Source organism: Halichoerus grypus, chromosome 5 (genome assembly GCF_964656455.1).
Source record: "Halichoerus grypus chromosome 5, mHalGry1.hap1.1, whole genome shotgun sequence".
NCBI classification, from domain to species: Eukaryota; Metazoa; Chordata; class Mammalia; order Carnivora; family Phocidae; genus Halichoerus; species Halichoerus grypus.
Genome location: NC_135716.1, coordinates 72,768,604 through 72,827,746, shown reverse-complemented (window position 1 = coordinate 72,827,746; position 59,143 = coordinate 72,768,604). Strand labels below are relative to the sequence as shown.

At 39.8% G+C, this 59,143-nt stretch overlaps 1 pseudogene; it reads right to left on the bottom strand.

Moving 5' to 3' along the window:
- Nucleotides 1-20,737: 20,737 nt before the first annotated feature.
- Nucleotides 20,738-21,155, bottom strand: LOC118544301 (small ribosomal subunit protein uS8 pseudogene; annotated as a pseudogene).
- Nucleotides 21,156-59,143: the final 37,988 nt, after the last annotated feature.

Below are 59,143 nucleotides of genomic sequence, written 5' to 3'. Positions count from 1 at the left end.
AGACAAAAGGGATTTACTCCAGAGACCAGAAAAAGGTGATCCGTAAAACCTTGGTGGTGAGTGGTGCTCTGGGAACTGTAGGAGGGATTTTAAAAGTCCTTGCAATGTCCTCTTTCATCATTTTCAGGATGGAAGGTGCCTAATTTGAATGACGTCCTTAAGGTGCCTGTTTCTCCCCCTGTGTCCCCTTCCCCCCCACCCAGATACAGATACTTTATTGTGTAATTGCTATCTCTCTGCCCCTCAATCCCTAATATATCAGTAGTGGGAACACAGCAGTTCTGCACTCCGCACCCTGGGGACTGTGTAATGTTTCAGCATAAAAGTGCCACGTTCTAACGTTTCAGATGTTTGGAGTCATGCCAGAGGCAGGGTAAACTTGCCTGTTTTCCATTACAATCTAAAGTACATGCTTTGCAAGCTAGGATTCTGTGAGCTAGGCACATTATGGTGAAGGATCCTGTTAAGAAATTCTTCTTCAGATGGGCTCAGAACACAGGTCACAGAGAGAGGGTAAGTGGGATTGGTTGGAAGGAGATGCTTTGAGGGTGTGATAAATCCCCACTTCAGGGAAAATGAGTGCTGGTACATTCTCATTCTCAAAAATCCAGGAAACAAAATAAACCCCTTAGAAGAAAAAGTAAGCTGATACAAAGTTGCTCCTCAGTGAGTTTAAATAATAGATAATGTGTCAATGTGCTGCAGAGAGAGAAGAGGGAGGAGCGAACAACAATAAAAACATCAGGGAAGGGAAACTAAACTCAGCACATCAAACATAATGTATACATATGTGTAAACTTGGAATTACAATAGAGTTCCTAAGGTAGGCCTTCAGGTCTCAGACAGGAAAAAATAAATTTGAGTATTAAGCATCAATAAAACAAGTTACAGGATGACTCATTAGATTAAGAGAAGATATAGCTTGGGATCCAACCAATATATGGATTCTTTTTTTTTTTTTCCTCCAGGAATCTGAATCTTAATTTTATTTCTTACTGTAACAAGGAAGAGAAAATTTAATTTTAAGCAAGGTATGTTTTATAATGTTAATAAAGAATAGAAAGTTTTTAGAATAAATCTTACGAAAGAGGTACAGGGCCTTAACAGAGAACATTTAAAAATGTTAATGAAAAACACTTAAACCTAATAAATGGAAAACATAATCCCTAATTTAGTTACTTCCTGTGGTGTCATTTGTCTTAGTCCTCTATCTCCTGCATTTTCTAGAAACTGGAATTTATGTCTTAAGTCTTAATAGATTCAAATTAAATATATTTTTGGCTAGATTATGTCACAGGTGATATTTCAACTTTATATTCCATCACATAAACATATCTGGTTATCCCCACCATGAGTGAAGCTAAGAATAACCACTGAATTGGGTGATTGACCACTTGATTGGAATGATCTTCAGGTTCTTATTAGTTACCATTAGTAAGAAATTATTCTTATGCTCCTTATAAAATTTCTAACAAAAGTAAAGAGTCTAATGACATTTCCCTGTTTTCACTGACAAATATAGTCCATTTCTTTTGCTAATACAAAAATATTTCGAACTCGGACTTTTTCATACCATGTGTTTAAAATATAACGGTGAAACTCTAATTCACAGATGGTACAACCAATCCCATGCAGCCAGTTTTTAAGTACTACCCCACATCCTCCACAGAGAAATAAATTTCCCATATTTTGAAGGTAGAGATTTGGGGCTGTAGTCTGCCTCTTGTCTAGGACCTCTGCTCAGCTCATCCCCTCCTTCTCGCTCCTGACTGGCTTCACTTCGGGTTGTGACACCATGCTCCTTGGGCACAGGGAAAACACCCTCTCTAGCACCTCCATGACCCCTTCTCCAACAGAAGTGACATGTCCTGTGTAACTGGCTGCTCAGTAATGTCCAGGTGCTAGAGCCTTGTCTTGGCCACCACACCACGTTGCAGTGTTGCTGTGAGTTTGGGATGTCACTCCTCTGGCTCTGTGGTTCTGGGATGGGTGGGGCATGCTATCAGACTCTGCTCGAATCAGGTGGCCTTCTGAGGAGCCACAGATGAGGCTGTGCTCAGTCTGAGGTGACCGTCCTGAGGACTCTACCAGCCTCATGTCCGGCCCGGCTGCCCCACAGATGGAAGAGAGGAGTATCTCCTGGCATGTAAGCCCATCCATGGCAACCTGTTTGGGAAGCTCTAAGTTTGTGCAAAGGCTGCAAGCTGAAAAAGTTTAGATGTTTGAAGGACTCCCGAGTAGCTTGACTTTTATTTTATTTTATTTCACTTTATTTTATATTTTTGATGTTTTTTCAAATTTTATTTATATTCTAGTTAGTTAACATACAGTGCAATGTTGGTTGCAGGAGTAGAATTCAGTGATTCATCACTTACATACAACCCCCATTGCTCATCATCACAAGTGCCCTTCTTAATCCCCACCCCCCACCCACCTCCCTCCATCAACCCTCAGTTTGCTGTCTATCTTTAAAAGTCTTTTATGGTTTGTTTCCCTCTCTCTTTTTTCTTTTTCTTCCCCCTCCCATATGTTCATCTGTTTTGTTTCTTAAATTCCACAAATGAGTGAAATCATATTGTATTTGTCTTTCTGTGACTGATACTGACCTATTTTGCTTAGCATAACACCCTCCAGCTCCATCCACGTTGTTGCAAATGGCAAGATTTCATTCTTTCTGATGATTGAGTAATAGTCCATTGTTCATATAATACCACATCTTCTTCATCCATTCATCAGTCGAGCAGCTTGAATTTTAAAAAAAAAAATGATTTTTGGAATTGCCTTGAAGAAATTTGATAGCCACACCAGACAACCAGTCGTGTTAGAAAATTGTATTACCTCTTTGGACCTAAACCTTATTTAATAACTTGACTTTGACTTGTTTTTTGTTGTGTCCAAAATCAAATTGCATTTCCCACCTGCAGGACCTGCAGAGAAGGCAAAAAATATTAATTGAATGATTGAGTGAAAACATCCACTAAGGAAACAATTTCCACAATTGAGGCAGTGCTAGAGGAGAAATTCTAAATAGGTTTTGAGCAACAATAAATCCCTAGAATAAATACAAGCGCTCCAGTGTACCTGGAATTCTTGAGGGAATTCCTTTGCATATGATCCACAGCACAGAGCTTTATACGTAATGGATACACAATAAAATTGTTTTTAAAAACTGTGTTCCTACTTGTAGTTACATCTTCCATGGCTCCCAAGTCCATGGGGTGGGCTCAACAAGTTAAAATGTTGTGGTAAAATTATAGAAGGAGATAGCTAAAGCTCTGTATTCACTTCTAACTCCATCATTATTCTTTTGATATTTACTTTGCTTCCTATAGATATTAGAGTTTAGAAAAAAAAATTTTTTTTTAAATATGCTTGTGAAAAATCAGTCTAGAGAAGGTGATCTTGTGTGGCACAAAATGGAGTAAGAGAACACTAAGGTTGAAATATACACCTTTTTTCCAACTCTGAAGCTCTTATCTGATAATACATTTATTGGAAGAGTAGACCCAATAAATATCTTAGCAGATATCCTAGAAACTAACACATTGCAAGATCTTATGAAGAAAAACAATTACATTTTTCTTAAGAGTTTAAGATCAGAAAATGCTAATTTTAATTTTTTTCGGCTATCGACTAAATGTATGCACTTGAGAAAGTGAATTTCTAAACCCCATTTTTCTCATCTGTACAATAGAGATGACAAAACTAACTGCCCTAATTTATTGCATGGATTAAGTGAAAAACTAATATACATACTGTGTTAGGTATTGCATTTATATTAATGACCCTTTTTATTGTGCTGTGTGAATTTCTGAAGCAAAATGTTTTGTTTTTTTTTTTCAGTTCCTGGATTGTCATGTTATTGGCTTCTCATTTTCGAAGCTGTGATTTGTTTGCCTTAGTGTAGTGTTCAAATAATGAAAGCAAGTGAATATTTTGATAATGGCTGAAGGAAACGCGTTTTTTATCTACCTGGATCCAGTGCTCCAAATTAAAAATTACAATGATAGAGCAATTTATAATAGCCATAGGTAACAGGCTGTTTCATAAAATTGTAATAAGATATTGCTGGAAAAGATGACTTGTGGATAGCATAATCTTAGCAATTGTTACTGTATTTGGCATATATAGTGTAATATTAATCTCCAACATTTCTGTGTGTAGCAGAGCAAATTAGGGGAGTTAAGATGTAATAGAGGTGCTTGGTCTAGGGCACTTGGAGGCTCCAAAGGAGGGCAGAGTTGGAACAAGTGGAGAAGATAGGAGAGAGAGTCCTAGGACAAGGCAGAGAGACAGGAAGGAGCCCATCGGTGAAGACAGCTGTCAGGGTGCAAGGTGGTGTGATCGGGGAATTGATCTGCTTTGGGAAGTCTCTGGTAGGGTAGGTCAGGGGAAGTGGGAGTGAGGAGGAAGGAAGGGGACTTATCAGCCACTTGAGGTGGTGGGAGTGGTTGTCTTTGGGAAAGCTGCTGGTCACTCAGGGTAGTGTGACATAGGGAGCATTGACTTCTATGTGCCCCCTTTGCTTGCAATGTCCACTCCCACAGGGAGCTAGATGCTTCCAAAAAGATTTGTGCAGAGATGTGGTGAGAAGAAATTTTTTGTTCTTCATGTATAATGTGTTTGTTTTCTAACTTCACATCCCCCAGAGAAGATGTGGGAATCAGACAGAAGGTGAGCATGTTGGGATCATCACTATTGCTTGCCCAATCCTTTGTCCTTGTCCATGAGGATGACACACTCATTCATTAATCAATTGACACTCACTTAGGACAAGTTCTTCAGCTCCTTGCCATATGACCTTCAAATGGATTTGCTTCTTTCACTTCCAGTGTGTCTGATTTTGCACATGACATCTTCCCAAGCCCTTAGGGAAGCTTGTGTCATTGACTACTCCTTTCTCCAATGTATTGTTAGTCTTTGCCTCTCAACTGTTTCTTTGTCCTCATGTTGCACTCCTAAGCATAAAAACTTAGTCAACTACTTTAGTCATCACTTCTTCAAATCTGCCCTTGCTCCTGTACTCACTCTCAGGGAATGACAGACATCTGGAAATCATCCTTTTTAATTTTTAAATTTATCCATCCTAAAGGATGTGTAGTGGCACCTTTTAATTGAATTTATACTTCCCTGATGACTTAATGATGTTGAGCTTCTTTTCATGTGCTTTTTGGTCATTCATATTTTTTGTGATATGTTAATTCAAATACTTTGCCCATTTTTATTTGACTGTTTATATTTTATGTTGAGTTGTCAGAGCTCTTTGTATGTTCTGATTATAAATCCTTTGTCATAAATAAGTTCTGTGAATAGAGAATATTTTCTTCCAGTGTCAAGCTTGTCTTATTATTTTCTTAACCATGTCTTTTGAAGAGCCAAAGATTTGTGTCTTATCTAAGAAATCTTTGTCTACCCCCAGGTTGTAAAGACACTCTCCTCTTTTCTTCTAGAAGTTTTATAGTTTTAGTCATTATGTTTAGGTCTTTCATATATACCAAGTTAATATTTGTGTCTGTGATAAGGGTCAAAGTTAACTTTTTTTCTAAAATGAATATCCAGTGTTTCAACACTATTTATTGAAAAGACTATACTTTTCCCATTGGATTATCTTGGAAACTTGGTCAAAAATCACTTGACTATATATGTGTGGATCTATTTCAAATTCTCTATTTGATTCTTTGCTCCACTGATCAACATGTCTATGTGTATGCTAACATTTCACACTGTCTTGATTACTATAGCTTTATATTAAGTCTTGAAATCAAACTGTAAACCCTCCAACTTTGGTCTTCTTTTTTGTAATTGTTTTAACCAGTGTGGGTTCTTTACATTTCCATATAAACTTTAGAATCAGTTCATCAATTTCTACAGAAAAGCCTGCTGGGATTTTGATTGGACTGAATTAAATCTTAGGTGAGTTTTGAGACAATTGGCATCTTAACATCTGTGTCTTCCAATCCATGTATGTGGTATATCCTTCCATTTATTCAAGTCTTTAATTTTTCTTAGCAATGTTTTATAGTTTTAAGTGTGTAGGTATTGCACACATTTTGTAAAATTTATTCCTAAGCATTTAACACATTTTGATCTCTTTCAAATCATATTATTTTAAAGCTTATTTCTCAGTTGTTTGTTACCAGTTCTATTTTGTTTTTAATAGAAGGACAAACTCTTATAGGTACTAATGTTGTTCTTTGTTAGTTTATTATAATTGATAGTGCATTTCTCCTCTCCTAGCCTGTAGGTGACTTTCCATAATCTTCCTTTTATTCTCCTTATGTAGGCACATGTACTTGTATATAACAGGCACTCAAAAAAAGTTTTTTGAATGAAGATATCACTTTCAAGATCAAGTTCATTTTGGTTTAGTTTTCAAAAGACCATTAAAAAACACTCAGAATTTTAAACTCTGGGAATTCTCATAGCTTGAGCTATATCTGAAAAGCAGAGTGAAGTGATTTGACAATTACTTGACTGATTTGAAAAATGTGGACATTTCTCCACTTGATTGGCATCCAAATTATCTATTGTTCATCTTAACAAGATAAGTGTCAAATCACATCTCACTTGTGTTATTTCAGGAGAGAAGCCTAAAAAAGAGAAAAGGAAATGGTAACTACTGATTCTAAATCCATAGCGCTGCACACAGAGATGTAGGGAGTAGGAGCTGATGTAGCTCAGGACCATTACAGCAACAACAGGGTAATAGAATCTCAGGGTTGTGAGGAATCCTAGAGGCAGAAGGAATTGAAGAATTAGAGGTATAGTTGGATCAGATGAAAGTAGGTTCCTTCCCAATCTTGAGTTTCCATGGTTGTTGGACAAGATTACAGATTTATCTTAATTTTAAAAAATCCATCATCTAGAGAGAGAGGAATTTCTTATCTTTACTAATATAATGACTAACTTCTTTACTAATATATTTAACCTGCTTGCCCCCCAGAGTCATAGGACTTTGCAAGCTCTAATGTCTGGGAATTCAAATCAGAAACTTGCTTGTTATCTGTGACCCCCTCCATCTTCCCAGATCTCTACCTCCCATCTATCATCAGAAGGTAGCCCTGGTGTGTCTACCTTTTCAGCATCTCCTGAATCCCTCACCTCCTCCCTTTCCCCATCCTCACTGCTTTTATCTGGGCCCTCGCTGCTTCTCAGATGGATCACTGCCACCAGCTCGCTATGTGCCACGTTGTGGTAATGTTCATGAGAAGACAGAAGCAATGCAAGAGAGCAGAGGTGGGGAGGAAGAAGTCTTTCTACACAAAAGACAAGAACAGTATTTCGGGAGCAAACTGGAGCAGGGGTACACTTCCCTGAGGACCATGCTTGCATCCTTGGCATTTGGACCTCGCCTGGGGAAATGGTTCATTACTGGAAGGAAAGGAAAACAAAGGTCCTAAGTGAGGCTTGCACTTTATTTTTAATTCTCTTTCTGGGTTTCAGCTCCGATTTTCTTTCACCACTTTATTCCTATCAGTCTGCAAGCTGTTTGCCATGGCAAAATTTAATAATAGATAGTATAACTTTTTAAATCTTTTAAATGGATGTATTTGGGAGGTGGGGGGGGCAGACCTTTTAGTTTGACACCTTTACCTACCTCCCTGCTGGAGAGAACTGCTTGGTCAAAAGCACCCACGCTTGGAAAGTCTTCATTTGCAACATCAGTGATAATTATCTGTGCAGTTCCAGAGCCGTGATGGCCCAGCAGTCAAGCAAAGAGACCTCAAATATATTAACTGTTCCAAATATTTCAAAAGACACACTGTTTCTGACTTGTGGGAAGAAAAACCTTCGCTATTGGCAGTACACAGCCACGTATATAGAATGGGAACGTCCAGAGTGATGCTACGTGATTATAAACCTCAACAAAAGAATCCAAGCCTCCCTCAGGTAAGGCTTCATGTGCTTGTCAGAATGAAAACAAATTTAGAAGCCGAGAACATAAAAGTGCTTTGTAAACTGTTTGTGTATGTGTGTGTGTGTATGTACGTGTGTGTATACGTGGGTGTATGGTGGGAGTCCGGGGTAAGATTCTTTATCCTCCACTTATTCAGTTAGTGCAAGAAAAGTAAGAGAAAATTGGGCTATGCCCAAATTGTCTCCCCCCCGCATCGTGAGTATGCCGATACGTATAACCGGAACCGGATATGCATGCGTCTAACCACAGCTAGTAGCAGGGGCTCTCGAATAGGAGTGTATTCACCTCACGGGGACACCTGCTAGACAAATGTGCAGATTCCTAGGCCTATGCCCAGACAAGTGAGGCTGGAGATCTGGAGTGGGGCTCTGGAGTATATACAATAACGAGGTCCCCGGCTGACTCCCCTGCAGTGGGACCACCTGATCCTACTTACGGAAATGGTGTATCTACAGGAAAAAACCACACAGACGGATGTGGCCTGGGCTAATGGTCTAACCCCTGGGTCTTCGAGCACGTGGCTGCATTGATTGCCCTGAATGGTACCTTGAAAGTCACACCCCCCCCATACTCACACACACCAAATACACGTCCCATACACATGTACAAATACCATACATACATACACACATATACACATACACACCCCACACATATATCTACACGCCACACTCACACACATCGAAACATCACCCACACACATAGACACACACCACACACATATACATACTCACCACACACATACTTCACTCGTCACACACACACATACAACTAGCACACCCACATGCACACACACATACACACGTGTGCATTTTGTTTTTTCATTTAAAATACAAGGAAAACACCACTCATCATCAAACCGTGGTATGTGAGAGAATAATGGTCTTTTTCCAAGTCTCTTGACATCCTTAAAAAGAAAGTGCAAATCAAGGAGATGAATTCATCTCTGTCCTTCAGAGAACTTGCTCATTTTTAGCCTAATGAAGGAAAAACTCTATTTTTATTATAATGAAGAGAATGCAGATTCCAAAGCTCCCTTTAAAATGTTAATAAATGTCCCACAGATGCATGGTCTTATTTCACATTTACTCTGTTTGGGGTTGAGGTAACTGAATGGTACTCTGTAGTGGGCAAAGAAAACTGGGTGAAATCATGTGACCAGGAGGTAGGAGCAAGGGTGGTTAAGGGCAGGATTCTGGGGCTTTGTGTTGGGACCATCTGGGTTGCATTCTCGGTCCTGGCTCTGCTTCTTGTGGCCTTGACTGAATTCATAACCTCTCCCATCTTCATCTGCAAAGGGGCATAATCGTACTACTTCATAGGACTGTTGTAAGGCTTCAAATGGAAAATGCTTATAGTGGGGCTGGAAACATAGTTAAGAGTAGACAGATTTTTATTAATAAGCAGAATGATGCCTGGAGCAGCTGAAGCTCCTGTGACTTTTTCGGCACCGCTAACCACCCCCCAACCCCCCCCCCCCCCCCCCGCCCTGCACCTGTCAGCTTTCTGTTCTAAGTACAGGTCAGTGACCAGAAGAAGAGGCGAAGAGCTGAGAGAATGTGATTATAGAGAGGATAAGGCAGAGAGACTAGGTGGAGGAAGGAGAAGTGTCTTGGTGTGGTCTCATGCTCCCCCCTGGGTGTGGGGGATCGCTGGGTGTGGCCTCATGCTCCGCCACTTGCTTCAAACCCTATCAACTGCAAAGAGATCCTGCCAATCATGGTCTTATTGGGGTGGGGGGTCAGGCGGCCAATTTTATTTGCTATAATCTTCAAAGGCACAAATTGATCAGTTCTACAACTTCTGCTTTTCATCAGAAAAGCAATGAACATTTAATTTCAGATGGCTCAAGTATTAGAAGCAGCTTTGAACCCAACCTCTTTTCTTTCTTGGAATTCAGGGGCCATAAAAACTGGCCAGGAGGAGTCCTCTGATCCAGTTCTTTATAGTAGAGGTTGCAAAATAGTGACCAGCAGTTGGAGGTTGGCCCACAGAGATGTTTTGCTTGGCTCCTAAGGTATGTTTTAAAACTTTGAATTGGTGTCCAGTATTTAAGAATAAGACATCTTACATAAAAGTATGAACTCCAAGCTCATTTTGGAAATCAGATCTGGCTCTTGTCCAGGCTCCCATGCTCGTTTGGACCTACCGGTAGGGGCAGAGTTGTGGCTGGCCTGGGAGGGATGTGGGTCCTTCAGGTGGCCAGGCCCTGCTGGGCCTGCTGTACACATTCTGATCTTCCTGAAGTTTTGCATTCTATTGCTGACTTTACAAGGTTTTTTTTGTTTTTTTTTTTTCAATTGAGATATAATTGACTAATATTAGTTTCAGGTGTACAGCAAACATTCTGATTCAGTATTTGTATTTACTGGAAAATGATCACCACAATAAGTATGGTTACCATCTGTCACCTTACATAGTGACAAAAAAAGGTTTTTTGGTGAGAACTTTTAAGATCTATTCTCTTAGCCACTTTCCAATACGAGAGCATTATTAACTATAGTCACCATGCTGTACATTCCATTCTCATGACTTATGTATTTTATAATTGGAAGTTTGCCCTTTTTGACCCTCTTCACCCATTTCACCCTTCACCCACCCACCCCCTTTCTGGCAACTACCAGTCTGTTCTCTGAGCTTGGTGTTTTTTGTTTTTATTTTATTTTTATTTTTAGATTCCACATATAAATGAGATCGTACAATATTTGTCTTTCTTGCCTGACTTATTTCACTTAGCATAAAGCCCTCAAAGTCCATCCATGTTACCACAAATGGCAAGATGTCATTCTTTTTTTATGACTAATGTTCCACTGTGTGTGTGTGTGTGTGTGTGTGTGTATACACTGCATTTTCTTTATTCATCTATTGGTAAACACTTAAGTTGTGTCCATATTCTGGCTGTGATAAATAATGTCTCAATGAACGTGAGGGTACAGATAACTTTTTGAATTAGTATTTTTATTTTCTTTGGATTAATACCCAGAAGCAGAATTGCTGGGTCATATAATAGTTCTATTTTTAATTTTTTGGAGGAATCTCCATACTGTTTCTGCCGTGGTTACACCAGTCTACATTTGCACCAACTGTGTATACAGGTTCCCTTTCCTCTACATTCTCACCAACACTTGTTATTTGTCTTTTTGATGACAGCCATTTTAACAGGTGTAAGGAGATATCTCATTGTGGTTTTGATTTGTAGTTCCCTGATGATGAGTGATGTTGAACATCTTTTCCTGTGTCTGTTGGTCATCTGGATGTCTTCCTTGGAAAAATGTCTATTCAGATGCTCTACCATTTTTTAATCAGATTTTTTTCTTTTGCTATTGAGTTGTGTAAATTCTTTATATATTTTGGATATTAACCCCTTATCAGATATATGATTTGCAAATATTTTCTCCCATTCAGTAGGTTGGCATAGTTAATTTCATTGATGTTTTCTTTGCTGGGCAGAAGCTTTTCAGTTTGATATAGTCCCATTTATTTATTTTTGCTTTTGGTGTCAGATTTAAAAAATCATCACCAAGACCTATGTGAAGGAGCTTACCAGCCATATTTTCTTCTAAAAGTTTTATGGTTTTGGGTCTTACATCCAAACCTTTAATCCATTTTGAGTTAATTTTTGTGTAGGATGTAAGATAGTGGTCCAATTTCATTCTTTGGAGTGTAGTTGTCCAGTTTCCCAACTGTCTTTTCTCTGAGACTATCTTTTCTCGCTTGTAGATTCTTATCTCCTTTGTCATAATTTAACTGACCAGGGACGCCTGGTGGCTCAGTTGGTTAAGTGTCTGCCTTTGGCTCAGGTCATGATCCCAGGGTCTTGGGATAGAGCCGCGCATTGGGCTCCTTGCTCAGTGGGAAGCCTGCTTCTCCCTCTGCCTGCCACTTCCCATGCTTGTGCTCTCTCACTCTCTCTCTGTCTGGCAAATAAATAAATAAAATATTTGAAAAATAATAATAATAATTTAACTGACCATGTATGCAGGATTTTATTTCTGGGCTTTCTATCATGTTCCACTAATCTGTGTGTCTGTTTGAATGCCAAAACCATACTGTTTTGATTACTATAGCTCTGTAATGTAATTTGAGGTCAGGGAGGATGATGCCTTCAGCTTTGTGCTTTCTCAAGTTTGCTTTTGCTATTGGGTCTTTTGTGGTCTCATGCAAATTTGGGGATTGTTTGTTCTACTTCTGTGAAAAATGATATTGAAATTTTGACAGGGATTTCAGTGAAACTATAGATTGCTTTGGGTATACGAACATTTTAACAATATTAATTCTTCTAACCCATGAATATGGAATATCTTCCTATTTATTTTTTTCTTCTTCAATTTCTTTCATTAATGTCTTGTAGTTTTCAGTGTACAGGTCTTTACTTCCTTGCTTAAATTTATTCCTAGGTATTTTATTCTTTTTGATGCAATTGTAAATGATATTGTTTTCTTAACTTTTCTTTCTGATAGTTCATTATTATGTATAGAAATGCAACAGATTTTTGTATATTGATTTTTTGTCTTGCTACTGTACTGAATTTACTAGTTATAACATTTTTTGGTGTCAGTTTGTTTTATTTATACAGCTCAGACTTAATGTACTTTTTTACTATGAAGAAATGATTTAATTTTCTAAGAATTTCAGTTATTATGCTTTGAATACTATCCCTTCCCACCCATTCTGTTCTTTACTTGTGCAACTTCAGTTAATGTGTGCTGGAAATTTTAGTCCTATAGGGTGTTTACAAAGCCAGAAAACATAGCATATACTAATTTTAAAAAGATATTAAATTCATTAAGGAATAATTTATATATAGCTTACCCTCTATTGGTGTTCCGTTTGATGGGTTTTGACAAATATTTGCCCTCATGTAATTGCTATGACAATGAAGATATAAAAAATTCCTATCACTCCAATAAATTTCCTCATGTCTTTTTAAATTTAATCCTTTCCATGACTCTGAGCCCCTGGAAATCACTGCTGTGATTTCTGTCCCTATAGCTTTATCTTTTCAAGAACATCATAAAACTGAATCATAGAGGATGTAGCCTTTTGCATTGGCTTCTTTCATATGTTTTTGAGATTCATCTATGTTCTGGCATGTATCCATAGTTAATATTTTTTAATATATTGCTGAGTGTATTCCATTGTATGAGTGTATCTGTTCATTTATACATTCACCAGTGATGGACGTTTCAGTTGTTTCTGGTTTTTAACAAATATGAATGAAGTTACTACAAACATTTACATACATATATATATATTTTTTATTGCTCTCAGTTAAAAAAAACAACAACAACAACTAGGAGTAGGGCTGCTGGGATGTTATTGTAACCCCTCAGGCATGGGATGGCTTATGGATGTTATAAGAAACCAATAAGCTGTTTTCCAAAGTAGAGATACCATTCTGTTTTCCTATCAGCAATGTATAAGACTTTTAGTTGTTCTGCCTTCTCGCTAGCCCTTTGTATTGTCAGTTAAAATTTGTTTTAAGGGGCACCTGGGTGGCTCAGTCGGTGAGGCATCTGCCTTCAGCTCCGGCATGATCCCAGGGTCCTGGGATCGAGTCTTGAATCGGGGTCCTTGCTCTGCAGGGAGCCCGCTTCTCCCTCTCCTACCCACTTGTGCTCTCTCACGGTCTCTCCTTCTCTCTCTCTCAAATAAATAAAATCTTTAAAAAAAATTTTTTTTTATATTCCTTGGTAAATTGTTTAAATCTTTTACTCATTTTTATTTTTTAAAGATTTTATTTATTTTTCGGCGGAGAGAGAGACAGCAAGAGAGGGAACACAAGCAGGGGGAGTGGGAAAAGGAGAAGCAGGCTTCCCACTGAGCAGGGAGCCTGATGTGGGACTCAATCCCAGGACCCTGGGATCATGACCTGAGCCAAAGGCAGATGCTAAATGACTGAGCCACCCAGGCGCCCTCTTCTACTCATTTTTTTTTTTTTAAAGATTTTTTATTTTATTTATTTGAGAGAGAATGAGAGAGAGCACATGAGAGGGGGGAGGGTCAGAGGGAGAAGCAGACTCCCTGCTGAGCAGGGAGCCCGATGTGGGACTCGATCCTGGGACTCCAGGATCATGACCTGAGCCGAAGGCAGTCGCCTAACCAACTGAGCCACCCAGGCGCCCCTCTACTCATTTTTAAAATGAGTTGTTCAGGGGCACCTAGGTGGCTCAGTCGGTTAAGTGTCCAACTGTTGGCTTTGGCTCAGGGTTGTGATCTCAGGGTCGTGAGATCGAGTCCCATGTCAGGCTCCTTGATGGGTGTGGAGCCTGCTTAGGATGCTGTCTCTCCTTCTGTCCCTTCCCCCCTCCTTCTCTCTCAAATAAATAAATAAATAAATAAATAATCTCTCTTTAAAAAAAGGTAAAATGAGTTGTTCATTGTTTTTATTATTGAATTGAAAGAGTTCTTTATATAATTTATAGACATGTCCTTTTCTAAGTATATGTTTTGAAAATATTTTCTCCCAGTTTGTGACTGGTCTTTTAATTTTCCTTACAGCATCTTTTGAAGACCATAATTTCTGATTTTAATGGAGTTGAAATTAATCGATTTTTTTTTTTTTGTTCTGTGCTTTTTGTTTCCTAAGAAACCTTAGCCTGACCCAAACTTATTTTTAAGTAGTAGATTAGTTATATTAAAATATATATGATTGAAGGGTGGGGAAAATATATGACCCATATGTTTTTCTTCAAACTTCAGACAGACACATTTTCAGGTTAAAAAACATTTCTAAATTTAAAGCAATGAGTCTGATCGTTAGTCAGAAAGAATGCAACATATACACTGTTTTTTTTCTGGGTTCCCAGGTTTTGGGGATAGTCATGTATTCTTTGTCCAGGTTAGCAGTTGACCTACTGCTTTATATTTAGAGATACATCACATGTGTATATTCTTCCATCTCATAACCACTCTTTTTTATTTTCTCTCATTTTATCTCTTTGGGTTCAATCTTGGGCCATTTCCTCAGAGTCCTCTTCCAAATTGCCAACTCTCTTTAGCTGTTTATGATCTGTTGTATTTCATTCACTGGATTTTTTTTTTATGTTAAAGTTTATACTTTGTTTTTCATTTGGAAAATTTTTTAAGGTTTCTTTATTCATTTTTCAAACTGTTTTGCTTGCTTTTTTTTTTTTTAAGGATTCTGGTCATTTAATTTTATCTTTAATCACTTAAAACATTATTGTTCTGGAATCCCTTTTAGGTTTCTCGATGAATTTGAGTTCTTTGGGGGAAAACTTGTGTTTCATGAAATGCCCCCATCTCCTTTTTGTGACCTGTTTTTTTCATATCGTCTGTAGCTTTTTGTAGTGAGTTGATTTTTCTATAGCAGCATTTTTTATTTTTATTTTTTTTAAATTTATTTATGTATGTTTATTCTGTGGAAGTACTCTAGGCTGGGAAAGTGACATCACACAGCATTTTTGTGCTAGCTTGTTAATGGGTCCTGGTGGTATTAGTGGTCCCAGAGTGGTGTTTATTTTAATTTATTGGCTTATTTTTTTAAATTTCTGTGCATTCAGGGAGCTCACTGGAGTCTTCTCCTTCCCCCTAATATGGACTTGAGGCAACACTTCTTCCTGTGTGTGTGTCAGAATTCCCATATCTGATCTAAAACCATTCCTATGTCCCCTATGTCCCCTAGAAACACCAGGTTCCCCTTAGTGTTTAGACCTTGATTTCATTCTTAGTATCTGACAAGAGTTTCCTGTATTTTAAACTTGATTATATATTTGAAAATACTCTTTAAATACTTATCTAGTGTTTTATGTGTTTTTAGCAGGAACCAGGGACTCTTTACAGGGTTGGTTTGCCACATTGCTAAAAATCTACTCTTCTTTAAGATTCTGCTTTCTGATTAAAAGCACCTTAGAGTTTGGCCTCTAGATTTCCTTGTTTATTTGTTTGTTTATGTCTTGCCTCCAATGTTTTCAATCAAGTGCTGCATCGTTTTCCAGAAGAGTGAAAGATGAATCCTCCTGTTTGAAACTTGCAATTTTCATGAAATCCAAAGAAACTCTTCTAAAAAAATTCCTCTCCAGCCACTTGCATCCCCCACAATCTAAATCTCCGTCCTTCAATTTAGATCTCTTTTCCCAGTTAAATAGTTTATGTACTTTAGGTTTACTCAATAACTCTACTTTATCTTCTTGTGGAAACCTTCCCCTGAGTTATCAGAATCACTAACCCAGCACAGCCTTTCCCTAATGTTGCATATTTTTTCTTCTTCTTTCCTCATCAAATAATTAGTGTGAAAATATCATCATAATCTGCATTTGGTTCCATTATGCACTTGGAGATTTATGGAGAACAGAGCATTTTTATTTGAGTACTTCTTGTATATCTGGTTCTATTTCAGTGGAATGCAGAGTGTGTAACATACTCTGGAGTAACATGTGGGAAAAATGTGTCAGGTGCCCCCACCCATAAGGATCTTACCACCTGGTTGAAGAGGACAGACTTTTAAAGCAAAGAATTTTATAACCGTCTGAGACAACATGTAATCAAGTGCTACAACACTGAAGAGTAAGCACACAGAGAAAGGGGATGGTCCTGCAAGGAATAAAAGGTTGAGGAAGGCTCTCCAGGAGTTGAGTTAGACCTGAAAACACAGAAGGATTTGGGAGTGGCTGTTCTCATGGGGAGAGCACATGATTCAATACAGCATGTGTATGGAAGGCTCAGCAAAGGGACCCAAACATTCCCCACGCCAGCCACAGAAAGTAAACAATACCCAAGGAAATCACTTCTGCAAACAAAATAACTCGGTGATTCTCTTGAGTAAGTCCATAAGGAGTACTTTTGCAGATGGTTTAATTGGCAGCTACATTTTGTTTGGTGAAACAGAAACCAACAGGCAATCATTCTATTTACTGATACTAACTCAGAAACATCTCTAACCACAACATTTTCATTTTGTTTTACACATTTTAAGACACACAAAAGTGGATTTTTTCGTTACAAAGGACTTTCAAATGTACACTTATAAATCCTTTCCGTTCTGGGGTAAAATCTAGTACTTGTTTGGGAAACAAAATGGGAGACACAGGCAGGTTGCTGCAAGGGAAGAAGGGGCAGTAGGTATCAGACCACTCCAGCTGGGGGACCTGGGGGGCTCAGTGGGGTAAGCGGCTGCCTTTGGCTCAGGTCATGATCCCAGGGTCCTGGGATGGAGCTCCTTGTCACACTCCCTGCTCATTGGGGAGCCTGCTTCTCCCTCTGTCCTTCCCCATGCTCCTTCTCTCTCTCTCAGATAAATAAATAAAATCTTAAAAAAAAAAAAAAAAAAAAGAAAAGAACACTCCAGCTTCCCAGACCTTCCTTCCTCTGAGCTCCTCTTCCAAAAATGATTTCTCCTTTACCAGTCCTTGGAAATTAATTTGGCTCTCAATAAACTTAGTTCTATTTGCATTCTTTAAGCAGTCTTAGGCTTGGTGGTAAGCATTTATAGAGAGCAATGTGCTTTCCTGCAAAGGGTTATTCTCTGGATTTTCATGTCCGTTCTTGTTACCACCATTCATATCTCTGCATTTCATGCTGAAGCCAAAGGGAATTCCACATTCTGCCCTGGATTCTGTATGGGTCTCGTCATTCAAGGGCAAGAACAAATTGCTGGCAAGCTGTGATACACATGTTTATAATCACTGACATTTGCAGAGCTGCGACTAAAGGATGCATTCTTTCTACACACGTATATTGAGGATGGTTAGAAAAATCTGTTTTGAGTTAGGCTTCCTCCCTTTGATATGTGTTTCCAATTGCTAACCAAATGCTGCTTTAATTTTGTTTGTAGGAAACTGAACTGACACCAAGCAAAAACAGCCCGTTGTTTGGACTGTCTCCTACATTTGGCTTTCCCGGAGGTTGGTATTACCAACGTTCAGAGATCCAGGAAGAAGCCACCTGTCGGATGTAGGAAAACCCAGCAAGATGCCGCTACTATGTTTTTCCAGTGTGCTGGCATGGAGACTTAATAAGTGGATAGAATGTGCTTTTGCACGGGAATTAAAGAAACGTATCGCAAATTTTAGGATCCAGTGGGACATGTGGCAACTGTAGAGTAATCGTATGGCAAGCCTAATGGCCTTTTATTTTGCATATGGATGGTCAGCTTTAAGCAAACTTCCACCGCTTTCTCAGTTTTCCTCGCTCTCTTTTAGTGTACCCTTCTTGCTCACAAGTACCTCACTCTTAGTAACTTTCCCACTCATGGTTCTGGGCTTTTATCCTGTTTCTTTGCTCACCTTCCTCCCCTGCATGTTCATCTCTTCATGTTTTCCTGTCTGGACCTCACAGCTCCCATCACCTTTCAGAGACTGCTCTCCTCCTAGCTGCCCATCCCCCTGGCCAGGGTTGACCTGGCTCTGTGTGCAAGTAATGTCTTACTGATGCCTTCTTATGAACACCCATCCATCTGTATGTTCTGAACTTGGCTTCCTAGTCTCCTTCATTACCCCTTGAATTCCACTCTTGAGGTTTCTCTGGTGGGTCATACCTTACTGCCTTCTGTAAAGAGTGGAGAGATTAACACAAGCATTACTTTACTTGGCATTTTCCTTCTTGCCTTTCCTCAGTGACTTCTTCACTGTGGAAACATCTTAGTTTTTCCAGCACTGCCACGTAGGCCTTCCTGCCAGCCAAAACCAGAAGGGAAAGAAGAAAAGGGAAAATGACCACTCTAATTCCTGGGAGTTATAGCGAGTTAGGGAATGAAGACCTCACATGGAATCATTGGTTTTGATTCTTGATTGGGATAGCAAGTCTCCAGAAGAGTTTCTCTGAAGTCATTTGGATTTGAATGAGGTCAAAATAACCAGGACACGGAAATTGATACCATTGTCATAAATAAAGAATAGAAAGCATTTTTGGCTCTTATCATTAGTAAATAGACAGATGGACTGTTCTTCGTCATTAAGACTAAGAACCTTCCTTAGATCTTTTCCTTAATTGTATTTTGCCTGAACTGTTTTGTAGCTATTTTTTATCTATAATCTGTATTAGGAACTAAATACATCTATTTCAATCTCTTAACTAAGATTTATAGTAAAACAAATTTATTTCTTATTAGTCTGTTCTTTAATTCATTGCATAGTATTGGAAAGATGACCTATGTGGTGAGTCATTCTCTCACGCTCATTTGGGAAGCAGTGTGGAAGAACACTGAGCCATTATCAAAAAGGGGCCACAGTTTCTCTTTTTCCAACCTGATAATCCAATTCTCAACTCCAAGACAGGAGAAAAAAGTAAGGGATCTCTTTCCCTTTCCCCAACCCCTTGCCATCTCTATCCCTACCCTCCAGTCCATAGGTTAGGATAGGAGAGGATAGAAATAAGATGTTGATTTCCAATTTTTTTCATTCATTTATTTATTCACTTATTATAGGCCAACTAATTATTGTGTGTATTGTACTGTGTTTTCTCTATAAAACCCAGTTCAGACTCAAGTGTTCAGTCATCAGCCTGTCTGGATGGCAAGTTCACTGGAAGGGTGTTTTGATGTGTTCCACATGCTTGGAATAGACTCAAAAATAATGGATACTCATTAAATATTTTATGTTATTGAGGCCACTGAGGTTCCTAGCATGCTAGTTACTAAAGCCCGCTCGCTGTTTACAACACCTTTGTTGTAAACATCAGCCAACTTCAAGGCTCAGACCTGCAGGCTGGACTCTAATCAGCCTGTTAGGTTGGGGCTGCCATATCTCTCCATGTGGTTTGACACAGAAGAGAAGGCAGGAAGCAGTTCTTAGAGCGTCAGCGCTGAAAGCTCAGAGGAGTGAGTGACTATTGGAGTGAACTCAGATCCTGGGTTCTCACAGCGTATTCAAGCCAACTCTGAGCCCTGCCTCCTGCCTGCTCTTCTTTTTCTTGACTGGCTTTCTTGTTCCTTGGTTCCCATCATAGCGGTCTTTCAGCATCCTCTGGGCTCGATGATTCAAGCCCTGAAGTTTATTTATTAGCCTTTTCTAGTTTCTGCCCGAGTTTATAAATTAAATGTCTTGTTACCTTTTTTTTCTTTTTCTTCAATGCAGCCTGGTCTATTTGGAAGAAAAAACTAAGAAATCTAACTTATATTCTTGGTTCTGGTATTAAATGGGCAACATTAGGAAAATCATGGTACCAGGGACTTTTCTACTCTTGGAACCCATATTGAAAAATGACTTTGCAGGTGTTGAATGGTTAATGAGCATGTACAATATGCTGGATACTTTATGGGGCATTTTCATGAAGGGTCTCCTATCCTAAACATCTGGAACATCTGCAACAAGATGAGAACTTGAATTTAAGGCAGGTTGATCCCTGAGAGCCATGCCATATATTGTCTATTATAACCTTAGGACACTCTGAGGCCAGCATGACTAGAAGGTAAGGTTTAGTTAAAGCTTTATTATACAGATGAGGATATTGAGATGCAGAGAAAGAAAATAACTTGCTCAAGGTTATACAGATGTTTAGTGGGAGATCAGGGATGGGAGCCCAGTGTCCCAGCTTCCAACCCAATATTTTTTCTACTATGCATCTTCCCTATGATTCTGAATCATTTTGGAGTGGTGCAGCCCTGCCAATGGATATATTGTGTAATATATCCCCTTACTCAGGTGCCACAAAATCTATGCTTATTTTAAAATTTCTTAATGTAAAAACTTTCAATCATATATGAAAGTAGAAAATAGAAAAATAGACCTTCAAATGCAGAATACCAGCTTGAATCATTATCAACATTTTGCCTCTTTTTGGTTTCATCTGTTTTCCTTTTTTAATTGTTAAGTATTTTTTTTTTCCATTGAGGCATTTTATTTGCATGTATGTATTACATCCCTAGAGAAAGAATCCCAGGATTTTCCATCCTGTATGTTTCCGTCTTGCTTCTTCGTGGCCCATGATGCCCCCTGAGGTTGTCAGGACAATGAAACCAAACTGGCAGGATGGGAGCAGATTGTTCTGCCATTTTTCTAGATCTTTGAGTTGTACGTCAAATCTGGGGTTGATCATTCTACACTTACTTAACCTGCCCATGGGGTTCACAACAATTTCCCCAGCTCTATGATCATCAATGATTTCAAATTTGCCAATGTAACCGTGCTTCATCATCACAGTTAGAAACTGGATGATGACTCTGGAGTATGGCTTAGTAAGAACCTAGCATTTTCCTCTCTTTTCAGCATTGTTAATGTTCTTGAGGGCATCTGCCAGAACATTCATGCGCACCATTATGGCGGCATGGAAAGATGGCAGAAAGAGCTAATTGGTAAGTATTTTAAAACAAATCCCAGGCCGTATCATTTCTCCTACAAATACTTCTGTATGTATTTCTAACAATTATGAAATACCATCATCATACTTAATAAAATTAACAGCAATTTATCAATATTACCCAATAATGATTTCTATATTCAGTTTTTCTCAATTTTTCTCTAAAACTTTTAACAGTTGTTTTTCTTTTTCAAATTAGAATCAAAATAAAGAGACTGTATGTCTTGTAAAGGCTATGTCTTGTAAAGATTTTTTTTTAAACAATTAATAAATCCCCATGCTTATTTTTTTCTGCTATTTATGGGTTAAAGAAATCAAGTAATATTTCTGTAAAATTTCTCATACTGTGGACTCAGCCAATTGCAACCTTGAGGTATTGTTTAAAATATTTCATATATGTCCTATAAACTGGCAAATGGATCTAGAGGCTCAATTTGAGTACAAGTTTATTTTGGGGGTAAGAATATGTCATGGGTGGTGTTATGTACTTCCAAATTGCGTCACATCAAGTGATGGTAACACCAAGTTATTCCACTTCTAGTGATGTTAAAATTGGCTGGTGAGTTTGTGATGTAAGTCTGATCCAACCATTATAAAATTCCCCATCAGCTTCTCACCTAAGGGTTTTAACTACCATGGCTCAAATCAATGATGTCAGTAAGGACTATAAAGTTTTGATTTTTTTTTCCTCCGGCATTTATTGATAGAACTCTTATGTAAAGAACTTTTCCTCATCAACTATTTGTCTACTCTAAAATATAATGCATACAAGAAAAGCAAGTTAAATGCCTTTATTTTCAATTTTCATAATAATAAATCAGTACCCTAGCAATAGTATCCAATGGGGCATTATCATTTTGGAATTTTAAGAACTCAGGGAGCTTAAATATTTGATGTGTTTTAAACTATGATTAATAATATTTTTGTTATTCAAATTGTCGATGGCTAGCAGCAGCTCTTCAAGTTAGTCCTGTGTTTGATACAACCACCTGTAGCTTCTTTACCTTCTGGCATAATAGATAGATGTCTCAGACTCTTGTTGTATATACCCTGCCTTAAACCTGAAATTGACCATTTCTCCAAGGAGCCCAATTCATTTTAGTGATAACTATTATTCAGAAAGCGTTATTGGTTTTTAAGGGTTATTATTGCCTCTAGATTTTTTAATATGCATGAATTAGAATGATATTATTAATTTATATAATAGATTACATGATTTTTACTTAACTTTTATGATTTTATATTTGTATCTCTCTTTCTCTTTTTACACACGAGAATCTTGGTATCTGATGCTTGCATAGCTCATTCCCAGTCCCACCTGGCACTCAACACAGTGGAGATTGGGAACTTTTGGAGACTCCTCTGAACTGTACTCATGCCTCTCCTCTTCTGGGTCCTTAATGCTATGTTCCACATGCAACAACACTTGATTCTTTGTTGAATTGAACTGAAGTCCAAGTACTTTTTTTAAAGATTTTATTTATTCATTTGAGAGACAGAGAGATAGAGCACAAGCAGGAGAGGTAGAGGCAGAGGGAGAGGAAGAAGCAGACTCCCCACTGAGCTGAGAGCCCAACCTGGGCCTCGATCCCATGACTCTGAGATCATGACCTGAGCCGAAGGCAGACGCTGAACTGACTGAGCCACCCAGGTGCCCCAGTCCAAGTATTTTTTGAAAGGTGCTCTTTACTGAGGCCCAAGGAAATAGGGGGTATGGAGTCCAGGCATCCCAGCTATTTTCTAGTTCAGCCTCTCATTCACCACTGACAAGAAACTGAGGCCACCTTGTTGAAGCAATGTGAATAAGATTAACGGAAAGGAAAAAACATCCGCAAAATGTAAACCACACCTACAGAGTAGTTGACTATTTAGAGCTGTGCAGATTTGAATTCTAAGAGATAGCTGGATTCAAAACTTTTATCAACTCTCTTAAGAGCTGCCTCTTCTATATCTAAAAGGGAAGAGGACAGAAGGAAGGAGAGACAGGGAGGTGGCCTTTTTCTCACAGGGAGGGAGGGGGAAGGGTTGGTGGAGAAAAGTAGGTGCACAGCTTTTGATGGGTAAAATGCTTGAAGATTGTTTTTGCCGTGAGGCAGCCTTGTTCTTCATTTGTCTAAGTATGGGAGCAGGCTACTCAAGTTTGAGCAGAGAATGGCCGCAGGGAGGGGGCAGGAAGCGTTTGTTCTCTACCTCCCAGAGGTCTCGGGCAAGCTGCTGCTCAGGGAAACATTTGATTGAGTGGATGCATATCCCTCATATGGTCACATTTCCAAAAGTCCAAGTTTATTTATTTCTAGTAATTGGTCCTCTGTTGACTGAAAGCTACAATATTTAAGAAAAAACTTTGTAGAAGACTGGCCAGGATTTTTTTTTTTTTTTTTTTTTTTGCTTTTGTTCTTTAGAAAGCAATATAGTATTTTGTGAAACATTGCTCGTGGCATCCAAAAACTTTCCTGAATTTCAACTAATTCAGCTCACTATAACTCAACAAATATTTATTGACTATTTATTTGTAAGATGTTTATAATGGAATAAGCATCCTGTGATAAGCGGTTAGTGAGAATTTTCACCTGCAAATAAACAAATATGTTTAGAAGCATATTTTCTGTGCCACTAGAATCATTTTACTACCCGTGTTTAGGAAACAACCTGATAAAAACTCATCTTGATAGACTTTCTATCTTTTGGGCAAGCACAGGCGTTGCGACTTCGGTCTTGAATAATCTTCTGAGGAGCCGACACATGTCCTGGTATTCGGCTCTCTGCAAAACATCTATTTAAATTTCAGCTTTGTCTTTGAAATAACAGCCTGACCATGTTTCCAAAGAACATGTCTGCAGTCTGTGCCAATTTTCCTCTGTACTATGTATCTCTTCATAAAAAGATAAAGCACTAGCATTTTTTTTTTTTTTAAATAAGAAAACACCTCTCCAGGGGCACCTGGGTGGCTCAGTCATTAAGCGTCTGCCTTCGGCTCAGGTCATGATCCCGGGGTCCTGGGATGGAGCCCCGCATCGGGCTCCCTGCTTGGCGGGAAGCCTGCTTCTCCCTCTCCCACTCCCCCCTGCTTGTGTTCCCTCTCTTGCTGTGTCTCTGTCAAATAAATAAATAAAATCTTAAAAAAAAAAAGAAAACACCTCTCCAAGGAAACTTACTAAGACCTCCATACTGAGGAATAGGTGTGGCATCTCCAGATAAAACCTCAGTGCTGTTCACTAAAAATCAAATTGGAATGGATGTTAACTAGACTTACTGTGATGATTACTACACAGCTATCAAATCATTATGTTGTACACCTGAAACTGATAAGATGTTCTATGTCAATTCTGTCTCAAATAAAAAAAAATCACATTGGTGATAAAGCTAGGAAGAGGTTCAAAACCAGTTGGAATTTTCTTTCATCTAAAGTTGCTTCTCAGGGGCACCTGGGTGGCTCAGTTGGTCAAGCGTCTGCCTTCAGCTAAGGTCATGATCCCAGTGTCTTGGGATCGAGCCCTGGTGGGCTCTCGGCTCAGTGGGGAGCCTGCTTCTCCTTCTCTCTCTGCCCCTCCACCCCTGCTGTGCTCTCTCTCTCAAATAAATAAATAAAATCTTAAAAAAAAAAAAGGTTAAAATGTCAAATTAAAAAAAAAGTTGCTTCTCACATTCCTGAATGGTATGGAATTTCCACCGCGTTGGTGACTTCTTCATCCTGTATCAGTAACAAAGCCCAAATCCAGGCACGTCATTATAGAACTGTTAAATTGCATAAATTTGCACTCTGTATGCAGACCTACACAATACCATACCAGCTTGTGCATAGCAGCGCCCTCAAATACACCCCAATGAGACCTAGAATAATAAACTGATAAGAACAAGAAATAAGAATCAGAGACTGATGAAAAAAATGTTACATCAACTGAAAGCAAAGTCCATTTCACCTTTATGAAAACTGCCTAGCTCCTTAGAGGTAAGCAGTTTGCGCAGAGTTGCTCAAGGCGTGTGATTATGGCTAATGAAGGAAGGGTGCCTCATGCGTTCGCCCTTCTCGGTAGCGAAGGAGGAAGGAAGTGTAATTGTACCTTTCATCGGTGGAAGTAATAAGGAATTGAGAAATTATATGGCAGATGGTAGCGAGTGGCTTTGTGAACTACTCTGCTGCATTTTCCCCTGAGCGTGACAACGTTTATAATGTAACTGTGTTTTGCCTCTCGATGCACTAAAGCCCTGGAAATGAATTTTTGATGTTCAGAATGAGCCCTGGGAAGAAAAGTTGTTAAATATGATATGAAGAGTTCTTACAACACATCTCTTAAAAAGTAGAATGTGTTTTGGAAGAAAGGTTTGCTTGGGCTTTTCTCGCCATAGGTCTGTCTGGGTTTTTACTCCCCACTGGAAAAGCAATGCTGCTCCTTTGTGGCGAATCCTTTAGTTCTGCTGCTGCAACCATCCGTCCACAGCCGCATGAGGCCCACGGTTCCTGATCACAGATTTCTGTGCTTCTGTCGCTGTGGGGTTGAGGCATGGGATGGTGTTTGGAAGGAAGTCAACATGCCCTGTGATAGACCAAGATGGTGAACTCCAGCTAGTGGGAGCTGTCAGAAGTAAACTTGGATAATGATCGCTGGAGAAAATAAAGCCTGTATTCCTGGCTACTGAGACTGATGCCATCCAGCAAGCTGTTCTTTGATTTTACTGCTCCTGGGAGTCTAAGTACATCTAACACCCTGAGGGGATAGCACAGTTGAAAGACTCTATACTCGAAAACAGAAGAAATCCTAAAGTTACAAATACGTCTAGTTGGGATCCATCAGAGCATTCCATATTTTAGAGGATTTTATTTTCAAGTTCCCCTTTAATTCACATAGAAGCTCTCCTTCCTCTTTCTCTTTCTTGGCCAAAGGATGGGCACTTGGACAGGAGTTCTGGAAAGGCCTATAGAGACCCCGGGAGCTTCCCGTGCTGGTGGCGGCAGCAGGCGGAGGCCTATGATGCTATGCCTGTCGGTTTAATCTCACAGTTCTGGCTAATGGGCACCACATTGTCCAGTAGTGCTTTTCCTGGAACTGTCTTAATGACTGTGAATATTATTTTGAAAGGCCCAACACCTGATCTTCCATCAACAGACCTGGCTATTTTGCTTTTAAATGTCCACAAGAGCCAATTATCCTGAAAATCCCCAATTAAGTGTACCAGATTGAATTATAGAAGTGCACATTTTAGGAAATTCCTTTTGCATTCTAAATTTTTCCAGTTGAGGTAGGGTGTTTATGGTGAGAACATTTCTTTTTGCCTTTTTGTATTTTGTCCCATTTTGGAGCACTTGCTTTACAATGCCTCTTGTCCTCAGAGGGAGGGGTCCTGTGTTGGCATTCAGCCTCCTGAGAGGTGGTAAGCCACATCTTCCAATGTCCTTATTTGACTCGTAGGATGAAATATACATAGCAAAATGACACTTGATTTCTTGCTGTGAAGATTTATAGTGCTACTGGACTGTAGACAAGACTTAATGTCAAAATTACTTCTGCTCCATATAGAGAGCCATTTGAGGGGCAGGGTTGTCATATCCCTGATAGAGACATCAATGAGTGGTTATTGGCAGAATTGGATGCCATCATAAGGAACCTGGAAACTCCACATTTAGGTACAGAGAAAATAAGAAATGTACAGTAATAATCTCAGTTGTGAAGAGGCTGAGGGGAAAAAAAAACAACCATTGAAGAATTTTAGTAAGAAACTTTCTAGCTTTTGAACTATGTTCAGGAATAGCTGTTGAATGGCTCAGTGGGTAGGACTTAAGGAAAACAGTTTACCCTCACAATTGACCAATTTCTGAATTCATCTGAATTAGGAATTCATCTAGGATGTAAAGAATTTTACATAGATCTTTGTATCCATTTCTTGTACCTGTTGTAGCTACTGGTGGGATATTGGAGGGGCAAGGTGGTGGTGGGTATACTGTTAAATATTTGGATTTTTGTCCTAGCTGCCAGAAGAATAGATTTTAATTTACATTTATTTTCCATGAACAGGGTTGAGCATCTTGTTATATGTTTAAAGTCCATTTGCATTTGTTTTTCTAAGAATTTTTTATTGTTACCTCTTGCCTATTTTAAAAAATCTGATTGTTGGTCTTTTTCTTCTCTACTTTTAGAAGCTCGCTATATATTAGGGACATCGGCTGTTTGTGTCTGTGATATGTGTTACAAATCTATTTTCCTAGTTTGTCATTTGTCTTGTACTTTGCTTCTGCAAATGTGTTTTAATTTTATGTAGCTAAATTTATCAATACGTTCCCTTGTTGCTTTTGTGTTTTGAATCGTAATTGGGGAAGCTTTGTGCATTTTCAGGTAATAAAGGAATTCATCCTTTTCTTCTCATACTTGTGTGGTTTTATTTGCTATATTTAAATCTCTAACCTATTTGAAATTTTCATGGTGTCTACTGTAATGAATAGATTCTATTTTATCATTTCCCACATAGCTATTCCGTTATTCCAATTTTACTTTATTAAGAAATTCGTCCTTTCCCCATTGCTTTGAGGTTCTGCCTTTCCCATATACTAAATTTGCAGATGCAACTATGTCTATTTCTGGATTTTCTGTTTTTTTTTTTCTATTAGTCTGCTTTGGTATTCATGAATCAATATCATCCTGTTTCTAATTATATAGATTTTATCATTTATACTCTAACAATAATTTATAATGTCATTTCATATATAGTAGGAATAGTTTCCCCACTAAACCTGACTCATTGTGCTCCTTTTCCAAGGTGTTTGTAGTTATTCTTGCTTGATTTTTCTTCCAAATGAACTTTATATTCACCTTGTCTAGCTCCAGGAAAAAATATCTGTTGGTATTTCCTGAGATAGCATTAAGCATGTAAATCACCTTAGGGGAACACTGATGTCTTTACAGTACTGAGTGCTTCTACCAAGGCACACTGCCCATCTTTCCATTTTTCAGTAAACCTTGTAATTTTTGTGCTTTATGATTTTCCTCATGTAGGTTATATATATTTCTTAATCTTGTTGAGTTGATGTGTAATTTTTTTCTATATGTAAATAGAGTCTTCTTTTCCATTATACATTTTAATTGGTCCTTGTTTTATATGTGAGGCTTATTTGAAAAAATATCAACTTAAAACTATTGTGCTCAATTCTCTTATTGTTAGCAGGGACTTTCTATTAATTTAGTTTTGAGGGGATGTTACAGATGTATAATTTTATCACATGCATTCTATCATATGCATATTCTTCTTTTTAATTCTTTTTTTTTTCCTTTTTAATTCTTATGCCACAATTTCTTTGTCTTGTTTTATTACTTTGGCCCAAGTCACCAACACAGTGTTCAATGTGTAGCTCCATTGCTATTCACAAAGAATAAAGTTCATCTTTGGGTGACCCTGTCTTACTTTTGCTCTCCTTCTAGTAGAGATGTTGATGACTGGCAGAGTTCTCAAGGTTAAGCGTGAAAGAGACAATGGGAATCCAGGAAGCTGGATAATTTACAATTGGGAATTTGGACCTTGGAATATCTATGGTTCACACTAAATTTAACTGCCAACATGTAAATGCTTCATTTCTTTGGGAATTGCTGAGGTAATATCTCCCTTAACTGTCAAGAACCTGCATACTTACAGAGATATTTAACTTGAATCATTTCTTTTGTCAGTGTAAGATAAAGGATGAGTAAAGAACTTAACTTAGATAAGAAGGCCTTTTTTCATACCTTCTGCTTAAGCCAGAAAGCCAACCCCCTGACGTGTTCTTAACATTTATTTAGGGCTTACAAGGTGCCAGGTCCCAATGCCACATTTTTTCTCTCTTTGCATACATATAACACACCAAAGTGAGGTCTGGAGATGTTATGTAACTTGCTCAAAGTTTTAAAACTCATAGGAGGTGTAGGGGGGCTTAAAACCTAGGACTTGGATTCTAGACTGCCTCCTATGTGCTCCAAGTCTCTCAACTACAGGCCCTTGGTTGGATGTAAACATGTACTGACAATGAGTTATCTTTGAGCAAGGTCTTCCAAGGTGTGCAGGCTTCATGGCTGCTCCTAAAATAATTACCAGTTATCTTCAAGTGATCACTGGCATTAACATTATTAAACAGTCAAGTTTAAGGAGCCATTTGGCCGTGTGGCTTTGTCACATTTGCTGACAGCAGAAAATGACTCAATCTATTACTCTGAAAAATTGCATTTCAATATTTTGAGGAAGATATTCAAGTCAGAATATTGTCCCCACTTTTGCTCCCATGCCACATTTCTGGCTTTACTGAAATCCGTTTTTTAACACTTCCATCAGAGCAAGAACAATCGGCATACTTTAAAGCTTCTCTCTCTGCTTCCACCTGAGAGTAAAGCTTAGAAAATTGAAAAAAAGAATAGACTCAAGAATGAGCTTCTGCCGTTTTTAGAGAATGAACTTTACATGCCATATTAAAAGCAAGGTTATTTTTTAATACTCTTTATGCTTTTATGAAAATGTTACATGCTTTTAAAAGTATTATGCATAAAGACAATAAGAAAGTTTAAATAAAATCTTTTTTTCCCCATTAGCAGGTATTCAGTGATGTGTCAGATCTTGATAGAACCTAATTTGTCTTCTGTCAACTTTACTTTTGGGTTTCCTGATTCTAATTTTTTGAAAGTTGACAGACGTCATGTTATTGTCACTAATTTCTCCCACTCAGCTCTCAGAAGTTCATTGTTCTGAGGAAGAAATTGTCATCTTCTCTCTCCCCTCCACTGGTGCTGCTTAAGAAAGGGAGAATCTTTTGTATGTGCCTCAGTACAAGCTGGTATTCAATTTTAGAGTGTCCTGAGTCCTGTTCTAGAAAGTTCTGACTTGCTTGCTCTTCAGTCTCATAACCTCTCTGTGCTGAAGGAGAGAGGGTAAAAGGGTGAGTTTACAGTGCCCTAAAAGGAGAAAGCCCATGAGCTGATGCTTAGCTACTGGGGGACACCTGCTCTAACACATGCAGTTAAATGAGAGCTTTTGCAACTGACAGAATCCGGCTTCATCCACAGAGCAGACCAGCAAACACACTTCAGTGTTTTGTCATTGCACATACTTAGCTAAAGCTTCTGCAACCTTCCCTTTGACATATAGCTTTTTCTCTGAACTACTCAGTCGGTGACATTTAAATGGCTAATTTAGTGCAACCCAGTTGGTGGACTCTGTTTACTGTCTAATTTGGGGTCCATCCCTGGGGCAGGCAGACTGCTGACTGCTCAGACCACCTCTAACAATCATGGCCTGAGAAAAATTAGGAATTTAGAGGAGTAATGTTGGCATGTTGGAAAACCTTTTGTGTCTCTGTGGTCTGAGCCTGGCCTCATGCCTTGGAGCCTGGTGGCAGCCACTGAGAAGGATCAGCCTCATGAGCAGGGGAACATCTAGGCCTCATGCTCATGTGACTTGATAGAATTCTTTTCTCACTTTTTCTTCTTTTACAAAATTTAGGGTCATGTGAATACATGGCTAGGACCTTGGAAGGGGTCTAATGAATTCTCTTTGCCTTTGTGGATTTTTGCAGTAGTTCATCTCCCATCCTAACTTCCCCATTGTGTGATCTCTCTCCCCTTTCCTAACTTCTTCTGAGTTATACACACTTACTTTGAGGGGGCTTTCTCCTCATTCCACATTCTCTACTGTTAGGTGATTGCATGAATGGTTTGTTAGGTTGGCTCAGTTTAGGATATTCTGACACAGTCATTAATAGGGTCCTTTTTCACTCTCGAAACTGACCCAGTTTGGATGATAAGGCTTGTCACTTCCTTATTGCTTTTAGCAACTTTATTATTACATTTCATTACACTTCGTTATTACATTACATATTGCTCATATGAAATTGCTTAGTTTATGGCCATATTTACTTTTCCTCCTAACCTAATTTTGGCCATCCACAGTCCTCCCCAAATACAGTTAATGTCTGAGTGGGAACCAATCAGGGCTGGCATTGGATGCTTTATTATCAGTTTGCCCTACCAGCAACGTGGGCAAAGTATCCAGACTTATCTGTAAAACCAGCAGCGCAAAACGTGAACATCCATCCACGTAATGGTTATTCTATCTCAGGACAAACACTTCCCTGAACCCGAAAACTGACCTTCCCCATATTCTTTCTTATTTATTATCACATAAAATGGTCCAAGCTAGGTACTTCCACTTACCGTGACAGAATATGTGGTTTGGGAAGAAAAATCTAAATGGTTTGTTTCTTTTGGAGGTGACTGTTTATGGTCTGTTTATTTGACATATACCTCGACAAAATGGTTTATATGAATGTGGTATCAGCCTAAACAAGAGCCTAGGCTCTTCACTGATTGGCTCTATGACCATGGACATGGGGGTCATGGGAACCAAGTGGAATCATACATATTAAATTAGTTTTAAAAATTCAAAGTATTATATGCAAATGTGATTGGTCCGTTGCTGTTGTTTGTTGTTATGAAGATTATGGGCCAAAGGAGCTCTGGTGAGGGTGTCTACCCAATGAGGCTCCATCAGCAGAGGCTACTTAAAGACCACTGCTCACATCTCCTGTGTTCTGATGATGTCTAATATTGATTATGGACTTGGCCATATTATCATAAGAAGAACATTGATTTTATATGCACTGTGTGAAAGACACAGTAACCTACCTTACCCCTCCCCCACACACACACCTTTAGTGCTGGGGTCAGGGGACACAGCTCTAGCACCAGAACAACATCTACATGTAGGACTTTGGAGGTCAGTTGATGTCTCTAGACATCTGTCCTCATTTCCACAGTGAGGAGTTGAGAGTAGATCTCCCCAAGCAATCCACTGATGACTCTGACACCTACAGTCTAAGTGACACTCACTTGCCTGGAGTCCTGCAGGTCCTAATTGATTTGTCTATTCTTACTGCCTCTACAACCCCTTCCTCCATATCTCTTCTTCCATCACAGGTCAATCTTCTCCAGTGGCCATCTGCAGTGTCTCCCTGTTACTCTTGGGATAAAGACAAGCCCAGTCCTCAGGCCTCCAAGCCTGTCCTGCTCTAGCTTGCCTACTTCTTCACCTTACTTTGCCTTGTCACACCTCTCTAGCTACACTAACTTCTTTCAGCCACACTCATGCCTCTTTGCCTGGCCAACTCCTACTCACCCTCCTGTCTCCAGCTCAAGTGCTACTTCCTCAGGAAAGCTTTCCTTGGATCCCTGACCTGAGCAGACCCCTTCCTGCCAACTTTGCCAGCGTTAGGTCTTTCCTCCATAGCTCATGTCAAGCACTGGAAATTTATATGAGCTCATTGACCGCTTGATTCCTCCCTGTCTCCCCACCCTGAACATAGCTCTTTGAGGATAGAAACCATCTTTGTTTACTGCATACCCTCATATACCTGGCATGTGGAGGTGTTGAATAACTCCTTTCTGAGTGAATACCAAAGTAGATGAAATACACATAAACTCTTAGATAATTTTAAAACTCCCACATATTGTGATTCTATGTTTTTTTATTCATCAATTCAGGGCTATTCAGTATGATTCTTATATGGGATGTCCCAATAAGGTCCTAGTCCCATTATTTCTAGGAGTCTAATTTCTAAGAATCTAACACTAGGGATTTAATAAATTAAGTGGGCACAGGTATTTTGGAATTCTTTCCAAGATTTGAAATATGAGTCATTTAAGTAAGAGAATCAGAATCCAGAAAAGCCCCACAAAACTGATGGTGAGCAAGGCTTCTCTGTGGATCTGCTTCTGGCCAAAGCTGCCCGAGTTCCCTGCTGGGATGAAACTGATGTGATAACTGTACAGAGAGCTTGGCTCTTCATGAGCCCATGGGGTGTAGGTCCTGCGATGCTCTAGTTGTCTTTATTCAGTCTTGGTTCTCCTGGCTTCTCTTGCTCCCTCCACAGTTCTGGGCTCTGATTCATCTGAAATTCCACCCAAGCCCCCTGTGTTTATTAAGTCTGTAGCTTCCAGGGGGCATCCTCTTCCTGATGCATGTCTCTCCTGAGCTCCACTGGGCTTTGGTATTCAGCTCCGTCCCCTTTATCACATCCTCTGCTCCCAGCAGACCTGCCTTCCGATTCCCCAGTGACTCAGCATGACTTCACGAGGGTCTTCATTTTGATGTTTTCAATTGAAGCAGACTTTTAAAAGCCTCTACCTTTATTGACAGTGAGGGAAAAAATGCTCTAACTCAATAAAATATATCATCTGAGGTTTAAACTACATTAAAAAACAAGGTTCTTGACATGAAAAGGAACTTGCATTCTGTAAGAGAGAACAGGTGAAAAAAGGGTCAATAAATTGAGGGAGAATTCCCCGTAAGGCAAAATTAGACAAATTTAAGGCAAGAAGATAGTTTCTCAACCTTGACTATATATGAGGATCACCCATGAAGCAGCAGAAATGTGGACATCAGGGCTGAGATCCAACACTGCTGATTTCAGTAGGCCTGGGGCAGGGGGCTGCAGAAACTTAGGACCACTGGTCATTTGGATACAGATGCCCAGGGACAAAGCTTTAAACTCTTCTAGAAGCAGCAATATTCATAGCCAAAGCATTTTTCTCTGGAGTCATCCTCAGGGATGAGCAGCCATGCTGGAGGGAACTGATGGGTAAAGACTGGGCATATAGGTCTTGATTAGACAACATGGTGGTTCTACTTCCTTGGGTGGATGAAATGTTCATGCAATAGACATTTAAACATGACACATTTGGGGCATGATTTAAAGACTATTTTGACTCTACATGTTGCTTATTACTCAAATGCTTCTGATGGCATTATTAGGAACATAATTTTCCTTTTTAGATGAAGAAGAATCATGTGGAAAGATCCAATGTTGTACCTATTTTAAGTTTTTGAAGGGAACTGTGGGTCTGTTGCTAGTATTTCTCTGTAAGCATCTTCCATCTTTGCTTTGTGTTTAGAGTATGGAAAGCGTACCCCTTCCCTAGCCAAGTGCAAATGCATTTTTGTTCCACTATCTGAAGATATTTCAGCCTCACCTCTGCTTGTCATAGCACACTGTCTCTACCGCGCCCCAGGGTGGGAGCAGCATGTGAGCCTGTGAGGAGGCAGGAGGCTCTGGTTGTGTGCACTGAGACTGACGCACATTAGCCTGCACTCCAGGCCAGCTGGCTTCCATGGTCACTAAAGCATAGCAAGAGGGATGGCACTTTTGCTAGGGAAGCAATGAGTGAAGAGTTGTGAGATATTCATGTCTAGACAGAGTGTGATTCTGGGTATCAAATTAACTGGAGGCTGCTTAACTGTTTCCAACTATAAACATATACATGCTTATTGTAGGGAATTAGAAACTATTTAAAAATATGAAGAATAAAATAAAAATTCTTTGTAAACCAACTACTCAGAAATAACTTTAGCAACATTTTGCATTTTGCATATATCCTTCCAATATGAAATATATATAAAATGTTATTACAAATATCTATCAATTATTTATATATAATATATCACACACATATAACATTTACATCTTAATACATATTATGTATTTAATAATGGGAAGAATATCACAAAATATTGCTAAAACTATTTACGTATTGTGTGTGTGTGTGTGTATATATATATATATATTCACATATATACATAGAAGCAGAGACATAAATTACTTTAAAATTTGGATATTATTAAGTTTGTGTCTAACATTATGTTGTGACATCTTCCCACAGGATTCAAGATACTTCAAATATATGATTTGTAACAGCTATGTGATCCATAATGCTATGATCACAATGAATTCTTACTCTATTTTGGGCCATTGATATTGTTTCTAAATATTTATTATTTATAAAGGAATGCGTCAGTGAATAATCCCGAGCTTACATTTTTGTCTATATCTTTGATCATATTAACTTGTGGCTCCTTTAATAAGCCCAAACCAGGGAAGACTGTTTTAATTTAGTGTCTCACTGGAATTGAGTCAAGAAACATTTCCAAAATGAACTCACTGAATTGCTTTCCAAATCTCTTGCTCTCAGAGGAAGGAAAGGAACCTAAGAAAGCCCCTTCTTTTCTTAGCTTTACAGGCACAAAGCTCTCTTTTCTGTCTGTTAAGCACCTGCAGATTCAGTGGGAACCCTCGTTAAGAAAGGGACAAAAAAAAAAAAAAAAAAAAAAAAAACCAGAAAGGGACAACACACAATACTATGGCTACCTTAGTGGCTATTTCATCAAAGCTTTTCTGTATGACATTCATGTATCTCAGAGGACATAAGTTTGCTCACAGAGTGTTTGATTCTATATACAAAATTTTGCTATGCAGGAGCTCTGGTAAAGAAACATACCCATAGGGTTAAGAAAACAATCCATAAAACCTCAGCTGGAAGGACCTCATGCTTTGAAAGAGCTAAAGACTGATAACAATTGATTAATGAGATGTCAGAGTCACTGAAGAGATGAAATCACTAATTACTACCTAACCTGTTTTTAGATCTAGTAGACTAGAGTTTTACAATTTCCAGCATCATCAGCCTTAATCAGACCATGACATGAATGCAAAGTGTAATTTCCACCACCAGAATTTTAGTGATCAGCTCAATAAAAAAAAAATGAGAAAACATACGTTTAGTTCAATTTTCATCTTGGGGAATGAGAATTTGGAGTCATGACTTAGAGTTTCTAAGAAAAGGAAATTCAATAGTGATATGATTCAATGCACACTCCTTCCTTCATCCAGTGCAGATGGGCTAGCTGTTCGAGTTGTCTCCTGCCAGCTTGTGTTGGGGAGACATGTGCAGTGCCTCTCTCCGAGGCTTGTTTGGAGGAGATCTATGGGATGTCGCTGGGGTTGGGGAGGCACCTTTTGCTGCAGTCAGGCCCAAATCACCAGCCCCGGTGTCCCCCATGCTCATGCAAGCTCTGTTCTTCTGCTTCCCTCCCCTTCTACTGTCCCTGCCACATCCAGCACCTACGTCTCCTGTCCCTCTGCTGTGTCTCTGGCTTGTCTCCTTGTGGTGACCTTCCACACATGGCCCTGGTGTGGAAGTCTCTGCCCACAGCCAGCCTTCACTCCATCATGATCATGTTTTATTGGTGTTATCCCTGGAGGTCTGCCTGCTCGGGACTACTGTCAGGCTTTACCCGCCTTTTGTCAGATTGAGCGATATGCTTAGTCTCTTTAAGCTCCTGTCTCTTCATCTGTAGAATGAGGCTCATAAGACCAATGTCGTAGGTTTTGAGGACTAAGTGAGGTAATAGTTAGTTGGCACATGGTGTGGGCTGAGTGTTAATAGTATCAATAACAATAAAGTTGGAAAGTCAGTTGGGAGCTCTTCAAAAGTCAGGGAACTGGCTCAAAGCTTCTTGTTTTATAACCACAGGACCTAGCACAAGGTAGAACATTTGTAGATGATCAATACTTACTTGTTATTTGACTCATTCCTAGAGTTCGGTGGTTATCTATTAGCATTACCTTTCTGGGAGATGTCTGGCTTTCCCGATTGTGACCTGTGTGGTATCTGGCCATGTGTAACTCCAAGGCTGCAGCCTCTTTTCCATCTTATACATGACCAGGAATGTGTTCATAAATGTTTACCAACCAGCTCTAGAAGATAAAGTTCTAATGTGAAGTGTTCCTGGATTTCTGTGGTATGAATAGCTTCCCCAGGGCCCATTTCAAGCTACCATCATGACATGACCTTGGAAACTCTGGAAATTTTGCAGTGGACTCTCTGGAGCTGCTGGACACACCACAGTTCACCCTCTGTAAAACTAGAAACTAGGGGGCTTAGGTGGTGCATGACTCTGACATCAGAATTCACTGGGGTTGGGCTGGTGTCCTGTGCACCATTTACCTTTCCTGAGACCCTGGGTGAAATCCAAATTCACATTCAAAAATCCATCTTCCAAAGCACACGGCAGCACTTTGGGTCATGTTGTTGGGTCTCCCCCACAATCCTGGTGGTCACAATGAGAAAAGTCAAAATTCACTTGCTTTATGGGCTAGCCATTTCATCAACAGGAGACCTCTTGCTTGTCATAGGGTATGAAAATGGATCTATTTAGCACTGTCAATGAATTCCTTGGAATTATTGTCTTTTCTGGCAGAAGAACTTTTCATTCTGAGCCATCATTCAGCTGTTAAATGAACAAGGCAAGTGCCATGCCATATATGTTCATTGGAACATCCCCCAAAGGGCTGCGGCCCAGGGCCACATTGGTAGTACCCAGCACCGTTCCGTTGGCTGCAGTGGGAACGATGCCCCCCGCAGTTGGGATATGCTGCTATCCTTTCTATTTTTATTTATAGGTGTTCCCTACTATACTCAGGGAGAAATTAAGACCAAAGAGCTAGAAACTCAGAAATTTTAGAAGGGTCTAATAGAAGAGTTTCTCCCACTCAGATCTATAGAAAAGGGGTCAGCCCCTATTTAACTCTATGGAAGATAAATGGTCTGTATCCAATTTGGCAAAGATTTACCGAGTGGTTACCACCTGTAAGGACTCTGCTAAATGCAATTATTACATTATAATGCCTCAGTGTACCCAGCACAAATTTGCAGCTTCCCATCACCCTGCCCTAGAAATCTCTTTTATGAAGAAGCACTCTGTTCACCTTCTATTGGTTAGATCGTATACTTCAGTGTATTCTATTGTTCACCCTGCTGGGTACAATAGGGATAAAGAAGATGCACAGGACTAGGCCACCTTCAAAGAGCCCCTATCTTGTAGGGAGGCCACATGGGCATGCATGATGATCTGAGAATGAAAAAGTAAGCATACCACTCAACAGGGACATACCGACTTTGTTTAAAGCCCAGACATATGAGAATTCATCTGTCTAGATGACTGCTGTCGACTTTAAACTAATTACTTTTGGAAATTGAGTGATTATTCCTCCAAAGCTGCTACTATTGTCCAAACTGGGTTTACATTTCCTTTTCAGGAACTGCTTACAGAATCCATGACACATTGTTTTGGATAGCCAGTTAGCATAATTTTTTGAGGGTGGATTTAGGACAAATGACAAATTCTTTGGTAAACTTACAGTCTCATAAACTGACTTCACAAATGCAGCAGATATTATAGGTTGGCTTATTCAATATCTATCCAGCCCTTATCCTTTTGCTTTCTTTTATTACAGAGGCCAGGAAACTCAAATAGTCAATCTGGCATTTGTGTGCAGCTCAGATGGCCAGGCGATAATACGTAGGTGGAAGTTCTTGGGAAGGCTTCTTTTCTTTCTTTCTTTTCTTTTCTTTCTTTCTTTCTTTCTTTCTTTCTTTCTTTCTTTCTTTCTTTCTTTCTTTCTCTCTTTCTTTCTTCTTTCTTTCTTTTTTTTCTGTTTAATAGGCAAAACCTTGGGTGGAGAAAGTTTTTGGCCTTTTGTCTTCTTCTGTGCCCGGAGGAACTTCTAGATCCTTCTAGATCCTGGGGGAGAGTATTAACCAGTTTACAAACATGAGGACATATTGAGGACAAAATCCTAAGGATGGTTGGGCAAAATAGGAGGAGGTGGGCTCCTGACAACATCAGGGGATGGCCATCCCAGTCCTGGACTTTATGCCTCTGGATGTCCTGTTACATGAACAAAATAGACCTGTGACTTGTTAAGCATCTGCTTGTCTGGTTGTGCATGGCTTACAGAGCAATGGATTCCTGACAGAGTACTGAAGATAATTCCATAAGAGGAATTCTAAACATGGCTTGAACCGTAGCAGAATTATTGAAATGGGTTAAGATGATTTGGGTTTTGATGGCAAGGGAGGGATCTGACATTTACCAAGGCTCTCCTTTATGCCAGGCACACTTCAAATGTTATTTCCTTTAAGGAGGTCAATGAAATCAGAGTTGGTATCATTCCCACAGCCACCAAATGGGAGGGCTGAAGTTCAAACTGAGGTCTTGATGACTCCCAAGATGTGGATGTGTGTGTGTTGGGCGGGTTGCTAAGAGGCATTTCAAGTAAGGAACAATATTGATAAGAACAATGTAGGTAGGGAAAACAATAAGAAACTTGGCCTGGCTGGAGTGTAGAATTCGTTTTGAGAGTACAGGAAGATAAATGTGGGCCGAGAAAAGCAGAGCCCGATTATGGAGGGTCATGAATCTTAATCCAGTGACTAAAGCCACTGGTTAGTAGGAAGCAATTGTGCGTTCTTTAGAAAGGAAATGATATGGTATGTTCTTGGAAGACTTATCTGGCACCAGGTTTCACTATAAATAAAAAAGGAAATAGATTTAATCAAAACCAAATTAGATTACTTTTTAGAAGACTACTTTTGCTAACATGCTATTTCTTAGATTATAATTCTTGAATACCAGGAACAATTACTATGCTTGCTTGATAAACAATTCCCCAGCTAGGAACTTTAGGTAGATAAGAACACAAGGGTAGGTGTTCATGGAATAAATGGAAGAGAAATTTACATCTTGCCTTATGTACCTTTAGCAACTTTGCATTCTTTGTGCTACTATTTCTCAAGATTTGATAAAGGATAGAAAAGCATATTACATCTCAGATAGCAGTAGAACGTCAGAAAAATCTTTGCTAATTTGAAATTGTGCATGACACAGAATAGCAGAAAATTAAGTTAATTGTTTGGGAGGCTGGTTTGATAATGCTAAGCTGCCTACATTATATCTAGTATTTAGACAGTCTCTTTCTGGTATAGTGATAACCCTTTTAAAAGTTAAAAGTTAGCTGTTCAGTCTTTAATGAAATAGGTGGCTTGATTCAAACTTTTCTTTTCTTTTTTATTCTTTTTCTTTCTTTTTTCTTTTTCCTTTTTTCTTTCCTTTCCTTTTCTTTTTTCTTTTTTTTTTTTTAGTTTAAGAGACTTATTTAATTTAGGAATCCATCAAAGTACTTTTCTGAGGTTTTGTCAACATCACAGCATTTATGATGATTTAACTATAGCAGGAGGCTACTGAGAGTAGAGACCAAACTTAGAATTAAAATTGACGTTATGTGCATATTACAAAACTATTATCCACAGAATCCAATGACTATCTGCCCAATCATTCTACTTTTCCTGAATATAATAATGTTTCCATTTTCTTTTTCTCCAAATACATTGTCTGTCAAGTCTAGACTATAGACCCTGGGATTATTATATATAGGACATCATTAATAGATTTTTTTTTTTTTTTTGAGAGAGAGTGGGAAGGGGAGGTGCAGAGGGAAAGAAAGAAAGAGAATCTTAAGCAGGCTCCACACTCATGGAGCCTGACTCAGGAGTTAATATCATGACCCTGAGATCATGACCTGAGCTGAAGTCGAGTCTGATGCTTAACTGACTGAGTCACCCAGGCGCCCCAATAGGTGTCTTATATAGAATTATGCATAAGTAAAGTGTATTAATTATTAAGATAACTTGGAAGAGATTTGTATCAGTGTGCTTTCCTTTACACTAAATTAATATCTTACTTAAGTTTTAAATACTTTAGTTAAGATCTAGCATTATCAGAAGTGTCTGTATGTTGCTAAAATCTAAGCTACGTTAAAGTTCTATTTATTTCAAGAAGATGTTTTGACCATTTATTATCTAGAGCTACTCAGTCTGCTTTAAAGTTTGCTGAGGATGGGGGAGGATTGCCTTCTAAGTACTGATGCTTGTCAGGAGCCCTTTGGTAGCCTCGGGGTGAGGCCATATTTCATTCCAAAGCACCACAGGCTTCTCTTCACTTAACCTAAGGAGACATTAAGTGTCTAAGAGGCATGACATGGGACAGTTTTATTGTGATGATTCTGTTTCAGTGGGTGACAATGCTGAAGCTGTTTATTGCTTGCCAGTGGGCACTTTAAAATTTCTTTAAATACTATTATTTCTCTCCCAGCAGGCATCCTGTCTTATCTCCAACTGCAATAACAAAACACCACAGAATGAATGGCTTAAACAACAGACATTTATTTCCCACAGTTCTGGAGGCTGAGAAGTCTAAGGTCAAGGTGCCAGCAGATTTGGTTCTTGGTGAAGTTTTTCTGGCTCGCTGAAGGCTACCATCTTGCTGTAGGCTGCCATCTTCCTGTGTGCTCACATGACCTCTTCTTTGTGTGAAGATGGACAGAGAGCTCTGGTCTCCCTTTCTCTCTGTAGAAGGATGTTAATCCTTTTATTAGTACAACCGTCATGATGTCACCCAAACATAATTACCTTCCAAAGCTTCTTATCATTGGGGGTTAGGGCTTTGATATATGAATTTGGGGGAGACACAAATGGTCCATCCACAACACACCATTCCCATTCCTCCAGCCTAAAACCCTCTCCTCTTTCTCTTTACTTTCCCTGTTTGAGTACTAAAGAATGGGAAATTTCCTGAAATGGCTTCTATTTTATAATCTTACTTTTTTGTTTATTTTTTCTTATGAAAAAGAGTATTTTAAAGGAGTTGTAGTGCAAAGCCAGCAAATCTTTTAGAGGACTTTAAAGCCAACTTTTCTGAGCTGTGCTGAAGGGAGTTCCTCATGATACAGACAACCACATTTTGCTTGTATTATTTTTTATTAAGGTATTTTGAAATCTTTCCCACATAAATGGATCGGTAGGGAGATAATGAATACAATTGTCAATAAATAACCCAATTGTTTGGAACATAAAATAGGGAACTTCAACCAGGTTTTGCCAGTAGCTGATAACAATATTCCTGGTGGCATAAAAGGTATCTTGCAGTTAAACAAACAAAGACAAAAAACAACCACAGTTCCTGAAATAGTAAAGTCATGGTGGAAATCTCAAGTTACTTAAAAAATTTCCGAAGGACATAGTCATCTCAAGAACAACAGAATCGAAATAGGCACTTTGTTAATTTATGTGGGGTTAAAAATACTTTGTATTTTTAATGATAATTTTAGATTTTAACTTTAGCTCAGGAGTTCTGCAAATACCTGAAGGAATTTCAGTGTTGCTCACCACCTCTCCTACACACCCTTGTCAAACTGCAGGACTGCTATTGTTCTAAGTTTTAGTATTCGTGTTATTTTCTATGTGGAGACAGAATTTAGAAGTGTTGCTCTTTTACTACCTTGTTTGGATAATTCTTCCTCTTTCTGGAGGGAAGTATGACAATAATCATATAGAATTTATGGTCCAATTTTGTCTCCTTCCATTAGAAATTTTTATCCAAAGTGCAAAACATCCGAAATAGAATGAAATCTCAGTGGAAAAAATGATGGTTGGGGCTCCTGGGTGGCTCAGTTGGTTAAGTGTCTGCCTTTGGCTCAGGTCATGATCCCAGGGTCCTGGGATCAAGCCCCTCATTGGGCTCCCTGCTCAGCAGGAGCCTGCTTCTCTTCTGCCCCTCCTCCTGCTCATGTGTTCTCTCTTTCTAAGAAATAGATAAAATCTTAAAAAAAAAAAAGGAAAAGAAAAAATGATGGTCTGTTGGTGGGTGCTGGTGGTACAACCTATCCCCAAAGAACAAGTTCCCATTCCGGGGTTCTGACCTCTGTGAAGCTCAGATGAGGTGCATTGATTTATCATGCAGTGATGTCTAAGGTATTGATGCTTTAGGAGGGAATGAGCAATCTCACTTGCAGATTGCTAGCCATAGTACTTACTCCATATAAACCTGGTATCAGTTCCAAAGTTTATGAGACTTTGAAACATGAGAGGTTGGGAATGGGATGGATTAATGCAGCTGCTACTGGATGGGATAATCAGAGGGCTCTAAATGCAAGCTGATTCTCCAAAGAGCTCTCTTTGGTGGAATGGTGGAAACAGGCTGCAGACATGGCGTTAAGGCTCCACTTCCCTTCTTGAGGATGCCTCTCTCTTCTTGGTCCCAAACACTGACCACTTTGGGGCCTCTGCCAGGTGTTTTTTTCAGCTCTAAGAGAAACTCTCTGTCTAGTGGGAATGTAAGGTCTGAAATTGAGCCCAGGAGACATACCTTCTTGGAAAAAGGCATGAAGATGTTTTCTGTGGGTGACTACATCCTTCTGTGGAGTCCAGAACTTTGTTGAGTGCTTGCTCACTCTCTGCCAGGCCCTGCTCCAGGCCTGAGGGTGCTGAACAATATGACAGAGCCAGCTACTCTCCTGGATGACCTTGTGACTCATTGAGGGAGCTGACAATACGCAAGGAAAAAATGGATAACAAAATAATTACCGATGGTGATTAGAGCACTAGAGACAATAAACAGGATTCTAGAAGAGAGAAGAATCTTGTTTCAGACTCATTTTGGGTAAAGTAATTTGGAAAGACCTCTCTGAGGACCTGATCTGCTTGTGAAGTATGAGAAGGACCCAGCAATGGGTAGAACCAGAGGACAAGCATTTGAGGCAGAGGGAACAGCAGCTACAAAGAGGTTGAGGTCCTTTTCACTCTGGACATGGACTGATTTGGTTCACTCTTGAAGAGAGGACATATCTTTTAGCTACTTAAGTGTCTTTTAGAATCTTACTCTCATGAGAAATAATTGTTCCCATCTGCTCTTGATTTTGACATTGAGTATGGATAAATGGAAGGGCTGATTTTCAAATATTATATCCTCAACTGGATGAAGAGAGTGCTAAGTTTTCTGTTTTGTTTTGCCATTTGTTGTTTTTTTCTCATGGAATTGGTTTTCAGCCATAAGCAAAATATGGCTTTAATGTTAAAATCTGATTAATGTAAAAAAGCATATATATGCATGGTCTTCTTTTTTTCCTCTCTGTTCTACCCAATATCATGAATATGGGCTTATTTTAAAAGTAAGTGTGAAATGTACATGCATATGTCACTGGAAAACACACACTTCTAAAGGACTATAAGCCTTCCCTCCCCAAAGCCTAGCAGTTGAATCCATTTTATAATAAAGAAGTCATTCCTTACTTTATCATTTTTTGATAAGTTCTGAATAATTTTCAAAATAAAGTGGGATTTTATTCTTTTTGATAAAGGCAGCAAACACATTGCTTTGACTTTCAAAGTATGACAGTATTATTACTCAGACAAACTTCATTCTTTTCTGAAATAACAGAGTTCTTTATCTTTTCCCTAAACTGTTGTAATTGAAATATGGAGTTACAAAATAACACAGTTAAAAATATTAAAATTTTACAAAATATGAGCTAATATGTTAAAGACATCTTTGTATTTATACTTAAATTGGAATAATTATTTATACCACACTGTATGTTAACTAACTGAAATTTAAATAAAAATTGGAAAGAAAAAATAGATTAGAACAATTAGTCTATGCTAAACTTATCGTAATATCTTATTACTATTTGTAATAAATCAATATTTATAATTTTGGCAATATGGTGAAATCTACTTTTCAAAATACTGCCATTTTTGGCTGTCATGTTAAGTAGCAAAGAGCCTGAGGACACAGATACATGGTTGTGAAATCTGAGTGGTGACCTGGTAAGTCATCTTCCAAATGTTATCTGTCAGAAGTGGCTTAAATCTTTCTTGGGCCCAAGGGATCTAAACCATACCTGGTGCATGGGGATCATGCCCCCAACATCTTGCTCTTCTGGAGGGCTGGCTCATCTTTTTCTCTCTACTCTTTGTCTTCCTTGTATGCCTGGAACTCCCTAGATTCCCAATTTTTGCTCAGTGAATAAATGAGTCCCTCATTGGCATAATGTCTCCCTTAGAACCAAGTATCCTACTTGCAGTGATAAAAATACTTACTCTGTGGAGATCCTTAGCCATTAGTACACCAAGGTATCAGGTTACTTTGATGAAACCTTAGAAAGCAAGACTAAAGAAAAGATCATTTTCCTTCCTCTCCCCTCCCTTTCTTGATTCCTTATTTCATTCTTCCAGTAGAGAGAAGAGGACCTGCAAAAAACTATCATTGGAGAGGCTAGAGATGGTTGCCAGAGGACTACCTGAAGAAAGGTGCTAGAAGGAGGGAAAGATAGGATTGGGAACTGAGTCAGTTCAGCCCCTTCCCCCAGGACAAACTGGCTCATCCACATACACTGTTCAGTCACTCATGGTTTCTACTTCAACAGTGAATAGCTTTCTTCAAACTTACACTTTTAAAACATGATTTATAATGGCTACATCATCTTCAATACAAGGATGTCCTATAATTTACTCAACTGAGATCCTATTATTGGGAATTCAGATTGGTCTTTCCAAGAGTTGTTAAAGTTGGGGCATCAATCCCCCATGAAGCATCTCCCAAGGGCTGGCTCCCCCCTCAGAACAAAGATCCCCAGCCATGCCTCCTGTTCTTTCCAAGGAAGACTACATCTTGGTAGGCCATTCTGTGTCACTCAGCCTGTCCTCTGCTGTCATGCATGGTGGCCTGGACATTCTATTTCCTAACAGTAGTTTTTTTGGCTCTGTAACACATGTCAGTATTTCAAAAGGCACTGTTGTGCCTGTCTCCTGCACTATGAAATATTTAAGGACTACATTTGTCTTAAATGCAGATACTCCTGGCACTGTTTGGGATGCCTTTCTCACGTATCTTTGTCATGCAGTTGACCCTTGAACAACAAGGGGTTAGGATCACTGACCCCCGTGCAGTCAAAAATCCAGGTGTAATTTTCGATTCCCTAAAAAATTAACTACTAACAACCTACCAGAAACCTTACCAATAACAGTCAATTGACATTTATTTTGTATGTTATATGTATTATACACTTTATTTTTACAATAGTACCTTTTTCGTTTTTATTCATTTATTCCTTTTTTGGTATTTCTAAGCAATGCAGTTTATCTGCCAATTTTTTCAAAGTGTTGTAAATCTCCAAAAATTTTTTCAGCATATTTATTGAAAAGAAAATCCACATATAAGTGGACCAGTGCAGTTCAAAACCATGTTGTTCAAGGGTCAACTGTATATCCCTGACTTATACCCTGGCCTATAATCTGAATCCAAGCAGAGATTTTCAGTGACAATGTGGGGAGACAGAATTTGTCCAAACTTGGGTGCTTTTGACCAGGGCCTATAGAGTTAGGTCTGATCAATATAGCTCTTTTCCCACCCCAACTGGGTGTACTATCCTTCAATTCTAACTACCCAGAGCTAGCGTCAGAGTGCATGGATCCTCTACAATCAGCTGTTGAGGAGGAAAAATTTTCCTCTACTCTTCAAGCTTCTTTTGGCTTGTCTAAGGACTAAATTGACATGAGACAGGGAGAAAATCAAATTTAACAGGAAAAATCAAATTTAATTACATATGTATAAAGGTTCAATAAGAATATGAGGCCCATAGGCTGTCAGGCAATTGAAGCTTATGTGGCATCCAAAGCTAATAAGAACAGGGTAGGAGCCTGGGACTTCAAAGGGAAAGGAGAAAATTTACAGGAGGATGGCCAAGAATACATGGCCAACAAATGTTTGCTAGGCCACTCAGAAATAACAGGGCACAGAGGAATTTTAACAGTCAGAATTTGCTAAGATTCCTCCCTGTCTACCACACCTTGTTCACATTACACAGCAGTTATGTATGGTGATAGCTCCCTTCCTGGAGTGGATCTTCTATCTAAATTTTTTCAGGCAGTTTGGGGGAGGCAAAAAGAAAAACTTCTCAAGTTTTCTGTTTCTTAAAAATAATCAGCTCTAAATAACCCACAGATGCCAAAGAGGCACATTTTGGGGTGGCAAATTTTGCTCCCCTATACAGCCCTACTTCAGATGTCAGTTCCAGGGTCCCCAGGGCACTCAAACTTCTGATTGATGACCTTCCCAGGTTAAAAAATTCACTAGAATGCCTTGCAGGGCTCAGAAAATGCCATAACTGTGGTTATAGTTTATTATAAAGGATAAACATAGGGCAAAGCCTGGGAAGGATTGCAGAGATTCCATGCCCTCTCCTCATAGCATTAAGACATCATCCTCAGGGCACAATCACATGTACACCAACCAGGAAGCTTCCTGGAGACTAGGTATACAGAATTTTTATTGGAGTTTCATTACATAGGCACAATTGATTAAATCATTGGCCACATTATTGAACTTAGCTCCAGCTCCCCTTCCCGAAGGTCTGGTGGTTGAAAGTTCCAACCCATTAATTGTGTGCTCAGTCTCTCTGGAGACCAGCCCCCAATCTGAAGCTATTCAGGGGCCCACCAGGAGTCACCTCTTTAGCATAACAAGACACTCCTATAACTTGGGAAATTCCAAGGTTTTTTGGAAGCTCTGTGCCAGGAAGCAGGGGGAAAAGACCAGCTATATTCTTTATTAAACCACAGTCCTGAATTAAGTTGCATAATGGTTCCCTTGAATAAACTAAAATAAACTGGAGGTGGAGAAATACAGAGCAGTCCACAAGCAGCTCTGTATAGTTATTAATGCAAATATTTGTATAGAGGAATTAAAAGGAAGTTGTTTTTAGCTACCAGGATTCAGCACCATTTGGAAATGACACTGATGCTATCTTTCAGAAGGATTTAAGATTGCCTCAGGGTTCAGTAACTGGGCCAGGTTGTTCAGGTTTCCATTATATGGCAGAGGATAGAATTCTGAGTGTTACAAGATTAGTGTAGGTGTGTTGATGAGGAAGAGGTGATGATAGGTATTCAGCTAGTTAGGGAAGGAGTTGGATAAAATTTACAGGTCCTTGGACCTCAAGTGGCAAGTGGAAGTCCAAGCTTTTAGGAGGAGAGTCAGGGGCTCTGGGTGTGCAAGGAGGGTGCCATGCATAGGCTGATGGCTGGCTAGCGTGGGGCAGTGTGGGGATGGGCTGTTCAGGGCAGATTGGCACCAAGTCAGACTCCTCGGCTTTAGTCCTGGCTTCACTACTTCAGAGCTGGGTAATCCTGGGTAATTTTCACTATTTAGAAGCTGTGAAATCTGAAATCTTCTTAGCCTTTCTGTGCCTCAGTTGTCTTATCTACAAAATGGGAATAATAACAAAAATATTTCATAGTGCTATTATAAAGACTTGATGAGGTAATCCATGTAAAGTGCTTAGAACAGCTGTTGGTGCCATAAAGAGCAATCAGTGAACATTAGCTTTTATTGTGCTGACCTGGTGAGGAGCCTCTTAGAATGCAATAAACCTAAATTTCTTCCTATTTGAAAATATATATCTATAATTAATATAAAAAATCTGGCAATGTGAAAAAAACTGTGACTAGGAAAAGAAAATTTACTTAGAGTCCCACCTTCCAAAATAAGCAAATTTAAAAACTGGATGCATTTTTCTGGTCTTTGTTTCTATGCATTAGTTTATTTCACATGGCTGAAATACTTTTATTTTATGATTTTTCATTATCAATGGGATATTATGTTTTCCATTTTATTGTTTCAATGAGTACATTAAGACATATTTTATCTAATGATAATAATAAGAGAAATAACTACCATTACTTGAATGCCATTCAAATATCAGGCTCTGGTGGTATAGACATTTTCACAAATATTTCCACAATTCTGAGCATTTTGCTACACTCCCCACTTTAGAGGTGAGCCTGACATGGCACAGCTCATGCCTGCCAGAGCGGAGGCCGAATAGGGAGTATCATTCTGCACGGGGGCCCAGACACTGCAGCTGATCATCTTTCCATTGTTCTATGTTATTCCAGTTTTCTCCACTTTAAATAATAAGGTGAAGTATACTTTTGTCTTAAGAATTCTCTAACTTACGTTTTGTTCTTTCCTAAGGGCAGTTTTGGCACGTCTTCTTGAAACAACATAATTATTATACCCGAAGAAAGGGTGAAACAGCTCAAGGTCTGAAAAAGGGAGACATGAAGAAAACTGGGATTAATACATTCTTTTGGGCCCCAGCCCTAACAGGTGTGTCCAAATCATGTTCTTTTCATTCCCTTGTGTCTGTTATTAGCTATTGCTATTGTTACTATTATTGTTGTTATTACCCCTTTCCCTCAAGGTGTCTTCCGACCTTAATGGTGATGTCCCAGCAGAATTTCTACTAGAAAGTATTGTTTCCCCTTGTAAGTTGGGTTTTCACCCAAGCCAGTCTGCTATGAATTGGGCTGTGTCAACAAGCCATTCTTTCTCGGCCCTGACACATCTCCAGATAGATCAAGCTGAGAACCCAAACTCTAGGGTCCAGAGAAAAGGCTGCCAAGTCAGCACCTGCAGCGTAGCTGAGGGTTTCCTACTGGATTAAAGGCTGGGGAAGGCAATGAAGTGTGGATTTACCTTTTGGGAAAGTACAAAGTTGGTGACTGTCACACTATATACAGGTAGTTGTGTTAAGTGCCAAAGGCAGCTGCTTCTTACTTGAAGAATGAAAGAGAGGAAGGGACAATCATAGACCATTCTCCATACATTTTCTTCATTAGAGAAAACAATTACTACTTTTATTTCCAGGGTTATGCTGTGCTTTCAAAGCCATACCCTTTTCTTCTTACCATTGCCCAAGAGAACACGAGTCAGCTATGGATCTGTTGTTGAGTTAGGAATTCAAATAATCCATGTCAGAAGAGAGGTAAACCTGAATAAAGGAACTGTAGGTAGAAAAGAAAATTTGCAGCTTAAAAAACTCAAGGAATGAACATTGAACTCTCTGTGTATAATTAAAAATTATATCACAAAGAACACAATCACAAAAACAAACTGTACCTGAATCTTTTGTGTCCAATTACATGATGTCATGCAGAAGATTAAAAAAAAAAATCTCTGCCCATTTTTATCCATGTGTCAAGGATTAACTCCCCAGTGGTATCTTTAAAGGTCCATTTTTATAGTTGCAGAACAATAATTAAGGCTCTTATAGTTAACTATCCCATAACTCAAAAACTGAGTGATATGAGCACCTGCTGATATATATGAGACAAAGTAATATATTGTCTTTAAAAATACTGCCAGTTTAAAATAATTTGATAATTGGTGGGATATGAAAGTACTTAAGAATAAAATTTCTGGAGCAAAACTAAGAACGACTCAGAAATTGCTGAACTTTCATTCACTGCTTTATTTGAAGGATGTTCATGACACAAAGAGGCTAATTCATAATGATGCTGGTACCCATATACATTAAAGTACCTGTGTAATATTTAAAGCAACAGAACGTAGTTCTATAAGCTGGAACCTTGGAAAACCAAGTGGAGCCTAATACCTCCATGACAGCCTTTTGGATAAAAAAAAAAGTACTAAGGGAATCAGAAACTAAGAATTGGCAAGACCTTGGAAGATTTCTTTCCTGACTCCCCTCCAAAGCAGTATCATCTGCATTGTATTCTTGTATTTCTTTTTGGTGAAAAAACATCTGGCGACATACATAATTTTGAACCAGGCTGAGTATACTGCCTTGTTTTCTCAAAATGACTGGTAAATTTTTAAATTTGATTTTTCTCAGAGACAATATGCCAAAGTCTAGGCTTTCTTTGTAGTCAAAATTTGTAGCCAAATCAATAGGGAAGAAGAACACACTGGTTATAGCAGTGTCATCATTTGATGTGTCTATCAGCTCAGGAAGGATTTGGCAGCCCCCTGGTTGGCAATGAGATGTTATTGAAGAGAGTTACTAGGAAGCAGAGCATCTGGACTCTGGTTTCAGCTCTGTTACTCTTCTATGAAGGGATTTTGGGCATCAGTTGCTATCGCGTAAGCCTCATTTCTTCATTGTTAAAGAACACAATGATGTTGGCTTTGGTGAATAATGCTTAAATTTAGATGGCATTTTATTGTCTTTTAAAAATGGTGCAGGTTGGGATCACATGGATGTGCGTGTGTGTATGTGTGTGTGTGTGTGTGTGTGTGTTTATATGAACTGGTAATATCAGTCTCGTGATTCTTTTAGGTACCTACTTCATAGAACTTTGCTGGGTAAAATATTTACAAGAGGTCTCTGAGGTGCAAAGCCATAAATGTGGAATAAGTTGTCTTAGAAGGAAATAAACTCCCCACTGTGGGAGGCCGAGCGTCCAGATGCTGCAGAGGAGGCTCAAAGATCAGTCTGGTTATTGATTTATATTGACCTGTAAGATTCCTGGCAGGCTGGAGGGTCTATGGTAGTGTCTTTGAACACCGTAAAATGTTGTACAAACTAAAATATCATTGTTAAGGAAGACAAAGATTAAAATAAGTCTTCTATTGGAAGAGCTCAGCCACAAAAGTATTAAAAAAAGAATTTATCCTTTTGTAATCCTTGAGAAAAACATTGTAACTGTTGGCTTTGGACAGGGTAGCTGCATTTTTTTTTTTTTTTTTTTGCTATGCATTACTTAACAAGGTTCAGTTAAGAGTATAAATCAATTATTTCAATGCTTCCTTTCTTATGCTTCATATGCCATTCCACGTGCTCTTCATTTGTTTGGCAACTTTTGGACATCTCAGTCATTTTGAGACAAACGGGAAATTATATTGGTCTTCTAAGTCAGACCTCCTTATAATCTGTGAAGATATGACTTTAGTCAAGCTGTTCTCATTGGACTCTTTCACAAAGGGCAAATACCAAAAACATCAACTCGCTGCTATCACTCGAATAAAGACATTATTTCTTGAAAATCTAGAGAATTAAATGAAAATTTTAGAAAGAGATTATATCTTCTCAAAAAGGGGATCCAACAGAAGGCATGTGTTTTACAAGTCACAGGTGGAACTTAGTCTCTTTACAGTAATACTTTATACAAAGTTCATGCTCCAGGAGGTGGCTGACAGGCTATGTCAGAACATGTGGAAGAATTAGTTATGGAGGGGCGCCTGGGTGGCTCAGTCGTTAAGCGTCTGCCTTCGGCTCAGGTCAAGGTCCCAGGGTCCTGGGATCGAGCCCCGCATCGGGCTCCCTGCTTGGCGGGAAGCCTGCTTCTCCCTCTCCCACTCCCCCTGCTTGTGTTCCCTCTCTCACTGTTTCTCTCTCTGTCAAATAAATAAAGAAAATCTTTTTAAAAAAAGAATTAGTTATTCATCCTGCCATAAGGAAACCACTTATTTGGTTTGGATAACAGAGAAGAGGAGAAAATCAAAGTCAGATACTCTAGATCATTTGAAATATTTGTTGCAAAGCCAGCATGTATCAAATGCCCACTCTGTGCCAGGCATCCTACATGTATAATCTTATTTGGTCCTTCCTATAACACTTATTATTTCCATAGTGGAAGAACATTTTGTGAAAGGGAATTGACATTTTGTACTACCTCAGGAAGCAGTAGTAAGAAAGTTGGGTGAAAATTACTGGCAGTTATCATGTGGTTCTCCATAATAAAAGACAAGGGGGGGCCAAGTTGCACCATCCCTCCCTTCATGGCTAGTCTGCTGGTGTGGCTCTTTAGACCATGGCTCCCTCCCTGTACTCTCCCACTGGGAGCTCTGCCCTCCATCAGTGACAATGTCCCCTGCCAATGGAAGACTGGTCAGTCAGACCATTCAGTGACATTTGTCCCTTGCTTGATGCCCCAATTTAACCCACCATCAGGAGAAAGTTTGAAAAGCATACTTTTCCCCACAGGGAACTTCCTCATGACATAAATAAACCCTGCCACCAGCAGTCTTACAACAGCCTGGATTCTGACATAGGATGGAAAGTGGGACTAGATGATTTTTCCCTCCCTCACTCCCATCTCAGTGTTTCTTGATTATATTAGCTGAAAAGTGAATGGACTTTGTTATTTTAGAAGTACCCCACCGGCTTCTTGGAAAAAGCCCAGTTACTTTCTGAAATGGTCTTAGCTTGGCTCAAGCCTAATCAATTGCTGAGCCAAAGTGGCTCAGAAATAGATGAAAGTCACAATCAGGAAATACTATTTTCCTAAAACCTTACGGAAACACAATAGAAAGCAACAGGTCTTGTGCTATATAAATCACACTTGAGAAAGCACAGTAAGTAGACTGTATACTATCAAGACTTTTTTTTTTTACAAGTTTTAGTTGTCAGTAAAAGTCACACATAATATTTCACTTTTATAGTGATTCAGATGAAATGATCAATCACTTATCTAGCACCTATTCATCGTCACGAGCCTAACGATCTATGTTATCTAAATGTGGATCTAGAAATAAATGCATTTTGTGTGTGAGGGCAGCAATAGAGGGATAGTGGGATGCTAGCCTGTTTGCAAAACATCCGAGTATTGGCTCAGGAACTGGACTCAGTGGGGCCAATTCTGGGAGCAGGTGGTTTTCATGGGGAACAGAAGAGGACAGTGGAATTCAACTCTGTAGTGTCAAGATGATGAGTTAAATCCACATGGACTCGAGGTTCAGGGCCATGAATATGGAATCAAGAGGAGGAGAGTAGGCAGAAAGTTGGTTAAAAGGGAAGGGTAAGGTATTCCTGAGTCTACCTCAACATAATGAACCCTTGCTGGTATTTGGTAGCCAGGAAATAGTCGTTGGGTGGATGAATGGATGTGTGAAGAATGACAGCTTGAGAGATTTGCCTTTTGAGGTCTATGGGACATGACAATAGGGGGCACTGGCCAGGATACAAAGGTGAGGTAGTAGAGCAGGCAGCAAGGTGACGGATCTGATTCCTGCACACAGATGAGTGAAAGAGACGTGGACATAGTAACTGCAATAGAGGATTGTCGGAGAATTGGACACCAGGAAAGTGTTTACACAGAGGGGTGGGAGATAAGGAAGATTTCAAAGCATGATTTGGGGGAGAACATACAAAGGTGGAAGGGAAGTAGGGAGTAAAAATATGGCAAGAGGAAAATAAGGCACCAGAGAATAGCCTAATGTAGCCAGAGCATATAGTGGGTGCAGACAAGCCACAAAAGCAGTCTGAGACCAGAAAGGGGAGAACTTGAATTCTAGGCTAAGGACTTAGAGCAGCGTACGTAGCAATCACTCCTCCTTCCTATCAGAATAGATGTGAAACGTGGGACAAATATACAAGTTAGTTCTACGAAGTGTTCAGCACGTGTTGCAATATAACAGGACAATATAACAGGATACTCATAATGGACTTTTCTCTCTGAAGGATGGAAGTAGTGAACATTAGCAAATGAGTGAAAGAGCAAAACGAGGGAAATTTAAATTATTACATACAAATTCTATAAGATGTGTCTGTTTTCTCAGGGCTTATAAAATATAAAACAGGACAGCAAAGAAATGCAAAGCAAAAGGACAGCTAGTGCCCTACTAACCTCTTGAGAACCAATAGGGGGACAGGAAATCAAAGTAAGTCAGCCACATACAAATGGTAATGACATTTTTTCCCATTTTAAATCTTTTTTGGAACAAAGCAGATGTAAATTTAAAAAATGCACAGTTTAAAAAATCCTTTAGGTGTAGCATTTATAATGCCATGCGTTGTTATAAAATACTGAATAACAATTAGGTGCCCCATACTCTTTACCAACAGAAATACTTCACAGATGGTTTACGGGATGCATTTCTCTGCTCCATTCTGTAAAGCAAAATCTGGTTTAGTGGGGGAATTTTCTGTCACTATTTGGAGGTTTTCTTGTAATTAGAAAGCCATTTTTGCTGGAATCATTCTAGTTGAAAAACGGTCCTTATTCTTATTTTCCCCGCTTTCCTTTGCTTGGAAAGGAATGTAGGGAGCAGAAAAAGTAGAGAAAGGAAACAGGAGAATTTTGTCTAAATAATGATCACGAAAAAGTGAATGTTTAGCAAACCATATGCCTTTGCTTTATTAAGTGCCCATGATTATCTCTAGGAGAAAAAGCAGAAAATGGGTGTTGTAACAGTCTGGGAGGTAGAGTGCACAGAGGCGCCTGGATGTGTCCAGCTGGTGCACGTTGCACATTTTTGCTGGTGCCTTCTTAGGAAAGATTCCTGCCTTGCCATGAAACACATCAGACGCTTTTTGCCTGGGGCAGATGGTAGATGCAGTATGCAGCCTTCTAAATGGGGTGGGGTTTGCCCAGACATCTTGTGCAATCCAGACTCTCCCATCTATTTCTGCCTTTCTTCCATCCAACTTCTTGCTCATTTTGTGATCTCCTCCTTTAGTTTGTTCTTGGAATTTGTGCTTTCTAGTTCCAGATGGCTATTTTACTCTTCCCTACTTCTCTGGCCTGGCTTACCATAGTGCCTGGTCCACAATGACGATTCATGAGGCTTTGTTGAGTGCCTGGACCAGATGGCATTGATGTTTTCTTCGATGTGCCTAATTGTGTGGAGACCCCAGACTCCCCCCAGTCTCCCCTGTATGCATCTGCTCTTGTCCAGTGGACCATGCTGAGTGTATACCTTGCCTTGGCCTGATGCCCTTTTTGTTTGTTTGTTTTGTTTTCCATTTATCTACAGCTTATGCCTGGAAATAATGGGGTTGATTATATCTAATTTCAGAGGCAGTCAAACACCTCTGATTTCTGGTCCTCACACTCTCATTGGACCTGGGACCAAGGATAAGTTAGTTAAACTTGCAGCATTTCACAACTTTCTTGTCTACACAATGGAAATGTCCCAAATGCTCTCAGGGATTCTGGAACGTCTAGTTCTAACAACTTGTCACTCTTAAGAATTTCCCCTAAATCTTCCTATTCTGTGATAGACTTGATTTCATAAGTTCAATGACATTGGGGTGAATGGCCATGTTTCCTTTTGCTTTACAATGACTAATGACTTTATAGCTTTTTTATTTTTATTTATTTTATTAATTTTTTGGGGGGTGGGTAGAAAGCTTGAAGGAAGTATCATGGGGATAATATTTTGGGTTTTCTCTATCAGCAAGCTGGTTTTCTTACTCTACTTCATCAACCATGATGATTCTAGGACAGATGTCCCCTTGGCCTGGAGAACCTTATGACCCAGGTAGCTGGCTTCTTGATAGACTTCTTCTGGCCTATGGACAGACTGTGGGAAGGGGAAGGAAGGCAACCACCAAAACCAAGTGTGCTGCATTAATCCTAGGCCCACACTGTAGATACCAGGGGTGGTGTTGGATACATGAGATTAAAGCTGAAAGCAAGTGGGCCTTTGCCCCATTTACCCACTGGGATCTGGGAATGCTGACCAGAAGCATCCAACAGCTATATCAGAGTAAATAAAGTGTCCATTGCAGGTATTTAGGCAGAAGAGGGTCTGCTTTTAGGGACCACAGGTTGGTTTTGACCAGGGCAACCTGGCAGGGCCTCAGAGTTTTCATATGTTCAGAGAAGAGACAGAGTGGCTGATGTGAGAACCACTAGGTGAACACAGAGGGGCTTGCCATAGGGGACATTGTGAGCCCATTATTGAAGGCTGCAGGGCAGACAGAATGGGACACCCAATGCTGGTTGAGAGTCAACACTGGGCCATGTCAGCAGCTGAGAAGGATGTCAGGCCTGACAGAGACAAGCTGAGCCCTGAGATGCCCAGGTATGGGGATCGGGAGCAGACGTGAGCAGCTTGAGCAGGAACTGGAGCCCTGTGTTTCCTCTTCACTCCTGTGGAGGCCAGAAAGGGCCCACACAGCAGTTCCAGCCCCCGCTGGCCCACAGACCTCTGGCCATGTACGCTGTTCCCATTCATGGACTCCGTAAGCTCATGAATCCACCACCAACTAGGTGTCACTGTGGCGGCACAGCGGGGAAAAGAGCATGCTCCCAAAAAGACAGCTGTAACAGGGCAGGAGATGCCTGGTAACCTTGAGACCCCACTATTTGCAGCAACTGGCAGATTTACAAGGCCTTTCCCCTCCTCGCTATCCAGCAGGGTTGGTGGGATGGGAGACTAAGGAGAGAAATATCCAGAGTAGAAAATGAACAAGACAGATATTCTTTGCTCACCTCGGTGGAAGTGAGTCCAATTTCAATCTGGCCACAGAAGGGTATTAAGAGGAAGCTGGCCCGCCTTCACATTTCCCACCCAGGGTGTACGCTTGTCTGCTGCCTTTCTCACAACATCTCTCTGGCGGGTGGCTAGAGCCCCACCATGGTCAGGGAGGGCAGAGAATGACCATGCTCTTCGGGGCCAACTGTGCACAAAAGGGATGGGGGGCGGGACTTGAAGACTCAGGCAGCAATACTGTGGTACCTGTCACGGGTCTGGTTAAGGCCCCCTGTCTGCAGAAGCTGTTTTCTGTTAAAGTCACACGCAAAATAAGAGAAAGTGGTAGCTCTGCTGCACACAATTTTCTATTTTGGAGCTACAGACACTCACTAACATTTGCACTTAGATTTTCCTGGCTGGAAGTGGAAACGGGTAACAGACCCATTACTGATCAACTAAGGAGCTGACCTGGTAACAGTATGATTCTCATGTGATGGCTTTAACTCCACAGTCTCTTAGAATTGAGATGGATTTGTTTTAAAACATCCCAACATATAAGTCGTAAAACAGAAAGAGTCTGTTCATTCCCCACCACATCTACCGCACCAGGAAATGACACTGGACATCTCATGCTGAGAAAGGACACAGGAATGGGCGGGGGGGGGGGGGGAGAAGGAGCATCTAGTGAGGACAGGGGAGAGGCGAGGAGGGGAAGAAACACAGCCCTTAACATTTCCCTGCATTGGAATAACTTACTTGGCATAACATCATGTTCTAATAACGGAAAGAGTAACTGTCGTTCTCCTTTTCCCCATGAGGCAAAACAGATGCTGTCTCTATGATGAGGCACTCCGTCTTTAGCCGAGCAACCATGTCTATAGCCAGACGCCTCAACAGCAAACTGTTCCTAGGCCAGATTCTCCCTGCTGTGAATGGGGGCATCGCACCCATGAGGGACGTGGCAGGATGTGAATATACTTGCAGGATGTGTGTGTGTGTGTGTGTGTGTGTGTGTGTGTGTGTGTGTGTAGAGGGAGGTGCAAGACAGGGATGAATGGGTAGAGAAAGAGAGAGACAGGGGAGAGAGAAATCCATTCCCCTTCTCCCTCCAAACTGACCCCACCCAGTGGTACTGAAGACCTGGAACTGGGATGCCGGTACTCAGGACTCAGGGTCCTCCTAGTGTTGTCTACTGAGAACAGAAGAGAGGGCCTGGACTTCAACCATAAAAGGACAACTTGGATAAAAGGAAGAACGTGCTGTTCCTGTCAGCCACCCCTGCAGAGGCACCCGAGGCTGCGTGGGACCTGGGAATCACATGCCCACCAGTTATGCGCTAGAATGTGCAAAGACAAGGGAAAGGTGTTCCCACCTCAGGAACTTACATGCTGGTAGGTAAGAGAATGACATCTGAGTCATGCTTCTGTGTTCCCAGGGCTCTTTCTTGTGTTCTATTGCACTTGCTCCTCACACCCACCCTGTGATGTTGCCCAGACAGGTATTCTAGTGAGGAAAAAATGCAGCATCTTATAGTCAACCAGCTTGCTCCGTTGTCCAACCTGTAAGTAGTAGAGAGCGGTTCAATTCAAGGTGCTAACTCTGCCCTCAGACCCTTTCTATCACACCGTGCTGCCTCTTACTATAGAAGCCCAGAACCTATGACTCCACAGAGGCCTACTGGTTTGCAAACTTGGATCCCCGCATAGACCTAAGAGGTGGGAAGTAGATGGGATGGGCTGGGTTGAGATGAATGTGTTTCTGCCTTCCCACACAGCAGCCACTCCTTGGACACCCCAAGTACTTCCTTTTAGCTGAGTGTGAGGCCAAGTAGAGCATAAAACTTCTGGGGAGAGTGGGGAGGGTGCAAAATATAGTCTATTTTCTTGCAAAGTCCAGAAAATGTTTGGCCAGTTCATTTTGTTTTTGCTTGTTATGTATGACTAGAGACTTATCTGAAGTTATGTTCACAGCAATGCTTTCTCTACAACAAAAAGGCACATCGGCTCTCTTTCTTCTTGCCCTTGTTTTCTGAGGTCCAGTTGAGTTTTCCTTATTAAGAAGCTAGATTCAGAGCACTCAGATGTAAGTGGGGCAAAAACAAGTTGCCAAGAGGGTTAACACTGTCTTTATGATGAACTGTTCTCCATTCACTCTAGGTATTATTCTATGTGTTATAAGCATTTTTATCTTAAAGATTTCCATCTACATTTCCTGCCTGATTCCCTCTTCCATGGGGAAACAAATATCAGAAAAAGAAAGAAAAATCAAAAGGGTACAAGTATTTAACAGATACCGGAGTCCAACTGGTCCTGGGGGATCCACCCTTCTTCCCCATTGCAAGCATGGAGGTGAGCAAGGTGGGCTCCAGGCATGAAGCGGGTGAAGGCATCCTAACTGCTGACATCTCTCCTTTGTGCAAACTCTTCTGTATTAAAGACTTCTTTCTTGACTGGGGATTAAGAATGCGTGCTAAGAGGCTGAAGATCTGATTTGACAGGCATCTTGATGAGG